Source organism: Ctenopharyngodon idella, chromosome 3, assembly GCF_019924925.1.
Source record: "Ctenopharyngodon idella isolate HZGC_01 chromosome 3, HZGC01, whole genome shotgun sequence".
NCBI lineage: Eukaryota > Metazoa > Chordata > Actinopteri > Cypriniformes > Xenocyprididae > Ctenopharyngodon > Ctenopharyngodon idella.
Genome location: NC_067222.1, coordinates 57,782,909 through 57,854,997, shown reverse-complemented (window position 1 = coordinate 57,854,997; position 72,089 = coordinate 57,782,909). Strand labels below are relative to the sequence as shown.

The 72,089-nt window shown below is 39.3% G+C and overlaps 2 long non-coding RNA genes and 1 pseudogene across 2 annotated transcripts in view; 2 read left to right on the top strand and 1 right to left on the bottom strand.

The window, feature by feature from the left end:
- Nucleotides 1–39,023: 39,023 nt before the first annotated feature.
- Nucleotides 39,024–58,211, bottom strand: LOC127508808 (uncharacterized; annotated as a pseudogene).
- Nucleotides 58,212–59,480: 1,269 nt separating this feature from the next.
- On the top strand, nucleotides 59,481–68,032 carry LOC127509005 (uncharacterized). The gene is made up of 5 exons (XR_007929088.1): nucleotides 59,481–59,851; nucleotides 66,031–66,091; nucleotides 66,230–66,278; nucleotides 66,385–66,442; nucleotides 67,892–68,032. It is a non-coding gene; the product is annotated as an uncharacterized LOC127509005 (long non-coding RNA).
- Nucleotides 68,033–69,381: 1,349 nt separating this feature from the next.
- LOC127508960 (uncharacterized) overlaps nucleotides 69,382–72,089 on the top strand; it is a 7,133-nt gene continuing 4,425 nt past the window's right edge. The window contains exon 1 of the long non-coding RNA XR_007929039.1: nucleotides 69,382–72,089. This exon is cut by the window's right edge and continues 717 nt beyond it. This is a non-coding gene — a long non-coding RNA (uncharacterized LOC127508960).

The following is a 72,089-nucleotide window of genomic DNA, read 5'->3' as shown; positions in this document are numbered from 1 at the left end:
TGTAGGACAATAAATATATAACAGAATATAACAGCTTGACAGTAAACTGTTTTTGCAGTGTCTTATATTAATGTCTGTTAAAGCAAGACTAAGTAAACCAGAAAAACACAGCCAATGTGTCCAAAAGTGGGAATTATGGGATAACAAACACAGCAACGTTCTATAAGATCATGTTTGTAGCTTAATCCAGGGGATTAAAACATATATTTCAGATTTAGTGGAGTAACTTACTCCACTTTAATCCCCTGGATCACGCAACAAACATGATGATCTTAACTTTATTAATTTACTATTAATAGTAAATATGTAAAGTTGCATAAAATGGAAATACTCAATAAAGTAGGCTAACTACGTTACCTCAGATGTGTAATGGTTGGATTCCACAACTGGTAATATAACACATATATAGGCTAAGACAATACAACATTTACTGTAGGTGTCATAAAATGTACTGAATTTGAGAAATTTTCTATTGCGTTCCTGATTTGGCTGTGAGATTCGCCGATTTTGGGTGCTTAAAATGTGATGGATTCTATTGTCCAGTTGGCATTTTCACCCCAAAATGGCGGCCACGCTAGTGACTGTTACCTAGAAAGCATCAGAGTTTCGCCTCTTGGGTTCTATACTCTTTGTGTGTTAAATATCGCAGTTTCCAGGTTCTTCATCAGAACGCCAGCTCAGTTTTGGTCTGCTCCTGCGTCAGAATCATACGCATCCGTCGTGCTGCTCACGTGCCCAGAATCGCCCAATACTGAGTTGGCGGTCAGACGTATAACCTCGCTGCACTGTCTAAACAACATAAACAGTGTTAAAGACTAACAGGGAGAGAAGATAGAAGGTTTAAGTCAAGGAGGCAGCGTTTGTGTCTACAGTAATAAAAGTGCTGCAGTTCAGTCATTGTAAGGGAAACCTTGTGTGGCCACGATATTGAACCGCTTTCTTTGCCTGGACAATTCCCTCAAATGTTGGTCACGGTGGTGTATCTTCACCAAAAATCAAAACAGCTGTGGTGAAGGAGGCTGTTGAATGGATTGTTTTTAAGCCCTGAAGGTTTTGAAGCGCTGCTCTTTCAAACACACTTCAACAGTATGTTGAACACATCAGATTTCATGTGATTTTTGCTGTTCAGACTTTAAAAAAATGCATCTGGATAAAATATGGATATGCAAAAAAACATTTTTTCCTGGCAGTCTCAACGTAGCCTCAGTTTTACCAACTTTAACCTGAAAACTGAAATTCAGGCCCCGTCCACACGAAGCCAGAGCTTTCCCTATCCGATCTTTTTTTCCCCCCTCGTCTCAAAAAATATCTGCATGCACACAAAACTACTGAAACGACTCAAAAAGATGTAGTATACATGCCAGACCAGTATGTGGTGCTGTAATTCTGCTACAGAGATACACTAAAAGCGGAGAATAAGACTTGGAACATGCGCATAAAGCTTGTGCTCTGTATACAAACTTTAGTAAAGCTTAGAAATAACACTTTATTTTGGCTCAGCAGCACGAACACAAGCATGTAGTCCGCTATTGTTGTTGTTGTTTTGTGCTGTTAGTGGCGTCTGACTAGGGTCGACATGTGGAGTGATGACATCATCGTTTCACAAAATATACGGATAGGCTGTACACACGAAAATGCAAAGACGGCGTTTTCAGATTTATCCACTCTGGGGGCCGGTTTCAAAAAATAGCAGTTTCACCTTCTGAAAATGCCGTATCCATCTGGACGAAAGGCCTATACGATACTTAATTTTTAGGTATACACCTAAACTCGTCTCCGTGTGGACGGGCCCTCAGAGAGAGAGATGCAGTGAAGGAGCTGATCACTCACTCATGGCCTGATTACTCTAGGCTCCTCACACTCGTCCTCCTCCACCAATCAGAACGCTAGAAGACTCATTGATCACAGCTGCACTGGAGTACAGGAGCTTTGAAAAGCTCTTGTGGTGAATCAGTGTCTGTCTGACGCTCAGATCTGTGGTATGGTAATATAATGTTTTCTCCTTTCAGCTTGTCTCTTCTGGGTTGTTTGTTGTTTTTATCAGTTTCGGTCTCTATGTTGGGCTCATTATGGGGAAACTTTTGACAAAACCATTTTCAGTCTCTTACCCATTTGCTCATGGGTTTTTGTCCAGCTAACAATCTACATGAAGAAAAATTTGGCCTTAGATTTATTTAAAACACAAAGAAAAGAAGAGGGTATTTTTCAGCATTTCTTATGTTGTAAAAGATAGTTGTGTTGGTCAGTGAATCCTGAAAACAGACGCTGTAGGTTTCATCTTAACAGGATTTCTGAAGGATCAGCGTTTGTTTGAAATGGACTCAATATTTAATATTGTATGAATAAAACAGACTAAGGTTCACATTGCATCTGTAATCCAGAATAACACATTAATTTGTGTCCTAAACACAGATGTAAGCAGAAATGAGGCTGAATGTAGATCTGGGAACACGAACTTTAAAGCTGCCGGTTTGCATTAAAGTAGATTGTGTTTTTAATTTTTGGATTTATATGTTGAATTTATATTTTAAAAAAGAGATGAAGATGAGAAAAAGCAGCTGCTGGACACACAAGATACTGACCACTGCTTTGAGATCCTCGTTCTAATCTGAGACTCATTTCTGTTCATCAAACTTCTTCTATTTAAGTTTTAATGGTTGAATATTCATGTTCATACAAATATTTACACAGAAATGTGCTGGATAAAGCAGCTGAAAGTGGAAGGAGGTTCTTTGTTCTTGCTGAGATAATGGATATGGGATTATGATGTATGAACAAAACATAAGGTTCACATTGCATCTGTAAATCTAGAATAAAACATCCATAAAAAGGAGGAAATATCAGTCTTGATTCCAGCAGGAGTGTCTGTAAAAACTGAGTCCAGCTCTGAACAACTCCATTTGAGCACTTTATTGAGCAAAGCAGATGTGGTAGAAATACATGCAGTTTCTGGACAGATTAAAGAATAGATAAAAAACACTTTAAAACTAGATGAATCTTGTTTAAATTGCACTGAAAAGGCAATAAAGGAATAAAAACATGACATGAGAAACAGTCAGGTAAAGATCAACAATATGACCATGAAATAAATACATGATAAATCTGAACTGAAAACATGGACAAATATAGACAGACATATTTATTTATGAACATTCACAAAAGAATTGTAAAAACAAAGTGGCAAAAGAGATAAATACACTCTTCTGAGGTTTGTAGCCTTGTGTAATTAAAATTGATTAAAGCTCAAATCCTACAAAAATAAAAATAGAACATTTAGGCTGACTTCTGGGCGCGTTTGCGTGTATGTAACTGCAATGGCAAGATTTTCGCTTAATAATGAATTAATGTAGCCTACATCTTCAGTTTGTTTCTAGTCAAACCCAGTATACCTTCAGAACATTTGGAATATATGGCACAATTTGCATGGGATTATTTTATGACATTTGAACATCCTCTTTTTAAAAATAAATAAATAAATAAATAAATAACTGCATGAAAGCGCAGCAGGGATTTTTTTTTTTATTTCTTTGTGTTCCGAAAAAAAGGTAATAAGGTTTTTAAAAAAAAACATCAAGGTGAGTAAATAATTAGGCTACTGAATTTCCATTTTTTAGTTCTAAACACAAACACTTTCGATGTGTCGGTAGTTGATGGCCAACCAACCGTGTATTTATCTCTGTTGTTCTCAGGTCGTCAGACAGTCAGAATGACAGTTCTTGGAGTGGGGGGTCAATCTTCAACTGGCTGGTGGGAGCAGCCACTGACAGGTCACATGACCTGGTGGCAGTTGAGATCACGGTCATTTGACTGCTTCAATTGAGATAAACTCACCTTAAACGTCAATCATACAAAAGAATAGAGGCTTAAGATTATATTCATAATAATAAAATTGTTTATTTCTGTGCAGCTCTAACGCCCGTGGCTTACAGTAAAGCACTGCCAGGTTCTGCAACAGAGAGGGCCTAGAAGCGAAGATTCAAATCAACAACGCTTTATTGAAAATCAACTATTAAACAGTCGGACCGCCAAATCACGAGCCACCAACAGGGCTGAGGCTAAAGGGGTATCCGTTAACCAGGCAGGGATCAATAACAGAAAGCAGTCTGAGGGCAAATGCAGAGAGCAAGGTCAAACAGGTGGGAGATCAGTAACCGGACAGGTAGACAGCGAAACCAGGGGACAGTTCAGGACCAAGGTCAGGGGCAGGCAAGAGTCCGAGCCAAAGTGCAGTTGGCAATGCCATGCAAGGGAAAATCCATTATCCATAACCTGAAGCCAAAGCAAAGACAGCGAATAAATAGAGAACTCTGACAAAGAGTGAAATCTGGTGACAGACGGAGTGCAATCAGCTGTGAGCGGCCGCCACAAGGAAAAATGCAAACAAAAACAAAGCAGAGAAGAGAGAAATGCTAACAAATATTAAATGCAAATATTGCATAATCATGTATTGGGGGGCCAGACTAAACATCCATCTTACCTTGCATGGCGGATGTCTTTTTTTTAAACAAGTTGAAGTCGCCTGGGTTTAGAATTAAAGATGTTGATAATTTTGTCATAATCCAATTTATCCGTTAATTCTCTTTCAAAGGACAAAAGAGTCAAAATATTAAGGCGTCCTGTCAACACTGATGATCTCAGGCGTGTCTTGATCCGGTTTGTTATGGAGAAAAGTCTCTCAACGCTGCAGGACGTCATAGGCAGTGTTATGATGGCCCTTAACAGACCATTGATGTTGGGGAAAATGTCAGCAGGGCAGCTGTCAAGAACTTCAATCAGTGAGGGGAATTTTCTGTTCTCTGTATCAACTCTGCGTCTAATGTGTTGGGTGAAAACTGTGTATTCAGCATTACAAACTACAATACCATACAAACTGCATGGTGCTTTAAGCAGTTCTTTCAGGCCAAAAGTGCTGGATCCAGGTAAGAGGGATGCCGACGCTTGCATGATTCCATAGGTATCTTCTTGACACCGATTGCTCAGCTCTGTTATCTGCCTGTCAAGAATACAGTTCCACAATACCCTTAAATCATCATTGCTTTTGACAGCGGATGTTTTCCCTAGTGTTGTGGTGACGACAGACTCATGGAATTTAGCAGGCAGCTTGCGCTCACGAGAAGTAATAACATCCCAGTTAGCTATCTCGTGCTTGGCCATTAACTCCTCCGTTAGTCTGAGCACTTCGTCAAAGTCACAATTTGAATCATCCCGGAAAGCTGCATATGTAGCTTTCAGTGTTTCAATCAACGAGATACATTCTGTCACACACAGTGTTGAACTCTGTAATCCTTTCGTTGCAAAATCACTGTTTTCAAACAGTTTGCAAAATGTAACAAGAAGAAACATGAATTTCTTTGTTTGTGTCTGTTGTAGCAGCTGTCTTGCATCAATTTTGTTTGACCACTTGATTCGGCATATTCAGCCAGAGCTCCAGTATTACATCCAGCAAATGTAATATTTTATGAACAGATCCTGATTTTGAGCTCCATCTAGTATCACAAGATCTTTCCAGTTCTATACATTGACGGTTTGGATGCGTCTCTTTTTGCAGCGCAATGAACCGAGCGTGCCTTTGAGCCCCAGTGAAAAAATTGTGTACATTATTCACAATATCAAAAAAAGTGGCCACATGCCCAGACACTTTGGCAGCAGTGCAAAGCACCAAATTGAGTCGATGGGAATTGCAGTGTACATAAACCGCTTTTGAAAATGTTTCTTTCAAGAGAACTTGAACCCCTCCTCTGTGTCCTGACATGACTGATGCGCCATCTAAGCAGATCCCGACGCAGAGAGAAGGATCCAACCCAAGTGGGTCAATGACCTCAAGGATCCTCTGTGAAATTCCAACAGCAGACATTTCTGCTGTTTCAACCAAGCCTATCGCCCGTTCTTTGATTACTCCACGATGAATGAAACGGATACAGACAGCAACAAGTTCACGTTTTGATTGATCTTTATATTCATCTGCAATTATGGCAAAATATGCAGGTTGTTCATACAGCTCAGCCTTTATTTTACAAAGTAGCAGCAAGGCTGCCGCCTCAAGCAGCTCGTCCTGAACCTGGTGGCTTATAAACGTGACATTTCGGGGAAGTTCCTTTAGTCTATTTTCAATTGTTGTCATACTTTGATATGAACTTAAATAGCTCCAAGAAATTCCCTTTATTAAGTGCGTCTTCTGATTCCCTGTGACCTCTGAGTGGAATGTCCAGCTTAGCACACAACATAACGATGTCCAAAACAACTTTAACGTGTTGCCTGTTTCGCTCTACAAATGAAACGGCATCACCGTGTAGTTGATCTAACACAGTCCCACGGCTTTGCGGTGCATGGCTTTCCCTGTACGCATCAATCTTAGAAAGCGCAAGTGCATGTGGTTTACTAGACTCATGTTTGTTACAGGCCTGTCGGAGGCGTTTCCAATTTTTATAACCGTCTCTTGTAAAAGTAAACTCGGTATGTAACTCGGGAAAATGTCTACATGCTTTACAAAAAATGGCATCTCTTGTTTTGCTGTATTCAATCCATTTATACTGTTCATACCAATTAGAATTGAAGGAGTGTGACTTTCCATTAATTATGGTCATAAGAAATTTTCCCAGCACTGGTTGAGTGGCTGGCTCCTCTATCGCAGACAGATCTGAAGGTCCACGATTCAGATTTACCGATTCCAAAGCCTTTGGAGGAAGAAGATTATTGGAGTCTGAAGCATGTATATTATCATTAGCATCCGACTCGCAGGATGTTGCTGTGTCTATTTCGCATTCATTCCTAGGTGACTCATGAAGGTTGTGTATTTCTTCAGCGTCAGCCAACAAAACTTTGTCTAGACGTGTTTTTTTTTAAAAACTCTGTCATCGATAGCTGTTTAGCCATTGCTGCTGCTAGACATAAAAATAGCGCTGCTAGCTGACAATCCAGACAGACAGAGTATTTGGTGCGAAGAAGAGCAAAACATTACTGTCGTAACGTAACTGTCTAGAGACGAATAAGCACATTCTTAATATTAGGATAATTCTATGTATGAGAAAACAATTCAAATTTAAATTAATTATTGAATAATTAATTAAATGTTAAAAATAAATATTATTTAAAAAACTATGTATTTCCATGGATCTGACTAGGTGGGCAAGCTGTGAGTGTGTGCATGTAAAAAAAAAAACAATTCTGATTTGAAGCATGTGACAAATGCGCACATCAACCCGATCACTTTATTTAGCGTTCATGTAAACATACGTTCAGATTCATCGAATGAATTCATTCCGATTGAAACAAAAGGTGTCTAAACATATCCAGTGTTGCCTACGTAACTGCAGCTTACTCGTAGTCGTCGTAGCAAAACAGCTAAAAGTATTCCTCATATGTTGGACATTATTTATTGTCTTGTCTTTTAATATAGTCTACTTCTATGTTGAGACATGGTTTCTCAAGCCCCTGTACGAGCTGTGTTTGTGATGTTTGAGTTGGGAGAGGCCAGACGCGCAGAGTCTGAGTATTAACAACTTGCCATACAAGTGTCTTATATGTGTAGATTGTGTACATTTCAGAAAACCCCTTACTCACAAATATTACACGCAAAAAATATTGCATTACCATGCTACGGGCCACGGCGGGCCAGACTAAACACCTATAGCTCACACTTGGGTAAAGTTGGTTTTATATTCGCACATACGGACTTCCGCATAGGCTACAATAACTTTGTACACTACATTGGACATTCAGTGGACGTTCGCAAGTAAGTATGCCATTAAAATAATACTTGCCCATTTTGATCGATTGTGAAAAATGTTGTAGGGTTACAATCGTTGGTTGTAAATATCATGTCGCTGTTTAGAATTTGCAAACATTAATTTTATTGCAGATTATTAGAACGTTCTTAAATGCAGAAATCCAAATGTGCGAATATAAAACCAAATTTACCCAAGTATAGCTTACCTTGTATGGCTGATGTCTGTTCTAAACAAGTCAGAGTCGGCTGGGTTTTGAATTGAAGATGTTGATATTGTCATAAACTAATTAGCCTACAGTTCTCTTTCAAACTATAAAAGTTGTTAAGGCGTCCTGTCAACTTTGTCAAGACGTTTTTCTTTATTAAATGCATCATAGATAGCGGGTTAGCCATTTTTTAACATAAAAAGGGCGCTGCTGGTTGAAATGCGCGAAGAACATAACAGGCTAGCTACTACTGGCGTGTGACGTAACTGAAGAAGAGACGAATTAGCATATTCTTATTAAGAATTTTAATGCATGAAAAAAACAAACCAGATTTTAAAAAGTTATTGAAGAATTGTTAAACGTTAGAAAACTGTATTATTAAAAAAAAAAAAAGAAAAAAAAAAGTATTTCCTTGGATCTGACTGGGTGGGCAAGCTAGGGCCACCCAGGCCCACCCGTAGCTCTGCCCCTGATTTCAACCACATTTCAACGTTGAAGGTCGGTCATGTGCCGGCTGGGAACGTTCTGTGTTTGTTGGGTATGTCTTGTGCACCCTGGCATGTTTGGTTTTAAACAAATTCTCTCAAGATGCTTTAATTAACTATGCATGTTCTGTTACGATACCATGCATTAGTCTATTTCTAAGGTCTTTTGGAGTAAAAGTTAACAATTCTGAAACCATCATAAATTATGCAAAGTGAGCCGCAAGACAAGACAAGACAAAGAGAACTTTTCCCTCCTAAAAATCCACGCTTGACATTGGCTGTTCACCCAAGGAGGCGTTTTGAGCTTGTTTGTCTTTAAAAGAGACAACCACACGCACGTTCCCTTTGTATCTCGATTGTCCCTCGCCATTTCACGCACGTCTCTCCCGGACGTCTCGGCGACCGCGCTTCCATCACGCGCGTGTCCTTCATGTCCTTGGACTGGGAATTATGCGTTTCCATAGCACCACTATCAACGCCTATGAATCTACAGCGGTCAGGTGGTACAGCAGCCACATGGTACATCTGGGAGCTTTCAGAAAACTCCCAGCTTACAAGCTGTAATTACAAGCTCTACGAGGACATGAACGCTTTTTACAAGCTAGAATCTCGTAACTACAGGAATTATGAGGCCACAGATCGCCATGCAGATAGACACTTTTAAAGACAATAAATACACGATTGTTATGTTATATGGTTAATCTTCATTGGTGTTCTTCATGTCATGTCGGTATTTCATAATAATAGATTATATTTATAATGCAATGCTAATCAGAATAGCTTTTCTCATAGCATAAAAGAAGATATTTTCGGTCTGATTTTTTTTATCTGATGCCACATCACATCACATCACATCACATCACAGAAGGTTATTTAAAACACTCGACTTGTGACATTAAGTAAGTTTGGAGCAAAAACTTGGTTTTAATCTCATAAATTGTCATGTATTGATGGTGTGCTACGCTACATGCTAGCCGTAGATGCACCTGCCAGGCTACCACCTAGCTGTTATTATGAATAATTTTTAAAAGCTCACTGAAATGTTTCTTTTTTAATGAAGGCGAAGTGAGAAGTTTGATGAAGGAAATGAGGGATTTAATCTGCTTGAATACAACATCGTCAGTAATTATAATAGAGACAAAAGAAAAGAATAATTAGAGCCATAATCAGACCGGAGAGGTGTGAATGTGTTCAGGCAGGGCCGTGTGGGGGGCGGCCCTCATCGGCCAAGGTGCCCCTCTCGCCACCTCCTCTCCCTTCGACAAAATTCCCATAAAAGCTCCTCTAAAGATCCACTAATTCCGCTAATCTGCTCCGTGTTTTCCCGCTCTCTCCCCAGTATCACTAGAGTCTGTGTCCGAGCTCAGGCGAGTATGTGGAGATGACAGTTCCAGAAGTTTGTCCCATTGACAGGTAGATGCTTTATAATCCACATACAGACAGTGATTGAGCCGTGGAATTAGTAATTTGGTAGTTTGTTTTTGTATTTCTGTAGGTAATGTTCAATCCCCTCCGAGAGCGGAGGGGATTGTTGTCCAGTGTGAACGATCCTCCACTGGCTTCAGCACGTGCAGCTGGCATTCCGAAGCCTCCGCCGGCTTCTCCCTCAAGCCCGCCAGCCGCTACGGACTCAAGCCCGCCGGTTGCTACGCACTCAAGCCCAAGTCCGCCGGTTGCTACGCAATCAAGCCCAAGTCCGCCGGTTGCTACGCACTCAAGCCCAAGTCCGCCGGTTGCTACGCACTCAAGCCCAAGTCCGCCGGTTGCTACCCACTCAAGCCCAAGTCCGCCGGTTGCTACGCACTCAAGCCCAAGTCCGCCGGTTGCTACGCACTCAAGTTCAAGTCCGCCGGTTGCTACGCACTCAAGTTCAAGTCCGCCAGCGTCTACGGACAAGATGGCCGCCCCGCCAGCGTCTACGGACAAGATGGCCGCCCCGCCAGCGTCTACGGACAAGATGGCCGCTCCAGTCTTTGCCGAGCCCGCTCCAGACTCTGCACCCGAGCCCGCTCCAGACTCTGCACCCGAGCCCGCTCCAGACTCTGCACCCGAGCCCGCTCCAGACTCTGCACCCGAGGCCGCTCCAGTTTTCGCCGAGCCCGCTCCAGACTCTGCACCAGAGCCCGCTCCAGACTCTGCACCCGAGGCCGCTCCAGTCTTCGCCGAGCCCGCTCCAGACTCTGCACCCGAGGCCGCTCCAGTCTTCGCCGAGCCCGCTCCAGACTCCGCACCAGAGCCTGAGTCAGCTCCAGACTCTGCACCCAAGCCCCTTGCTCTTGACCCGCCGTGGCCGCCCGAGACCCCTGACCCGCCGTGGCAGCCCGAGGCACCTGACCCGTCGTGGCTGCCTGAGGCACCTGACCCTCCGTGGCTACCCGAGGCACCTGACCCGCCGTGGTGCCTAGAGTCCCTGGACCTGCCCTGGAGACCTCCTTACCTGTCTGTACGTACACCCTCACCTGCTAGTAGGTCTCCAGGGCACCCCCCCACCCCCCCTCCCCGCTTGTGCCATTCACGGCGCGAGGACGCGCATTCTGTCATGTATCCCTGTCATTCCCGGACTACATTTCCCACAATCCTCTCTGGCAATCACCTGCACTCTTTCCACCAATCACCAATTGCCACATACTGCTGCAGCACATTATCTGGACTATTTAAGCCACACACACCCTCACACACTTTGCGAGGTCTTGTTTCAGCCTGTGTACAATTCTGAGCGTTATTTACCCTGTCTGTCTGCCTGTTTCTGATCCTGTCTGTTCCCCGTGTACGAATCTCGGCCGCCTGCCCTTTGGACCTTTTGGACTGTTTATTGTTTCCTGGTTTTGTGAATGCTTTCTGCCTGCCATGATTCATTGCCTGTTCCTCGACTACGATTCTGCCTGCTCTCTGCCATACCTGTTTGCCACTGTTTGACCATTGCCTGTCTTACTACGAACTCTGTTAAATAAAAGCCTGCAGATGGATCTTACCTTGAGTCCCACCTTATTACAAATACATTTGTCTGTTATTTAATCCATCTGATCTTAATGATTAATCAATGGATCATTTGGTACACCTATAGATTTCTATAGATATTTATTCTATAGGCATAGTTTCTATAAAACTTGTTTGCATTTTCCGATATGGATAACCAAATGTAATGAATTCTTTTTACATTATAAGCAATTTATCTTAGACGATGACCGCAATTGTCAAAGTGAGTGTGTGGGGTCATGGTAAACCCTGCGTTGTGAACCAAATGTCCCCACTAGGTCTAAAATTACTGGTATTACCATCCTTTTGGTTTGGACATTTGGTTCACAACACAGGGTTTACCATGACTTTTTTTTTTTTTTTTTGGTCCCCATGAGGAAAACGGCTTTTAAATCATACAAAATTATATTTTTATAAAATGTAAAAATGCAGAATGTTTTCTGTGATGGGTAGGTTTAGAGTTAGGGGATATAATATATAGTTATGTGAACAGAGCAGGATAGAGTGACTGTTTAACTGACTGTAAGGACTGACTGTATAACATCAGACTGATTAGCGGCATTACCATGGTATAGAGAGACTGCCTCATTATTATAACTCACCCTTCATCTGTAAAGATCAACTACAGTATAAATTCAGTCATATGGTACAGTGAGAACATTTACTGTATTGCCAGAACACTCGGTTCTACACAAAACATCATGACTGTGTCATACTTCACACCTTTTGATAACACACTGAATAGATATTATTACAAACATTATGGATTTTATGTCAGTTATGTAATTTAGGTAATGTAAGTGTATTTTCTAATGTGGCTTCTGTATCCTGTGTAACTAATTATTTCAGCAACAAGGGTGATTTGAAACATGTATCTTGCATTGTTTGCTATTGAATGAACTGAATGTTAAAAGTACTAAACTGAAAGAAGAACATACTGTTGTGTTTCTGTGATTAAACCAAATGTTGTCATTATATATCACAACGATCTTGTGTTTTGAAACAGTGATTATGTAGAATGAAAATATGTACAACTACAATGAAAGTATGAGATGAGGTTTTGAAAGAATGACAAGCTGTGTTACAAGTGTGATCAGTTTAGAGTTTTGAAAATGTACACCTTAGATGTGAAAATAGTACCAAAGCGAATAAAAAAAACCTGTAAATTTAATGTATTATACTTCCATTCAAGATGAAGCTGAGGCAGGCAAGTCAGCCAAATCAGACAGTCACAGGTGGCTGAGAGTAAAGGAATATGCTAGAAATATGCTAAAGACAGACAATAAATGATATGAAAGGAAGAATAATTACAACAACTTAAAATCAATTAGAATTAAATTAGCACTAATCTTAGTTATGTTTAAAATACGATTGTAAAAGTTTTGTTATTCATTCTATATATTAAGATAAGAGTCAAAGTGAAGGTGCTGTCTTCTCTTTTAATTGGATATTTGTAACAAATGAATAATTTGTATTAACAAGCACCCCACCCCCCAATATCATCCCGTCCCTTTAGTGCCCCCCTTTTTTTGGGTTTGGGCCACTGCCCCTTAAAATGTCTGTGCACGGCCCTGGACTGGAATAAAGCAAATAGACAACAAAACCTGCACCTATCCTTTTAATAGTTCTGCTGGCTATCGTGGTGTCTAACTGATAATAACTCCTCAGCAACAGATACAGCAAAATACACAAAAAGACTGTAATTCCCTGGAATTTGGGCTGCTGTCATTGACAAGATCATAAATAAAATAGTCCATCATGAGGTTTCTAATAAACATCGCATTGTGTTAAATTATTTAGTCTTCTCTTCACTGATTTAGCGTTTTTCTGCACTTTTGTCCGCTGTCACGGAAACGCAGAGGCCTGTCACCACGTCCGAAACATCCGCAATCTCCTTCCGTGTATTTCCCCACTCCAGCCCATTCAATCATTCCTGTCATAGAGAAATGGACAACAATGCAGTCGAGCACCAAGCTCGAGCATCAGACAGTGCCGCCTCTTTTCGCGAAGGAACGGGCCTTCCTCCAGTGTCAGGCCGCCGCAGCAGGCCTTCAGCAAGCTAGAGCTGCAGCGCAGATTCAGTTCCAGCCAGCTCACGCTCTCCGCCCCATCAGCTCAACCCCACAAGAGCACAGTTTAAATCCTTCTCGTTTTCTGTCCCTGATTGAATTTTCACAGTTATGCCATCTGGATCAATGTTGATCAGGGGATTCACATTTAAAACTGTTTCTGTACAAGTGATTTGCCATTCTAAATTAACGTGCCACTTACTTGTGGTTTAAACACGCGAACAGAAGCTCGTATATCACGTTCTGATCGTACACACAGACGCAGACAGACACTGCGTTCCATTCGGAAGGGTTCATCCCAATGCCCTAATCCCTTCAAAGGGTTTTCCCTCCGGAGTGAGTGCTTCGAAGGGATGAAGGGTGTAGGGGTCAAAAAAACTCTTGTTTTGGAACGTACTTCTGCGTCATCTTAACGAGACAATCAAGAAAGCGCCTTTGCATTTGAATGGACTGATGAAGGTAGCTGTTAAGTATTTTGTTGAAATACAATATCATTTTGACCATAATAATGTACCAAATCCAACTCGTATAAATATTACAGTAGTATAGAAAAATATACATAGATTTATAGGTAAAATCCGCTGTTCAATTATGAACTCCGAGCCTCCTGTACCCATTCTGTGACGTCAAACAACTTCCCTGTGCAAAGGATCATGGGGGCCTGAGGAGTCCATCAGTTGGGGGCATAAACGTGTTAATTTCCATCCACTTTATCCACTATGTTTTTCAAAGATTAGAATCTGACTTCCAAGATGCAATGCATTTTCTAGCAACTGTAAAATTTCAGTGAAATTTCATTAAACTTTGGTCAAGATTTTTATTTGAATTGTTTCCTAGTAGACGTAATTCTGGATCTTGTGGTAATGGTGTACCCAGAATTTTATCAACCAAGTCACACCAGAAGGGTCTAACCTTTACACACCGCCAAGTACAACGTAAGAATGTGCCCTTGAATATTGCACATCTGAAACATGATTCAGAAATGGTGGAATTACAACTAGTCAAATACCCAGACAGTGTTATTCATGGTGATGTTCAAGTCAGATTCCCACCTTTCTCTTTCAGGAAATGTCCTAAGCGTATAAATTTCTCAGAGACACAGTTATCATACAGGGCCTCTACTGTAAGGGCCAGATTTACTAAACGGGGCAAATTAGCATGAGAGCGCAATTCCACAAATGTGCCGATGGGAGTGTTAAAGAACACGAACGCAGTCAAATCATTTACATAATGACCAACGCAATCTAACAAGAGCAGTGCAAATTAGCGTTGGGTTGCAAACAGAGCTGATGCCTGATGCTGATGCTCTCATCAGGTGCAGGTCGACACAGGCGCAACTTGTTACATGTATAATCTATAATCTATATATTATATATAGGCCAACATGGCTTGGCAAACAATATGTTCAGATAACATCTTCTGGCATTCCAAAGAAATTAATATGAGTAGAAAATATTTTCCTCCTAGCAGCAAAATGGATTAAGACATGCTTTTTTGGGGCGTTAAATAATGGTGCAAATACCAGTAAACTGACGAGCGCAAAGATTAGTAAATCGTGTTGCGTGATTCATTTAAATACTCTCCACCCATAAATTTTGCGTCTGAAAGGGAAACTCTTACAAATGCATATGCAATAAGGTCAGCCGCAAAAAACAACTCAGTCCACGCGTTCTCAGCGCTAAAAAGAGGGTTTGCGCTGGCGCAAGCTGTTAGTAAATCTGGCCCTAAGTGTTAAAGGTCCCATGACATGCTACTTTTTGGATGCTTTTATATAGGCCTAAGTGGTCCCTAGTACTGTATCTGAAGTCTTTTTCCCGAAATTCAGCCTTGGTGCAGAATTTCAGCCACTACGAGACAGTCCCACAATGAGCTTTCCTCAGGATGTGCTGTTTCTGGGTCTGTAGCTTTAAATGCTAATGAGGAGGAGAGAGGCGGGGCAAGGTGGAGGGTGGGTGTGGCCTTAACCAGCTTGCGGCCACGGTACCATGCGCTAATGTTGACGGTGGATGTATCGCAATGGATCGTAGACACGCAGTCGTTCAAGCTTTTCAGTTCAACCCAGAATCCGATCCGGATGGAGAAGCACCGGATGAAGAATAAGAGGTTGTGCTGCAAGTATCTATCAGACTTTGTAATTTATGGAGGGACTGAATTGGATCCTTAAAAAAAAAGGATAATATCATTAGCAAACAGACTAATTTTGTGTATCGGCCAACCTGAAGCTGTCTTATTTCAGAATCTTGTCTCACAGCTTGTGCCAGAGGCACTATTGCCAAAACAAAAAAGCCAAGGGGATAGTGGATGCACCTGTCTGATGCTTCTACTTAAAGGGAAAGCATTAAAATTTTACATGGGTTTCATTCAGATTCAGTTAGATGGTCAGTTTACCCCCAGATGGTGCAATTTACCAGCTGACTCGGATCAACTTACCCCTAATCTGGGGCAAATTGAGCCACAGGAACACTTTTTTATAAGAAGCCAAATTTTTTTAGAAGCCTTCATCATAGATGCATTCTGATAATTTATAAATTAATAGAAAACATCCTGAAATTAGTTTAGATACATTCATTGTACATCTGCCTTATTTTCCTCATGTTTTTTTTTTAAAGTCAGAAATTGTAATTTGGTCTCGGTTAGCTTACAGTTGAATTGAACAGCAAGTTTCCATATCATATCTCTTTGAGAATACAGACCACATTCCCCTCGTCAAGATCAGGTGTACTTGATCTTTGGCCCTGAACGAGCCATTTTGGGATTTAGACACAGTGCACACTGACACATCTCATTAACTGAAAGTGGAGATACACCCACATTATTGTGCTTATCTTCAGCCTGGTATGGACATAAGTGTTTCTTGTCTAAAGGTTTTAGTAAATCAACATGGATAAGTTTAAAAATATGGTTGAGAGCTCTGTGAAGCGCTCTGCGAAGCGCATCCATCTACACCTGGGCCTGGTGGAGATCTGCCATCAGTACCGGGCAGTAAATATGGCAAAGAACCTAATTATGATTTATCAAAAGCACAGAGCCAAAGAAAAACAGGATGTTATATACTATGGTTATCTCTATTGGTTCTGGAAGCTTTGGCTTGGCAGTCAGTGCACTGGGAAAGAAAGCTAGAGAAAGCTTCTCTACCTCCAAATCCTAAGAATAAAAAAATAAATAAAAATCTCATAGAGAAATCTCATCACATGTGCTTTTAGTTTTGGAACATCTTAAGTTCACCTGGACTGAACCTACATGATCTCATCAGAACACAAACATTTGTAAACATGAATTGAAAAATAAACAAAAAACTGAGTTTGTTGTTTTCCTTTCAAACCTGATAAACAGCACAGGTCCTTTCAGTCAGCTGAATAACTCCCATTATTACTGAAATATGTTTCAAAGAAAGGGAGTTAAACAAGGAGAGGTTATTCAGATGTCACGAATGCAGTCGGTGCTGTACAATCACACTTCGCTTGTTTTTTGTGACGTTTAAGGGTGTATAATAGAACGATGTGCATCAAAAGTGGCAGTTTGGCAAATATGCAAAACATGCAATGTGCATCATAAACATGTTATGCAAGATGAACAGCATTGTTTCACTGAATTTCCGTAACCAACGCTTTGGAAGCGGACAGAAAATTCAGAGCTGGAACTCAGTTTGACTTAAAAACAAGACACCCGAAATTAAAATGTAATTCTAAAGTGCAATGATATTTTTGATTTTTGAAGCATAATATTATGCAAGTATTCTTGAATGTAAAAGCAGTTTTTCCAAAGAAATATATTTTGCACTGCTGTAAAGTGACTTTATTAAGTAAGGTTTTCTGTGCCACTAAGCAAATATCACAGCATAATCGATCATGAAATTTATATGAAGTATTTGTGATATATATGTTGCTCGCAAGAAACAAAATATCTCTTCAGAAAACACTGACCACTGAATGTGTTTAATTGAACACAGTGTGCATCACTCTGCTTTAGCTGACTTTAAAAAAAAATCAATACTTTAATCATTACCTTACTAGTGTATTAAATATAACTAATATAGCACATTATATAATCAGAGATGTATGTATAAGTGTAACCTCATACACTTTGGAAATTCCAGTGACTAGTTTACAATAATCCCTCATAAAAGCAGTACCTTGTAAACAGCTGTTCTAACAGCTGGTAAGAGGGTCCCTTCAAAGAGAGTGAGAGCACACTACAGGCTGCACTATTCCCTGTTAGTGTTGCAGTGGCCATTTCCCTGTGTGCTTCAGCACCCAAAAAAAGAGCAGTTCTGTAAAAGAGCTTATTTTGTGATTTTGCATCTTTATAAAGATCACCTTCCACCCATGTGTTTCTGGATGCGGTCGTTTCCTGTCCTCATTGACACCCATGATCACAGTCTCACATGCCTGGGCATAAGCATACTGAGACGGGGTTCATGTTTTCGTATGAGAACATAACCACGTCGGCGCACCGGTCGACTCTTCTTTCTCCGGGAAGTTTGAGTCCCCTCTGCTGTTGGCCAGCCGCCACTTGTGTGTAAAAGCACAGCTGCAGGTCTGCTTGACACTCTGGGAGACAAAGGCAGGGAGAGCATATCCACCGGGCAAACCCCAGACGGGCCTCTCGCTCCTCAGTGTGTCGTGTGCCATCGAGCTGCCAGGTTGCAGCGCAGGTTGTCGCAGAGCTCAAGACTCCAGTGCCTTAGATGAGGTGGAGTCCCCTCGCCTATTTCCCATTGTAGCGCCCTCCCCTAGTGGCCATCAGGAGAGATTTACTTGGGTGAAATAGCTTGGGTGACCTGAGGGTTATAGAGGGCTTTTCCTTCGGGGGAACCCTCCCCCTCTAGCGCATCACAAGCTATGCTGCTGCCAGATGGTATTGCTGGTCCTTCTCATGGGGAACCTAGCATTTCATTCAGGGATCCAGCTGAGGATCAGATGTCGATTGCTGCCTCAGAAAGAGGGCTGTTTTGCTCTGGAAATGAAGATGATACTGAGGGTCCCACTGTAATGGTGTATGCTCATGCTGAATCAGAGTTAGATTTGACAGCCATGCTTTCCTGGGTCAAACTGGATGTGCATGGAAAGCTTGGCAGTATGGAGCTATTTTGGTGTCATAAATATGGAACGCCAAAACTCCTCTCTCACTGCAGGATGCCTCTACTCTTAACGCACAAGGGTAGTTTTGAACCGGGGTTGAGCTAGGCTTGTTGACTACCTGTGATCAAAGTCACGGCGCAGGCCCTCGTCCAGACAATGTCCACCTTGGTGGTCCAGAAGCGTCCCTGGCTCGCCTTGTAGAGGTGCAAGAAGTTGTCAAAGTACGCTTTCCCGATACTCCCATCTCACAAGGTGGCCTATCTCTAGGTCTTAAGAGGGCACGGAGAACAGTAGACAGTGCAGAACCGGATGCACCCTCTGCCCAACCGTGGAACCAGGTAAGTGTTGTGATGCACACTCAGACCAGCACTGGCTTCACGGTCAAGTCTTGAGATGGGCAGGGCAATGTGGCACTCACCGGGTGGAAATCACACCGGCCTGTCGCCATTCCTTCAGCCCGTGGTTGGACCCTTTGCTTCTCTGGGCAGGAGTGCCCCTAGAACAAGTGTCCAGGCATGCTGTGGTATTCACGGATGCCTCTGTCACCGGCTGGGGTTCAATGTACGATGGGCATGCAGTCTCAGGGGTTTGGACGGGACCTCAACAGCATTAGCACATCAACTGCCTGGAGTTGCTTAAAAAGCACCTACAGGGCAAAGACTTGATGTGTAAAGTAAATACTGTAATGTTGAGCAGCCATTTTAATGCATGGCTGAGGACACGTAATTTTGTGATTTGAGAAACGTGAATATTATCGACTTGATGTAAGAGTTGTATGCATAGTTAATGTGTATAATTACTTGGAGTGTGGAAGTCACGTTGTTGACAAATTCACTGAGTGAGCTTTATCTATCTCAAATACGTGAATTGAGTACATGATTGTGAATGTTTGGGCAATTGAATTCATGATTTAAATTCATTAATGATGTTTAAACAGAGTTTAATGTACATTAAGGTCCGTATAAATTGATTGTGAGTTGATTATTGAGTAATATGATATGAATATGGCTGTTCTATTGCAGGTCAGGTTTTTTGTATGCACTTGAATTCTTCCGGAGGGAAGATGGCGAGCCAACCACCTGTCACGATCACCGTCTGTTCCTGTCAGTTCCTGGACTCAATTTCCCATAATCCTCCCTTCCAATCACATGCACACTCCACACCAATCACCAATTGCCACACACACCTGCAGATCATTACCTGGACTATTTAAGTCACACACAGACACACTCTCTCACCGCGAAGTCTTGATTTGCCCCGGTGATCATTACTAAGCGTTTTCTTGTGGACTGTTTTCCTGGTTTCTGTTGGATTGTTTATTCTTTGTGATTCTCTGCTGCCTGCCCTGAACCTTGCCTGTGTACTGGACTGTGTTTGTTTGCTGCCTGCCCTGATCTCTGCCTGTGACCCGATACTGTTTGTCTGCCGCCTGCCTCGACCCTTGCCTGTCCCTGTTTATGTTCTTGCCTTTGCTCCTGTCTACCTGTGTATCTACTATTCTTAATAAAGCTGCAAATGGATCCCCGCTCTGCCGACCCATCATTACAGAAGACTTCACCCTATCAAGATCCAGCAGCTTCTACGAGCGCTTCCAGCCTTAGCATGGACCCAGCAATACGTCTCGTCCGCCTTCGGCAAGGTAATTGTACACTCGAGGACCACATTCAGAAGTTTCTAGACATTGCCTATTTATCTGACCTGCCTGACTGTGCCCTCATTGACTTCTTTGGCTATGGATTAAACGAACCATTGAAGGACTACTTACTTACTAATGGTCCCCGAGGGTCGTTCGTGGAATTTCTGGACTTTGCCCTGCTCACTGTTGGTTCACTTTTTACTGTGGGTGTCGCGGAGGAACGCGACACCTCGTCCCCCCATGTAATGGCTGCCTCTAAAGAGAGCATTCACAAAATGGCGGCCACAACATCATCACATCATGTCTCCGCTGATCTTCCAGAGCCAAGTCAAGTCTCCGTTGATCTTCTAGAATTACATCACGTCTCTGGATCTGTTTGGGAGCGGAGTGGGTTGCGTTCCAGTGTGGCTGATCCACTGCTGACTTCAGTACGAGCGGCTGGCATTCCTAAGCCTCCGCCGGCCGCTTCGCACTCAAGCCCGCCGGCAGCTACGCTCTCAAGCTCGCCGGCTGCTACGCACTCAAGCTCGCCGGTTGCTACGCACTCAAGCTCGCCGGTTGCTACGCACTCAAACTCTCTGGATGCTATGGACAAGATGGCCACTTTGCCAGTGCCCACAGGCAAGATGGCCGCCCCGCCAGTGTCTGGGAACATAGGGGTCGTTCCAGCCAGTGAGTCCACTCCAGAACCAGCTCCAGCCCGTGAGTTCGCTTCAACCCGTGAGATTGCTGCAGCGCCCACAGAGGAGGTAGGCACAGAGCCACCGCCTCAACCACGTAAACGGAGGAGGAGGAAGAAGAAGGCTTCTTCCATCCCTCAAGGCCCGGAGGCCTTCCCAGAGCCTGCTGTAGGCCCGGGGGCCGTCCCAGAGCCTGCTCCAGTCCGTGAGTCAGTCCCAGAGCAGCCTGCTCTTCCTGATACGGCCACGGAGGCCGTCGCCGAGCTCCTCGCCCTGCCGGCGCCACCCGAGCTCCTTACCCACGAAACCGCCACGGCCTCCGTTGAATTCCCCAAGAACTTTTTTGGGGGGGGCCATATACCTGAGGGTGGGGAGCTTGTGGGTGGGGACCCTGCACAGCGGCCTCCGAACTGCTTGAGCTTGCGGGTGGGGACCTTACACGACCACGGCCTTCAACTGCCTGTGAACTGCTGTGGCCGGCTACGGATCCTGACCTGCCGTGGGCGCCCAAGCCACCTGACCTGCCGTGGGCGCCCAAGCCACCTGACCTACCGTGGCCGCCTAAGCCACCTGACCTGCAGTGGCCTCCCGACACTCCATGGCTGCCTGTGGCACCTGACCCGCCATGGCTGCCTGTGGCACCTGACCCGCCATGGCTGCCCGTGGCACCTGACCCGCCATGGCTGTCCGTGGAACCTGACCCACCATGGCTGCCCGTGGCACATGACCCACCGTGGCTGCCTGAGTTCCTGGATCTGCATTGGAGACCCTGTTCCTGTCTACATCTCCAATGCACCCACCCCCCCTCCCTATCTGTGCCATTTACGCCGCGAGGACGCGCCTTCCGGAAGGGGGGTGTTATGTCACGATCACCGTCTGTTCCTGTCAGTTCCTGGACTCAATTTCCCATAATCCTCCCTTCCAATCACATGCACACTCCACACCAATCACCAATTGCCACACACACCTGCAGATCATTACCTGGACTATTTAAGTCACACACACACTCTCTCACCGCGAAATCTTGATTTGCCCCGGTGATCATTACTAAGCGTTTTCTTGTGGACTGTTTTCCTGGTTTCTGTTGGATTGTTTATTCTTTGTGATTCTCTGCTGCCTGCCCTGAACCTTGCCTGTGTACTGGACTGTGTGTGTTTGCCGCCTGCCCTGATCTCTGCCTGTGACCCGATACTGTTTGTCTGCCGCCTGCCTCGACCCTTGCCTGTCCCTGTTTATGTTCTTGCCTTTGCCCCTGTCTACCTGTGTATCTACTATTCTTAATAAAGCTGCAAATGGATCCCCGCTCTGCCGACCCATCATTACACCACCCTTGATCGTTGGATCCATGGAATCATCAATTGCTGCAGGATGTCTCATGTGAAAACACTGTGTGGTATGATCTCAGTGAACCCCTGAATGCTTTTTTTTTCTTCTTCCCCTAAATTCCAGATTGGGATTGGATAGAACAATTTTTTTGTTTAATTTTTTTTTTTTTTCTTTTGATTTTGCTTCACTCGTTTTTTTTTTTGGAACCCAAAAGACAGAAGTGATTTCCACTAAAGGAAACATTATTTATTTTTATTTTTTTTGGTCATCTGAAAGAGTGGACTGAGGAACTTTAAAAAAAAAAAAAAAAAAAAGACACATACACTGATTGGGCACCACACTTTATTGATGTTCTGGTGATAAAAATTGTGTTATATTTGTTACTTCAATACAGTTCATGTGGAATGGTAATTTTTGTGGTTATCAATAACTTCTGGTTGTGCCATTCACTATACTAGAATTCAGTGAGTATCCGAACCTAGTGTGTACTTACCCTTAGAGAAGGGTTACAATGCCATAATCTGTTTCTAATTTATTTTCCAGATCACATTCAGGCTTTTTTATTTTTTTTAATTATTATTTTTTATCTCATATGATGTGTGTAACCCACACCTGAGGTCTAAATTTTATGTTGACTCTACAACTGGACCAATGTGCTCAGAAGACTAGGTTTGTCCACAGAGAGAGATGGTGCAACAAGAGTGAACAAATTCAGACGTTCAAGGTTTTCGGTAAGAGCAAGATTTGGCCGTATTGAACACAAGAAATAATTGATTTCATTTAAATGCAGTGACATAGGAATACTCACGTTACACTCATTTGTACCCTTTCCTTCTTTCCAGGAATTTGATGGTTGTTTCACTTATTACAATTAATTTTCAGTTCAGAATGCAATTAGGGCAAACGTAATTTGTTTGTGTATAAATTGAGACTAAATAAAATAAACTTTCACTGCCCTTTCTGTCTGGATTACTTGTTCTTGAATTTAACCCTATTTAGTTTTCACTCTTTACACATTAACATCCAAGCAGTTTAACATGAACAAATAAAATTTCAGTTATTGGACTGAATAACCAGTAACCACAGGGTTCATTCACCATAAAATGGAAGACCTCAAAATGAAGAAAAATAAAATATAAAAATCAAAATCAGTCCATGAATTCAGTTCAGTTCCTAGAATGTGGTGTAATTCACAGTCTGTGCAGTTGATCCAGGATTAGGACGAATACACAAAAAAAAAAAAAAAAAAAGTTTGTTGTGCAATTCCCGTCCTACCGTTCGACGACCACACGGTTAAGTTCACAAGAAGTTAAGGATTCACTCTACAGGTGGCCTGCCAGTCCAACTCCACCAAGATGCACATAGAAAGTGCAGGAAGGAGTTGAGACGATTCACAAGGATTCACACTTTGATTAATCCACATCCAGATCAGGCAACATTCAGCGGCTGGCTCCACAAAACTCAAACAGACATCACAGGAAGAAAAAAACCTGGCCTTGAACACACAAGGCCACAAGAACAATTAATAACTGATGCTATAAAAGCACATTACTCAGTTCGATCTCAATTCCTAATAAAACAACAAATAATATCCACTTGTATCTTGTTACATCAATTTGTATAACAAATTTCCTCTTTGTGGAACTATTTCCCTTACCATTAAAGGCATTTCATTTAACCCTTCTGCACTTGCTTTTCAGTTAACACACAAACTGCACTTTAACATTTCATACAACATATATACAGCGTCTTTTCTGCTTTAAGTTTACACTTAAGGCTATAATCACCATCAATATTACACCAATAAACAGTCATTTGATGAAACACTCAATGTGACTTTGTAAAGTACTGAATTGAAAATAAAGAAGGCCTAAACTCATTCATCACATGTACATCGGCCAAACAGGAAATTTCCAGAGCAATTTTCACTTTCCAAAGTGTCACTCTCCGCACAATCTGCTTCTCTCTGAACCTTTTTGTCAGGGATATACATGTATACCACCTCACATTAGCTTAAGCTAATGCTAAAACACCTCATTAACATTCATTTGTAATGACACGGACATACGAGTAAACATCGCACTTCTGCTCGTTTCACACTGATCTCTACATAATCAACATACAAATAATTTAGAGGCTTAGAAATCATCCTTACATTACTTTTCTCTGACTTCGAGGCACTGAATCTCCCGGGATAGCGAGAAGCATCAGAGGTTAGAGAGAAAAGAGAAAGATCGCGAACGAGCAGGATATAATAATAATCATATCAATAATAAATATAATCGCGCGACGGCGGATTAGTGACGTCAGGCGCGATCTCATTGGATACTTCATAATGTGAGAATATTATCGGAGAATTTTGAAACCTTCAATATTTTATACATATATATTTATATTATATACAATTTTATGTAATTAGTAAAATTAATTACATCATAATTTATGGTTTCAGCCTCTTATACTTAGTTTAATATATTGTTTTATATATAGTTTGTTTAATTCAAAGGTTTATTTATTTTTTTCTTTCTCAGTCACTAACCACTAGTAACCTGGGTTACATGTGCTTGAGCAGAGCCCAGTGTTCAAGCCCTTTTCATATCGGACAGCACGGCACATTTGTCTAAAATTATATGAACCAGTTCGCTCACCCTACAATTACCCATCCTTTACCTAACCATAATCATAACCAACATGCCAATCTGGTTTGTCAAATCAATGACATACAATGATGTGTGTCATAAACACGTTATGCGAGACGAGCAGCATTGTTTCACTAAATTTCCTGTCTGCACCCAATGCATTAGTTATGGAAATTCAGAGCAGGAACTTTCCAGAAAAGTCCCTCCCAGTTTTTGGAATGGCTGTTTGCAAAACAGAAACACTAGCATGACTTTGATTTTCTAACATTTAAAAATAAGAACATAATAAAAACTGTAATGTGTTGGGGAAATCACTTCTCATGCAGCACAGGCAATCTGTCAAAGCATCTAACACAGCAATCTCCCCACATGAAAATAAATGCTCATGATCTTTTTGAAATGTAATACTAAGTGTTCTTGTACTGCAGACAACAGCAGTTTTTCAATGTTGTATATTAACGGAAATTTTCTGTGCCACTGCACAAATATCATGGCACTATGGTGAATGGTTAAATTTATATTAAGTGTCATTTATGTTGCTTGCAAAAAAAAAAACTAACTACTGGGGGCTACAGGCACTTCTCCCTGACAAACGTGCACACACGCATCACCAAGAGCACGCCCTTCAACGCGCTTCGTTCAGGTTACAGAAGCCAAGATATTTTTCATCAATGGCTGTGTCCCAGTTCAGAGGCTGCACCCTTTGAAGGCCGCATACGTCATCGAGGCAGTCTCATTAATTGGATGTGTTCTTAGGGACAGTACGCAGCCTGATGGGCATATAAACACTGATAAGACTGAGAAACAGTTCACTCTAAAGAAATTTGGCAAAATAAAGGAAACAGAAAAAAAAACTGCACTGAAAAACGTTTTCCCACTGGAAAGAATACTATCACAGGAGCAGAGGCGAGACATTAGAAGAAAGAAGACAACAAAAACTGGGGAACGCTCAGAATACGAACTCTCATTCAAACCTTCAAACCCTCTGGTTGGTCAGTGGAGCTGCTGAGCCCTTTTATTCAAAGAAGTTTGAAGTATAACATCATGACAGCAGAAAACCTAAGGGCAAACCCTGAGACTCTCTTTAGAGGTGTCTGGGATGGTGAAATCTGTAACCTTCGCTTTTACACACATCGCAGAACTGCGTGGCAAAACGCTTTTACCAGATATTATGAGGGAAGGGTTACAGAACAGGGCATTCAAGATGCCTTGCAACTGAGCATTATGGAGTTAGGGAACCCAACAACAAAGCACCTAACAGTTAACCTTTACCACAGTGGAACTGTAATGATGCAGGGAGCACGTCCAGTGCTCATAACCATTGAAAATGAGATCTTTGCTATATTAAGAGGAATGGTTGAGCATCAGGGAGAAGCTCTGCCAATGTGAAATGATTAATAAAAAAAAAAAAAAAAAAAAAAAAAGAGAGAGATCATCATTTCTTCTTCCTGGTTAAGACTTCCACACAGAGACCATCCACAAAGTTAAAGCTCTTCTGCCCAGTGTGCTAACTCACCACTCTAACATCACAGTAAAAGACCATCATGACCATGTGCATCAAAGTGCTTGCAATCAAAAGACATTGAAAGGGGTAGACAGACTACACCCAACAGAAATCCTCTGGCTAATCAAAGGGAACCCCCAACCTCCACCAGGACAAGGGTGAGAACCTCCATCTCAACTTTACTTGTGAGAACCCTGTTTACCAGGGCAACCACATTTGGGCAGCAACAGAGGAGGTCAACCTGCAACTGACCAAAGATCCTCAGCATCAACAAGACATCAATCCAGATAGAGTCTATGGCCTCCAGGACCCAAGCGGACTTATCCAGCTGAAACTGAGATGGGTGAGATCAAACAATAACTAGATGACACCAAATAAAGAGTCAGTCTGGCCGTAAAAGATACAAATGCAACATTAAAAAGAAAAAAAAAAAGTCAACATTGAAAATGATATTTGTGTATTATCACTAATTACAATGTGTTTTATTTCTTGTACAAACAGTATGAGTGTATTTTCTGAGGTGACTGAGGGTCTGGCCCATGAGAGGAATGCAGTAACAGTATTTGCTCATTAGCCCAGCATCCAGAGAATATGCATATGTGTTGTACTTCATGTAATGATAATTTTATAATCAATCATTTAATCAAAGGTAATCAAGAATCACATTTTTGACAATTTTTCATTTAAGTTTTCCTCACACTGATTCTCATGTGTTCTTGTCTTATGATTGTACAAGCTGCATAAGATGTGTGTTTCTTAGGAAAGCCATGCTAAAGTCATAAGTTCAATGATTATAAAAAATGCATCCAAATGAATATATACAATATATACATATATTATTCGCATTTAAAATTTTAGCACCCATTAATCTCTTAATATGATATGTTTGGATTTAATTATTATAAGTAGAAGCTTTGTATAGACTAGTTTAACTCTGTTCTGTATGAGGGCATTGCTTTCTCTCCATGTTGTGCCAAAATTTCTTTGCAGATGTTTGAGGGCCTACATTTCAATGAGGTCCTGATGACACTCAACATTGTGATGAGAAGATGCTACCTTTCTTTGTTCTTATTCTTAAGTTTCCTTTGTACATTCAATTGTTTAAGGCTATTTAGATACGTGACTTTGTTTTTCATTATTGGGTAGTCTCATAGCCAGTCAACTTCCACCAGATCTGAACTTCATGGATGCATAAGGGAAGAGGTTCCAAAAACCATGAGACCTACTTACATGATTAAAAAAAAGTCTGGAATTTCCTCCTGTGCTTGTAACTTATAGATTAGAGATTAACTGATTTTGCATATGCCTTTAATCGTTAGTGTTTCTTTATTCTACTGAATATTAGTTCACTTCTCAATTTTGGAATTGTTAAGAACAACTGGTTTTCATTAAATTTGATTGATTGATTGCAATCTTGACCCTGACTCTTCATTGTCCATACTAGTCTTTCTACCTGCACAGTATGATAACGTGTCTGCGCCTAGTACATCAACTCCTGCTGGATCACAAACTGGTAATGTTGGACTGAATCACAACGTTCAGCCAAGTGTTTTGTCGAGTTTTTCACAGGCTTGTACCCTAAAGGGCTGAATTGTTGTGGATTCTGCATACGATAAGTCAACACCATTCATATATGTCAAACGACGACATATATGCAAAAATAAAAACAAAGAAAAACAGTCCAAGCAGTGGCAGAACTGGTGCTCACACAGTATGACACAAGAACACGCAGCCAATGAGAACTCTCATTGACTGCATGTCCATACATCACATAACATAAAAACACGCAGTCAATGAAAAACACCAGCCACATGCTACACAGAACTGAGGCAACAAAAAGCATGCTGTTGTCCCTTTTTCCATTTATTATCCTTGTTTAACTCCACAATACAACTTATTTGACTCCACAACACCGTAAGAGCTGCAACAAACAAAACAACATCAGTATTTGCAAGGAATTCACAGAAATGAAAAGAAACAATTGACTATAACAATTGAACAAAAACTAACATCAATGATAAACAACTTCAAGTTAATTATCCAAACACAAATAAGCATAAAAATAAGCATAAAAACAAATTATGCATATATAAATGTTTAAAATATACGTAACTGACCTTGTGCTCATTTTCAACTAGGTACTAAAACAGCCAAAGACAAAAAAAAAAAAAAAAAAATACAAAAATAAAACAACAAACAGCAACTAAATGTCCTAAATTTACTTTGAAATTGCCATTTAACACTCTATTTTAACTCTATGACAGCATGGTTCCATCTATGTGCGATCTCCATGCATTTCTAGTGAGCCTCATTTCATAAAGTTTCTTCTTCTTCTTGTTCTTTTGGATTTTATGGCAGTTGCAGACCAAACCAGCTTTGGTGCATTTCTGATGTAGAAAAAAACAAAACTAAAACTAAATTCTTCTAATTAATCTTGTTTTCTTAAGATATTCTAATAATGCTGTTGTTACTTTTGGATTATTATTCAGTAGGTTCTTTAATGTCATTCATTCTAAATTTGGTTAGTCATTCAAAACGATACTAGAATAATAGGTCATTCTGTGTCATAATATATTTAAATCCCTCTACCACACGAATTATGATAGACCTATATGTTGTTTGTATTGAATCAACTGGTGCTATTATAAGCTTTAACAGTAATTATAAATGACACCTTATACATACTTTTCAACATCTTGTGCTTTTATTTATTCCATTCCATTTCTTTCATTTTATTTATTAAATTTTTCATGAATATTATTTAAATTGCAAATTTATACAGTTAAAAACAAATAGAATACTATTCATCATGTATCATTAAACATTGACATAAAACCAAAAACATTGCAGTTCATGAAAATTCAACATTACACAATCTTATGAGAGGAACATCATGAACACGAACCCCCCATAATCCTTGAAACTTCACCTGTTTTCTGTACGAAACTTCACAAAGCTGTTTTTTTTCAGAGGTGAGGCACAGGTACACATCACATTTGGTGCACTTCACTCTAACAATACACTTACAGCCATTTGCACCTGCCTTTTTGAGACACCATGGTAGGCCGGGTGGTTGGTCTGGTCCAGCAGTACTGGCTGTGGTGGCAGTGGGCAGGCAGGTCTCTGATGTTGATTTAATCCATAATACAAATGCCATGGCAGTCCTTAACATACGACTAATCAACATTATATCACTAGCATTAATCTTGTTATATATATATATATATATATATATATATATATATATATATATATATTATTTATTTATTTTTTTATTATTATTATTATTTTTTTTCCCCCTCAAGGTAAATTTAGATGTCTTTCAAAAAAAAGGACACCAAATAACCAAATGATTGTTACGTTACATCGGTGTAGCAAGGAACAAGGACGAAGGAGAGTACGTTGAGAAGTCTTTAATGACAAAACAGGCAGGATCACACGAAACACAGCAATATTAACGAGAACGGACAAGAAAGGTTCTGGAGGAGGGCGAGGAGAAGAGGGGCTGCAAAACGAAACACAGTTCAAAGAAATAGTCCATGGGGGAGTGGAGGGTGGGAGGAGCCAAGGGGAAACCCAGAGCAGGAGGAGCCAGATGTTGGTCCAGAGACCAACTATGACAATGCCCCAGGGTGGAGTCGCAGGTGGGAGGAGCCGGTGGGACCGAGGATGTAGGCGGAGCTGGAGGGAAGGAGGAGCCAGACGGAGCCGTAGGTGCAGGCAGGTGGACGACTGACCAAGGCGGAGCCGGAAAGACGAGGGAGCCCGGAGAAGCCGTATGGCCGAAGGTGTCCGGTGGAACCGAGAGAGGGAGGAGCCACGGCAGAACCGGAGTGTCGACGGTCCGAGGTGGAGCAGGGGGCACAGAGGCAGGGGAGACAGGGGACCCTCTATGTGAGATGGAGCTGGTGGACTGAAGACAGTTGGCATCTGGCATAATGAAGATGAAGGGCTGAAGGACAGCAGCGATGGTGGGGCTGAGGAACTGGTTGGACGAGGAGGCGGGAGAGGGAGGCTGGGCGGGAACTCAGGAAACACAAGGGACACTGGAGAAACAGGCGCTAGAGAAACAGGAGACTCTGGAGATACAGGGGGCGCTGGAGATACTGGGGAGTTGGGGATCACCTCTCCAAAAAAAGTCTATTAGATCAGCCTCAAACAAGTCCTTCAGTTCTTCTAAATAATGGGCAGAGCTCAACAAACTCACATCTACTGCGGTGGTGGTGTGGGCAGGGCTTTCTTCCCAGCCCTCGAGCTCCACAATCACTTCCTTAGCGACGACTGGTGTTGCCGGCTCGCGCACCTGGTCAGACACTGTCAGTGTCCGGGCTCCAAGGCGATGAAAGGCTCCATCCTTATTCTCAGTATGGGCTCGTCTCTCGTGGGTGGCCGGTCTCCACAGTCTGCGGTGGGCTCTAACAATATCTCCGTTGCGTCGCTCGCTGGTGGTCTCCTGCAGTGGAGTGGGGCTGGTGGTGAAGTCCTCCTCCCGATGGTGAATGGCGAGTTGTTATTCACCAGCACCCACTCCACGAATGCGGCGAAATCCTTCCAAGAACCGCGTGCCCGAGACCGCTTGCTTAGGCTGGAATGGTAAAACATGCAGAGCGAGCGTTCAGGAAAAAAGTGTTTTTGGCACTCCAACTCCAAAAAATCCCTTGTGTGTGCTTCCAGGGAGCAGTCCATCTGCTCCAGGCATAGGAGGGTTACTGCTGGGTCCATAGTGACAGGAAGGGAAAAAAAACAAAAATAAAAGAAAAAGCTGCAAAACTGTATTGGTTGCAGTTACGTCGGTGTAGCAAGGAACAAGGACGAAGGAGAGTACGTTGAGAAGTCTTTAATGACAAAACGAGAACGGACAAGGAGTGGAGGAAAACACAGGGTACACGTGACAAACAAAGGGAACTAAACAAGATAATTAACTAGACACAGGTGAAAGAAATGACTAATTTAACAGAATGAGGAAAACTAGGTCAAACTAAAGGAAGATAACAGTGAACATGTAACAACCCAGATAGCAGACCCACCTTGAATCAACGTTGAATCAATGTTAATGCATTAACCAAATTATCATTGAATCACGTTGAATTTTAATTAGATTTTTCATCAGGTTTGCACCCTGAAATAATGTTATTTCAATGATGAAAAATTGATCAACATGGTTGTAAAATCAATGTTTTTTCAACCTTAATTAAATCACCTATTTAACATTGAATTAACGTGGAAACAATATCAAATCAATCTTGCTTTATGTACAGCAAGATTCTAAGCCAGTTAAATGTCTATTTCTACTCATTTCAATCAGAGACAATGTAAGGGCTGCAGTTAATATGGTTTTAATGAACAATTCACAACTTCCTTCAGTTTACATACAAATGTATTTATTTATAACCACACACTGTTTGAACAGGAGTTAACATCACATTCAGGAAAAACAAGTGGCTGTAAAAATGGCATTTCATGGTGACAAATAGACCTGGTTTCACAGACAGGGCTTAGGCTAAGCCAGGATCAGACCTTAGTTCAATTATTTCAGTAGATTTTATAGACATGCCTTAGAAAAGTGTTTATCTTGAGACAAAACAATGGCAGTGACATATTTTAAGATACGTTTTCAGTTAAAACAGCTCAGACATGCATTTTAATCTGGGACTAGATTTAAGCCTTGTCTGTGAAAGGGGTTAAGTAGTAAAGAAAAATAAAACATTATTGGCGTTCATTTTGAGACAAAACAATAGCACAGACAAATTGTAAGATGTCAGTGCAAGTTACTTTCAGTTAAAACAGCTCAAACATGCATTTTAGTCATTGGAAAAAGAGCCTGGAAAACTGTGTTAACATAAACACAACCTGCATCTGTAAAATGGAAGTAAATACACATGGAAATGAAGACAGAAACACAGTACTACAGACTGAAACACTACCACAGTTCACTGCTCAGGACTTAAAGCTTTTCAAGGATTGAAGCTACTCTTCTAATGCAAAAAGTATGTCCTTATTCATTAAATTGATACTCTGACGAACTCAGGGATTTCCACCACGAGCAATGCCCGCAAGCTGACCAGGAGCACAAACGGAGCCAGTTTTGCAGAAACAGCAAATACAAACTTTGAGGCCTCCTTTTTTCAGCCCTCACTTGTTGTAAGACATCTAAAGAAAACAAAAACAAACAGGAAGTTAAAACTGCACAATGTTCTTAAACATTTGATCGGTAGTAGTGCATGACTGACAGAAGGTGGGTCATAGATATTTGGAAATGTGACTGTTACAATGTACAACAAAATTAAGTGAAACTTAAAATATGATAAATAAATAAAAAAAGGTTTAAGTTAAAACACACTGAATTCAAATTTATGACTATTTAATATAAACCTTTATAGGTTGATGTATATCATACCCAGAAGCAGGGCACAAGCTGATGTGACTGAAGTGAGTTGATTCAAAACTTTAACTCCTTCGATCACAATGTCAATGTCAGCAGGTGGTTCATGAAGTTCTCCTTCAGATAATGAACACCACCACGAAGAGCTGCTCAAGGTCACCCTCACAATCATCTGTCTGGTTATCCTAAAGTTGTGCACATAAAACAAACCAGTTTCATTGCCTTTTGCTAGAATGACTACAAAATAAACAAATGTATACTTTTTCTGAAAAAAAAAAAATAACACATGGGAACACAGGCAAGACAAAATTATTACAAAACAGATATTTTCCAGAAAAAAACAACAACACAAAAGTCACATGCATTTGGGATGGCATAAAGGTGAGTTTGGACATTAGTAATTCATTATCTATTAACAACTATATCAGTTTTTATAGAAATGACTTACCATGTATTGTAAAGTGTCCTCAGTCATCAAACATCATTGAAAAGCTTTAGGTCCTAATGGGAGAAACATTTTTACAGCATTATTAGTGGTCGATATACTTGGGTAAAGTTGGTTTTATATTCGCACATTCGGACTTCCGCGTTTAAGAACGTTCTAATAATGTGCAATAAAGTTAATGTTTGCAAATTCTGAACAGCGATGATATTTACAACCGACAACTGTAACCCTACAACATTTTTCACAATCGATCAAAATGGTTAAGTATTATTTTAATCGCATACTTACTGAATGTCCAATGTAGTGTACAAAGTTATTGTAGCCTATGCGGAAGTCTGAATGTGCGAATATAAAACCAAATTTACCCAAGTGGTCGATAGTTGTTTGCCAGGTCAATTAATTAGTTGTGCAAATACTACTATTATAATCTACTATTTCTACTACTACTAAAAAAATCATGATCCTAAAAAAATCCTAACATTTTCCCTGGGCGAAGCAAAACACCAAGTTAGGCAAATATAACGTTTGCTCTCAATGTCTTACAGATTTGGATCATCATTTTTAGCAAACATATACATCAAATCAGAGCTAACATGTCAAAGACAAATAATAGAACAAATATTAATTTAAAAACTTAACTCAATATTATAATGCAGGAATCCCCACAGCCTCGGGCATTTTCTCCCGCACCACGCGCACTTCCCGCCCACAGCATTTCAAATATCTCGCGCTGCTACACGGTAAAGGAGGAATTCATTTTAAATTCGATTAATTATGATTCTGTTAGGATTCATGTTAACAAACAATGTTAATTAACTATAAAACACACATTCAAACGCTGCATTATCTAATATATAAAGTAAAACAAATTTCCAAGTTCAACCTACCTTTCAGTCCGAGAAAATCGATCGATTCGAGCAGAAAGTTCAAGAGCTCGTGCGTCGTGATCCTTAAAGTACAGGTGAGATGTTTTTAGTTGTGAATTTACTGTTTAAGTTGAAAGAGTGTAACGTTATTATAATAATGTCCAGCTGGTTCATCTCACTGACTTCCAATTTATCTACACACTTCAGTTGGCAGGATTATTTTTTTATTTTTTATTTATTTTTGTGGGACTAGAAGGAAGGGTCATGAGGAGCATGAATGCTAATGTGAATAAAGTATTGAATGAGGGGACAGATGGATTGACACAGGCTAGGTTCCACCAGTGATGAAGCTGACCAAAAATCAACATTGATTCAATGTTGTCTTTTTCAACACTGAAAAGCATTGAAATTTCAATGTTGATTCAATATTATTTAGCATTGAATTTTCAGTCTCAACCAAAATGATGATTCTGAAGGAATTTCAACATTGAATCAATGTCACCCTGCTATCTGGGTTGCTACAACGTTCTCCATGGGATCAACCAGCGACGTCTTTTGAGGACGTGTCCACGACGTTTCTGGAACGTTAGCCAAAATTCTAAAAAATGGAACATTACCACGACGTCCTCATAACGTTGTCATAAAGTAATGTCACGCTGACCAAATGACGACGTTGTCGCAACGTACTGCGTTTGCTGGGTTTATGCTTGGTATTAAGTTGTCTTTAAAGCAGCGGTCTCGAGCCTGCGTCCCAATGTGCATACTATCCATCCTAAAAGTATGTGACATTAGTCATTTTCAACACTATTTGGGGCAGATAGGTTGGACGTTGGATAGTATGCACATTGGGACTCAGGGCAAGTTTCTGGAGGGATATAACTTATAGGCTATTAAACCAGCAGTGCATATATTTGTTTAAGGTTCATCTAAATGCAGTCATTGTGAATTCACAATAGCACCATGCTATATTGTGATTTTTAAATGGTTTTAATACATTGTGCAGCCTTAGAAAACAGTCTAATAATGTGGTTCATGGATTCTTGTCTGTGGAATGCTCCACTTCTGGTATTTTGCCAGTTACTCCACACAGGGAAATTGCAATCTAGGATTTTTAAATATTGGGTACTCGAATTTAATCAAGGAATCGTGACAGTCCTATATTTCATTAATATTTATCAATTAACATCAACTAATTTAAATCCAGGAATGTTATTTGCATTCTGTACCCTGCTTACACTTGGTATTAACTGGAGTTCAAAGGGATAGTTCACTCAAAAATGAAAATCCTGTCATATCATTTCAAACCTGTAAGATATCAGTTTATCTATGAAACACAAATGAGGATGTTTTAATGAAATTTGATTTTGATGAGAAAATGAAATTTTTGTCCCTCGCTTGAAAATCCACACAACCAAAGCAGCACAAAATGTGTGTTGTGAAACATTCACATGAACTAACAGAAACACCTACCTGATAACTATGTTGTACAAAAAATAACTAAAAACAGTCAACTAAGGTAATTGTAATGATGGGTCGGCAGAGCGGGGATCCATTTGCAGCTTTATTAAGAATAGTAGATACACAGGTAGACAGGGGCAAAGGCAAAAACATAAACAGGGACAGGCAAGGGTCGAGGCAGGCAGCAGACAAACAGTATCAGGTCACAAGCAGAGATCAGGGCAGACGGCAAACAAACACAGTCCAGTACACAGGCAAGGTTCAGGGCAGGCAGCAGAGAATCACAAAGAATAAACAATCCGACAGAAACCAGGAAACAGTCCACAAGAAAACGCTCAGAGTTGATCACTGGGGTAAATCAAGACTTCGCAATCAGGTGGTGTGTGTGTGAGTCTTTTATAGTCCAGGTAGTGTGCTAAACTGTATGTGGCAACAGGTGATTGGTGTGGAGTGTGCATGTGATTGGCAGGGAGGATTATGGGAAATGGAGTCCAGGAACAGACGGTGATCGTGACAGTAATTCTGCCAACTGATTTGCACTCTCTTTCATACCCAAGGCATCTGAATACCTTAGTGATGTTTAATAATAGCTATTTGTTTTTGGCAGTATTTACCAGAAGAGCTATACCGAAAGGAGCCTTCATTTTGGATACATACATATAACACTTTATATTAACAGTGAGCATTTTCCAGAAAGATGGAGCCATGCCTGAGAAATAGCTTATTTTTGAAAATATTTTATTATTTACTCCTTTTCAGTATCGATGCTTCAGATGATGATGGGTCCCTTGGCAGGCTTGCCAATGATGATGCAAAACCTAATGCGAAAATGAAGAAAATCGAAGTCAGTGGCCTCCCTCATTTATGTTTGTTCACTATAATGGACATAAATAAAGGGGAGGAGGTTACATATGATTATGGTGGAATTGGACTGCTGTGGCATGTTCATTTAAAGAAAAAGCCCCCTTAAGCAGCTTATTAGATCTCCCGCTATGTCATCAGTAATAAACAAACAAACATAAAGCTGAGAAAGTGAAAAATCACTCACAGCTCTTGAATGGAAAATGTTCTGAAAGCACTCTTTGTTTATTGCTTGTAATGTTTCGTTGTTACTTTTTATTATTTACTAGGCTTTCTCCGTATATCCATCTTTTTTCTTGTTAGGAAACCTGTGGACTTGATGTCCTGATAGGCTGGAGTTTGTGCAACCTCCACAAACACAATAATTTATTATGATGATGTTAAATTGAATTGCAAAAACTACTGAAAATACTGACGACCACTCCTACTGAATACCAACCTGCAGTGAGTCAACGCAGAGCCCGGCGAATAACTCCCTCTCGTGACGTAAAATGATGGAAACCTACAAACAGACAAAGAAACAGTCATTTTATCTACTAAATTTGTGCCGTCATTCCCTGTAAAACATTTTTAAATCCTGCATTAACTTTTTCATATGGTATTTTCGTACAAGGTTATATGTTCATTTAGAAAAAAATTATAACCTGCAATATGCTCTTTAAGGACTCAAATATAGGACTGACAACCGTATTCATAGTTTTCAGTCACGTGACTGTCGCTGAGCCCTGGAGGGCAAAACATCTATAGAACTGCAGCACAACCTGTCAATTTTCCATCTTAAAAACAAAAATATGTGAACAAGATATAAGTTTGTGATCCATATACAGCACCTGCTGCAGCATTTCAATCACTAAAAACAGTGGGGCGTTTTTAAAACGCTTTACGTGAAAAACACAGGGTGGGTTTCACCAGTAAGGATAAATTAAGCAAAGTTTAACACTAATCAAGGATTTGTTGATCTGGGTTTTATTGTAAATCAAGTTGTGTAGTATCATTTCATTTTTAACACAGATTAACTACACAGAAAGACTGTTAGAATCAAAGGGCTGATCCAGCAGCATAGGTGGAGGGTGAACCGATGGCAGGAAAAGAATTAAAGTGCCTTATTGTATACAAACAGTGATATTAAAAGATCAAATTAATAGTTTACACCTTTTTGATGATCCATACTATATACAGGCGAGCAGATGAGCCCAGAACACAGGCGGAGCCAGACACTGTAAACATTCGGGGCTTAGCCCAAATCTAGTTTGTCCAGTGACATTTTAATTTGGCGTAAACAGCTTTACTGACTTTAAAGGAACTTTGTAGTATGCTGGAATAAAGTTCATAAAATGATCATTGTTTCCCACAGCATTTTGTAAAACAATTTTTAAATATTTGAACTTGAAATAAGAATAAAAAAATACTCAGTAAGAAAAGCATTTTTGCAGCGTGAATGAATGAATTAACTATTTAAACATCGCTTGCGCTTTAAAAAGGGGGAGGAGACCAAAAGAAACTCTGGGTTTACTGAAGAAAACCTGCTCCTGACCAGGTTAGGTTCACAGAGTAAGTTACCATGGTAACTGACTGAGTACCTCTCTTTCTGAAACAGGCTTGACTTACCCTGCTTTCTTGGGTTTTACATACCTCCATTTCTGAAACAGAGATTTTTTTCTCTGTAACCCAGAGTTTCCCTTATTTCAGGGTTAAAATACTCAGAGTTTCACTTAACCTCCTTTCTGAAACAGGCCCCTGGAGGGCCACAGCTCTGCACAGTTTAGCTCCAACCAGCTCCAGCTCACACTTGCTCAGAAGTTTCTAGTAATCCTGAAGACCTTGATTGGCTGGATCAGGTGTGTTTGATTAGGGTTGGAGCAAAACTGTGCAGAGCTGTGACCCTCCAGGAATTGAGTTTGAGACCAAAGGAGACATCCAAAATGTGCAGTGTTATGGGGCTACAGGAATGTGTTGGGAACACTGTTATTAAACTCATAAAATAAGGACATTAAAATCATTTGAATGTATTCTAGCCGCCAATTTGTAAATTAGCATAATATGGGCACTTCAATTTAAAAAATCACATGCAAATATTGTTCAGCCCAGAATACAATTCGTGGGTGTGTTTGTAACAAGCTTTATAATTTAGTAAATAAGCCACACAATCAGACCTATGTTTTTATAACCATTTAATTTTTTTTTTTTTATTGTATTTGTCCCCCTCATCTAGAATTTGCAGAAGTCGATGAGAGTGACAGTGAAGATTCATATGAAGATGAGCAACATCTGGATGACACTTCTGGTGTGTAATGAAAGTTAAAGTCTGAAATGATATTTAATTCAATGTGCTTGCAATGATTATTTAAAAACACATTTCAATAGAAAAATACAAAAGCTTGCTGCTCTTTTAAATGTTTATTTCAAAAGATCAAGACATCATGTTCTTAGTCATGTTAAATTTGCATGACAAGGTGGCTTGGTTTGTAAGAGACCAGTTATTTCCATCAGTTCTGGGCTTGATTACTAATGCCGTGAAAAAGGATCACATAAGTAGCTGGACAGTTGGAAAACAGTGGTCGCTACAAAATAATCTGACATATTTAAATAAATATAAAAATGCATTTAAAAGTAAATAAATGAAAGAAATATTTTTTAAAAATACCAAGTTGAAAAGAATAAAAATAAATGCAAAACGTAGATATTTATGTCAAGTCAAGTCACCTTTATTTATATAGCGCTTTTTACAATGCAGATTGTGTCAAAGCAGCTTTACAGTGATAACTGGTGAATAACTTTGTCCAGCTTAAGTAAATTCAGTATAGATTCATTCGGTTGTAAGAATCAACAATTAGTTCATTTATCAATATATCAGCACTGGAAAAAACAGGGATGTCATTGTCCAGCTCAGTTCTGTTCGCATACAATGGTGTCAATGCAGGCAGATCAAAAACATTGTTGAATATCAAGTCAAGTGTCCCCAACTAAGCAAGCCAAAGGCGACAGCGGCAAGGAACCCAAACTCCAACAGGTGACATCAGATGACAAACAGGTGATAAGAATGGAGAAAAAAACCTTGGGAGAAACCAGGCTCAGTCAGGGGACCAGTTCTCCGAACAGTGCATGATTATGATTCAGGCAGTGTTAGAGTTCATAAGTCCGATTGAGATTGCAACAGTCAAAATATTTAATCCAGATCCATCTAGTTGAAGATCGTATTCATCACGCCGGTATGGACGGTTTGTTGGGAATCTGTGCCACTGGCTGTCGTGTCGATGAGGCCCTCACAGTGGATGATCTAGTTGACTCAATCTCTGCTGATACTTCAGGGCTGCGTTGTCGTTGTGTCTAGGCACAGGTCGTTCATCTGATCTGGATACGGCCCGGATCCGGTTGACTACGGTGAACCTCGGGATAAACAGAAAGACTAATATTAGCATAGATGCCATTCTTCTTCTGATGTAGTGAGTACATCTGGTGTTATAGGAAGTGTTCCCGGTTCCGGCCGACCTAATTTATGCAGCCTAACAATCCTTTAACGGATTTGAAAATATAAATTGGTAATGTGTTATGTGTATGCCAGGTTAAAGAGATGCGTTTTTAGTCTAGATTTAAACTGACAGAGTGTGTCTGCTTCCCGAACAATGCTAGGAAGACTGTTCCAGAGCTTAGGTGCCAAATAGGAGAAGGATCTACCGCCTGCGGTTGATTTTGATATTCTAGGTATTATCAGCTGGCCTGAATTCTGAGATCGCAATAGACGTGAAGGACTATAATGAATTAGGAGCTCGCTCAGGTACTGGGGGGCTAAACCATTTAGTGCTTTGTAAGTAATTAGCAAGATTTTAAAATCTATACGATGTTTAACAGGAAGCCAATGCAGTGTTGACAGAACTGGGCTAATATGGTCATACTTCCTAGTTCTAGTAAGAACTCTAGCTGCTGCATTTTGTACGAGCTGTAGTTTATTTATCAGGCGAGCAGAACAACCACCCAGTAGAGCGTTACAGTAATCTAGCCTTGAGGTCATGAACGCATGAACTAACTGTTCTGCATTTTTCATTGAGAGCATATGTCGTAGTTTAGATATATTTTTAAGATGGAAGAATGCGGTTTTACAGATGCTAGAAACATGGCCTTCAAATGAAAGATTGGTATCAAAGAGCACACCCAGGTTCCTAACTGACGACGAAGACTTAACAGAGCAGCCATCAAGTGTTAGACAGTATTCTCATTTTACTTGCAGTGACTGGTGGGCATATCAATAGGACACAATTCACACAATGTATTCAGACACCCCTCGTCTCATTTAAAGAAATAACTTTTTTATGGTTAACTCGATCAAAAGCTTTTGATGATCAATAAAACACATAAGAACTGACTATTGTTTATCTCTATACTTATTTTGTTTTTCTTTTAGTTCATAAATGCACAGATCAGTGCCATGTTTGGCTTTAAAAACCAAACTGGTTATCTGCAGAGTTACACCCAGAACAGTCTCTGGAGTCTAATATGGCACATCTAGATGTCTGTTTTTTTGTGTTATAAAGCTGATTTATCTAATAACTTGTTCATATTATTGTCATATTATAGTCATTATTGCAGAAGACAAACAGGACAGAGCAGTGACAAGCAATGAACCATTAAAAAATATTGTGACGATTTTTACAAATCTGTTTTGGTTTGACACAGACTGTTTTTTGGAAGAAGAAGAAGAAATAAAGGTAACACTTAATAATAACTCATGTTATGAATCATTAGTTAAGCATTAGTAAATAGTTAATTAATCATTAATAAAACATTAATAGACATTAGTAAGCAGTTTATAAATACACCCATAAATGCTTTGTTCTTGATGTAAACGCATATCTATAATATGTTTAATAATTGTATTTTCATACTTTATTAATGATTAATTTATCATTTCTAAATTATGTATTACATTATTTACAAACCAGTTATTTACAAACCGTCAGTGGTTCATAAGATCATTTATAAAGTGTAAGTAAATGATTAATAAACTATTTAAATGTACATTTATGCATCTTATTATTTAGACATATAGTAATAATTAGTGTCTTAATAAATGCTTTATTAACACATATTCCTACTGTAATTCATGATTAATTCGGGTAGTTATAAAACATTTAGTAGTTGTCAGTTAACTATTTTTGTGAGCTCATCTAAAGTGAGCACTACCTCTGCCTTGTAAAGCTTTTATTAAAGGAGATTTAAAGGATACAGAACATAGAAATATTTATTTAAAGGAAAAAAAATGAAACTTTACAACGGGTAACTTCATAAAAAAAAAAAAAAAAAAAAAAATCTGCAACGTCACAGAAAATAACAATTCCTGTACTCCTCCAGAAAACATAACTGTGCAGTAAAATGAAACTAAGCTTTTGCAATCTGATATAAAATACATTTCTGTAAAGTGTAAACATTGCTGAATATAAATTTTCCAGTGCCAACACTGGATTACAGGAGTGTCAAAACACAACAAATAATGTTTTTATAAAACAATAATAATGTAATAAAATATTTCACAGTGTCAAAACTACCTCAGTACTAACTTTAAAACATCAGAGAACAGCAGTGCAGAAGATCACTGACCCTTTAAATCTCCTTTATAAAAGCTTTGCGAGGCATGAATAGTCCTCACTTTAGATGAGCTCACAAAAATAGTTAACTTGACAACTACTAAATGTTTTATAACTACCTGAATTAATCATGAATTACAGTAGAAATATGTTAATAAAGCATTTATTAATTAACACACTGAGTAACTATTACTATATGTCTAAATAATAACATGTGTAAATGTATGTTTAAATAGTTTATTAATCATTACACTTCTTAAATGATCTTATGAACCACTGACAGCTCCTAAATAACTGGTTGGTAAATAATGTAATACTTAATTTAGAAATGATAAATTGATCATTAATAAAGTATGTCAAGACAATTATTAAACACATTATAGATATGCTTATAAATCAAGAACGACACATCTATAGGTGTATTTATAAACTGCTTACTAATGTATATTAATGCTTTATAAATGATGAATTGACTGTTTACCAATGCTTAACTAATGCTTCATAGTGTGCAGTTATTATAAAGTGTTACCTAAATAAACATTCCCAAGTAGAGGACTTATAAAGAAAGAGTAGTTTCTGCTGCATTGGGTTGAAAATTTAGGAAACATTATGTTTGATTGTACATTCATCAAATATCTGAATTAACAGTTAATTCCTCCAAACACCAGAGAAATGAAAATGTCCCATCTGCCCCTGATATGATGAGCTCATGATCTGTGATATTAATGTTTATTTGTGAAGGTCTTGTTCTTGTTCACAGAGAATAAAGTTCATCCTGCGGTTCATCTTCTGTTCCTCTGATGGCAGCATAAGTCACTGTATCATTATGATCCTGAAAGAACAGATTCTGTCCATTAATATTGATTATTATTATTATTAGCGCATGAGCTTCATTCATTTGAGAGTCAAACTCATTTCAGCAGCGTATAGATGAGAGAAGATGAGTGATTTTCTCTGAATAGGACTGGTCAGTGGACAGTGATGAAGAACAAGGGAAAGTGCTGGTATCTACTCACACTGAACGATTTTACTGGCTTTTTATTGGAGGAAGTGACCTCAGAATAAGTCACATGATCATCTGTCTGCTCCTAAACATCAATGCAAATGTGCAAAGAATCAAGTTTAACACACACAACAGACACATATCTCTCACAATATGTAGAATAACACTAAAGCGTTCAGTAAATCACATTAGAGTACAGACAGTGAACGTAATGTTTGATGATTTAGTTGACTCACATTGGCTCTGGCAGCAGGAGGAATGGACGTGTTGATCGTCTCATACGTCCCTTTATGTTCATTCTCATCTTTGACCTTCAGACAACAAACAGTTCAACTGCATGAATGACACTTTATTGAGCTTTAAAGACAGTGATCAGATCTAAATCACTGCATTACTGAACTCACCGCAGAGTCGACTGTCCCTCTTTTATTATCTGAGAATTTATGATAAAACACACATGAAAAACACAGAATGTAACAATAAGATGTTGTTGAAGCATTAAAATGAATGATAAATTTGACTTGATAACTCTTTGAGACTGAAATGACAGGAATTCTCAGCAGGAATAAACTTCTGTTTGTGAATTTGATATAATCCACATGTTTCTATGAGTGAGATCTGAACTGTTTTTAATTGTTGTAAAGGAGTAAATCTGAAACTCACCAGCTGTTTTTCTGCAGATCAGCCAGAGAACAGCAAGAAGGAAAACAGCGACTGCAGCGACAGAAATCACTGTGACTGAAGAAGAGATCGAGCTCTGAGACGGACAGAGACGACTGGAGACAATTACAGACAAAGACAAAAGCAGCGAAGCACCGAATGTGATTTCAAACCGTTCTGACTCTACCTCTGACTGTAGATTCATGCACATCCTGAGCTGTAAAGAATAATTGTTAATTACTGTAGAATATAACAATCATATTTTAACACACACAATAATAAAAACACTTCCATAACTGATTCATGAGATTATTTCTCACCTGAATACTTGACAGTGAATCTAACTGAGGTCTTGAGTTGATCTCCATGAGTAAGCTGACATCTCCACTCTCTGTTGTCATCTTCATTCAGGAGTGTTGTATTCAGAGTGATGATACAGTGATATGATGAGATTAATATCTGATATCTGGAGTCTGTCTTCAGATCAACACCAGTCTGATTCACCCACGACAGCTGAAGACCCTCAGAACGGACCCAATCATCACAGGGGGATCCAGTATATGAATACAACTGACAGGAGAGAGTCACAGAGCGGCCTGGACTGATCTCAGTCTGTGAGGATGATGATGGAGAGACTGAAACTAAGACACAAGACACAATAATCAACTGAGTTTAAAGGGAGAATCTGCCCTTTTTAAATTGACCACATAATCTTATATAAACTAACCATGAAGAACATGCAGAAAAACACGTGCATCAGTTCCTTGTTTTTGTCCATTCACATATTGTTGGCAGCTGTAATATCCATAATCTTCTTCTGTGACGTTCTTGATGTTCAGAGAGCAGTCAGACCCCAGACTCAGTCTCTCTGTGTCTTTCTTCTTTATCCCTTCAGTAATCAGTTCAACTGCTGCTGAATGTCTGTATCTGTTATAGTAGGTCCATGTAGTTGATGTGCAGTCAGAAAGAGCATTATTACAGGGCAGACGGACATTTTCACCAGAACTGATGAACACATGAGGATCATCCACTCCACTGGTGCCTGAAACACAAGTACATCTAATCGACCATAATGCTATATATTAATAAATGAAGGTAAAACATACCAACATAAAGAGCAGAAGATTCAAAGTCTTTTTTCCTCATGAACGCAACCATCACAGTCTCCAGAATGAAGTATTTTTCAGAGAGCTTTTGAAATCTCTGAATATGAAGATAATTGTTGATCATCAGATGTTTGAGTGACTCTATGTCCAGTATCAGGAATAATACAGTATGATCTGTATGTATCAATACACAACTCTGAGATCACAACGTGAATGTGTGCAAGAATAAACTGAGCATGTTCAAATCAACTCTTTCCAGACTAATTCCACTAAATGTCTTTAGAGAAAATCCAGATGTCTTTACCTGTGAGAAGTGAAGAGAGAATGATCAGTCCCAGCAGACACAGATCACACTTATCAGCCATTTTCTGTTTCTGCCAGTCTTCCTCTTCATTATATATAGTTACAGCTCTTCCTTGAAACACTATCAGCTCCTCCTCTGGTTGTGAACTTCCTCTAGTCTGACCGACTAAAGTTTGAAATCCTGCTAGAGTTGATATATAGTGACACTGTACCAGTGCATGATAGAGAAGTAGATTTCAGTACAAATATGTCTTCTCTTATTAATGCTTAAATGTCATTTACAGCACATTTATACTGTAATAGGAACTGTCCCTCAACATCTGATGAAGAGAGATCAGGCTTTGACAGGACAGCGGTTGTGAAACTTGTTCTTCAGTGTGATGAAGTTCATATTCACACTGGCTCAACACACATCTGATCTGAACTGTCTATAGGCTGTACTTTTGCACACGAGAACATTACTGTTTCATTTCTTTATTACATTTCCTGCATGCAGTTTAATTCTAGAAATAAAATCATTAAATTATTAGTGTTCAAACAATCTCTTTATTAAAAGTCACTGGACTACATAAAAACAAGTTGACAAGACGTTTTGGTGTTCAACTAACACTGGCCTCAGTTGTAGAAACACGAAACTCTGTCAAATATACGCCTGCTACAGTCACATGATCAGCACACAAGTAGACCCATACATAAATGTAATATATGTACATATATCTGAGTAGTGATGTCATATATGTTTCATAAAGGCAATATATTATTAGCACATATATACATCCTCATAATATATGAAGATATACGTTTATACCATGTATGAAATACCCATACAGGAATTATTATATATACATATATTAAAATTATTTATACGATGGCTTTTTATATGGTACTGTTATGTTAAGACCATATATGTGAACAATATATGTCTAAATTATATATGCAAGTATATTTAAACGTATGCAAATATTCAGTATGCTTATATAGGATTTTATATAAGTTTATACCATGTATGAAATACCCATATGAGAATTAGTATATAGACATATATTACAATTATTTATATGATGACTTTTTATATGGTACTGTATGTTAATGTCATGCATGCATCAATATATGTGTAATCTATATATGAATCTTTATTTCAACAACATACAAACACTCAGTATGCTTATATATGACTTTATATGGCTTTATTTGCCCACTGTATGGGCTTTAAATGCCCACAGTAAAATAAGTATATACAGACGTGGACAAAACTGTTGGTAAATATGATCAAAGATGACTGTAAAAATAAATCTACATTGTTTATCCTTTTGATCTTTAATTCAATAACAAAAGTCTAACCTTTCATTGAAGGAAAAGAATTGATAGTGAGGGAAATTCACATTATGAAATAAATGTTTTTCTCTAAAACACGTTGGCCACAATTATTGGCACCCTTTTATTCAATACTTTCTGCAACCTCCTTTTGCCAAGATAACAGCTCTGAGTCTTCACCTATAATGCCTGATGAGTTTGGAGAACACCTGACAAGAGATCAGAGACCATTCCTTCATGCAGAATCTCTACAGATCCTTTAGATTCCCAGATCCATGTTGGTGCTTCTTCTCTTCAGTTCACTCCACTCATTTTCTTTAAGGTTCAGGGTCCTCATTTATTAAACTTTGCGTAGATTTCATCCTAAAAGTGTATGTACGCGCAAAAGCTAGATTCTGCGTACGCACAAAAAAAATCAGATTTATAAAACCATACGTACGGCAGAACCTGCGCACAAATCCCTTTATAAATCCCAGTCAGCCGAAGATTGTGCGTACGTGCATCTCCACCCCGTCTCCTCCCCAAAATCACCATATATGGAGCTTATGACGCCTAGTTTTACTATGCATAACCTCATCTGCATATCATTTCCATACATATTCCCATCCACGTGACACCATGGTTAACGATTGTGCCATACAGATTACATTGCTAAAAATCATCCAATATTCTTGTTATGTTTTAGAATAAATATATCAAAATATGCATAAAAACAAAATTGTATAAAATACTTCAGATAAAGGTTTTAGAATAGAGTTGCTTCATTCATTTCCACTGGCCAAATAGTATTTTAATTGTTTTAAACAATTCGAATCAAATTTATGCAGTTTCACTGATAAGGTGAACATCTTTTAGGAAGTTTATAGGCTATTTTTAGTGGAAACAGATCGGCATACTTATTTATTGCAGTGTAAATACAATTGTCTGTCTCGGCGCGTCACCGAAGAATTTTAAAAAGGAAACGTGCAAATCTTACTGTTTTCCTCAAAATATATCCTTCAAATACAGTGGTAATTGTTTGAAGATCAGACAACATCAACACCTCCGTGCAGCTGCAGTTGTACAGTAAGCTATTATCATTGGACCTCTTCAAACTGGACAACAGACCGTTCAACCACCGAATCCAGCAGTGTCCTCCATAATATCCAAGTTAAGTGTGCATCACTGATCGTCGTTCTCACTAAAATATTTTGTCATAACATCTGGTTTAATTTAAAGAGGAATTATTGTGCTCCTAGCGCTCCTGTCATTAAAACAGCGTGTCACAGGAAAAGTGATCGAAAATAGCACATCTACCATCTAAATTCATATCATTTTTAACTTCTCCATAATGACTGCGTAATGTAATTTCAGTGCTTATCGCCATTAGTGAAAGTGTAATATAAATGTAAATGTGTAGGCCCTATATCAAAATGAAAACGAGTTTCCATGTGAGTTTAAATCATTCTTTTATTTATTTAAACTGTTATTGTGAACATGCACTGTATTTATGATTATGACTCATAATGAGGATTTAAAGTGGTTTTCCTTCATCTGCCGTCAGTCCCTCAGCGCACCATAGGTGTCGCCAAACTGCTCTGTCTCCAAAATGTTCGTACGCATGGGTCAGAGTTTGCGTGGAAGTGCGAAAATTTTCCCATCAAGTTTGTTTTTATAAATCACAACTTATGCGTCAGAAGTGGCGTACGCACAAAATAGGCCCTGAAAGTGCGTACGTTTTATAAATGAGGCCCCTGGTCAGGGGACTGGAATGGTCATTGCAGAAGCTTCATTTTGTGCTCAGTGACACATTTTTGATTTTGATGTTTGTTTTGGATTATTGTCCTGATGGAAGATCCAACCACAACCCATTATTGGTCAGGTTTTGATTTTTATCTGTTAGTATTTGATAGAATCCATGATACCATGTATCTGAACAAGATGTGCAGGACCTCCAGCAGAAAAATAGGCCCACAGCATTAAAGATCCAGCAGTATATTTAACTGTGGGCATGGGGTACTTTTTATTAGGGATGCACCGATCCACCTTTTTTCGCTTCCGATACCGATTCCGATACCTGGGATTCAGTATTGGCCGATACCGATACCGATCCGATATTCAAGTAATAATAAAAAAAGTGCTAAATTACCTAATAAACTGTATGCCTCACTGTGTGGAAGAAACTGGGATCATTCTTTTGTGCAAGGTATCAGGCTTGACTTAAACATTACTTTCCTAAGTTTGTAAAACAAAATAAACAGACACAAATGTAGTGAATTATTTATTAAATAATTGTGCACCAGTGCAACAACTGTAAATAAACCAATAGCTTCACTAGCTTGGTAGACATTCAAAATAAACAGGAGTCCAGCTGATTCCTTCATCCATGACTCATAACTTGTTTTTCATGAATGGTTGAGTCATAAATGACATGAACTAAATATATTTATATATAAATATAGGCTATACTATAAAATTAAGACATTTCTTTTAAATTTATAGCGTTTTTTTTTTTTTTAATGAGGCAGTAACATATGATAGATAGGACAGAACAAAAAATGCTATTAATAATCTTTCTTTGCGCAAAAATATTATAATACGAACGGCTCCCATCCAGAGCGGCACAAAGCGCTTATGCGCATCCAGCGTGCAGAATGATGCGCTTGAAGCATGATGCGCTTGAAAAGCACAGCGCTCAGCGGCAGTGCTCCGCATTGAAAAGTTCAAAGCACAAAGTGAAGATATATTGATGCAAGAGTGTGCTTTCTCCAGCTCAGAGAACCTCTTTTCTAGGCGTAGTTTGGGATTCAGTGTCAATGCAAGCTCGTCTGTCGCCAGCTCGCATAGAGGCCATTCTCACAGCCGTAAACAAGCTGAAGCTAGGTCAGTCACTCACTGTGAAACAGTTTCAGAGACTGTTAGGTCTGATGGCAGCTGCGTCCAACGTGATACCTTTTGGCCTGCTGTACATGAGACCTTTGCAGTGGTGGCTCAAAACCAGTGGATTTTCCCCGAGGGGAAATTCGTTTCGCATGATCAAGGTCACGCGGCGATGCCTTCGTGCTTGTGTCATGTGGAAGAAACCCTGGTTTCTTTCCCAAGGCCCGGTTTTGGGGGCTCCTTGTCGTCGCTTAACGCTAACGACGGATGCGTCCCTCACCGGTTGGGGGGCGATCATGAGTGGTCGCTCGACTTAGGGTCTGTGGAGGGGTCATTATCTTTCCTGGCACATAAACCAGTTGGAGATGATGGCTGTGTTCCTGGCACTCAAACACTTCCTCCCAGATCTCAGGGGCCATCATGTGTTGGTCCGCACGGACAACACAGCGGTGGTCTCATATATAAACCATCAGGGGGGTCTGCGGTTGCGCCCCTTATGCAAGTTGGCACACCAGATCCTTCTGTGGGCCCAAGGGAAGTTGCTGTCAGTCAGGGCAGTTTACATCCCAGGGCGTCTGAATCAGGAAGCAGACATCCTGTCGAGGCAGGGGCCGAGGCCCGGGGAGTGGAGACTCCACCCCGAGGTGGTGGAGCTCCTTTGGGAGCGCTTCGGGAAAGCGGATGTGGACTTGTTTGCGTCTCTGGAAACGACCCAATGTCCTCTATATTTCTCCCTCTCACATCCAGCCCCCCTGGGGTTGGACGCTATGGTGCAGACGTGGCCGAGGCTGCGTCTGTACGCCTTTCCCCCGATTGCTCTGCTTCCGGGAGTTTTGGAGAGAGTGCGCCAGGACGGGGTCCAGTTGCTCCTAGTAGCCCCGTTTTGGCCGGGCCGAGTATGGTTCTCGGACCTTATGGCAATCTCGGACCTCAATCCTTCACCCCCGCCCGGAGTTGTGGAAGTTGTGGGCGTGGCCTCTGAGGGGGCACAGCTCTTAGATTCCGGTCTCTCTACTGAGGTAGTGGAGACTATGCTCCATTCCAGAGCTCCCTCCACGAGGAAGCTGTATTCCCTGAAATGGAATGTTTTCTCTTCTTGGTGTAGAGAACGTAACGTTGATCCTGTTAACTGCCCAGTCGGTACAGTTCTGGAGTTTCTTCAAGAAAAGTTTTCTTCTGGTTTATCTCCTTCGACGCTAAAGGTCTACGTGGCGGCCGTTGCGGCTTACCATGTTCCTTTGGAGTAACCCATGGGCAGACACCCATGGGTTACTCGCTTCCTCCGTGGTACTCTGAGGCTGAGGCCTGCGGCACGTCAGAGAGTTCCCACTTGGGACTTGGCCATAGTGTTGGAGGGCCTGTCTACTGCTCCTTTCGAGCCTATCGAAGAGGTTCATGTTAAATTCCTCACTCTAAAGACTCTTTTCCTCCTCGCTATCTCTTCGTTAAAGAGAATTGGTGACCTACAAGCCCTTTCGGTCTCTGCCTCTTGCTTGGACTTCGCGCCAGGCATGGTCAAAGCCTTCCTCTTTCCTCGGGAAGGTTATGTCCCTAAGGTCCCCACTAATGTGGCGGGCCCTATTATGTTGCAGGCCTTTTGCCCTCCTCCATTTCTGGATCCAGACCAGGAATAACTTAATTTGCTGTGCCCTGTTCGGGCTTTGGATGCTTACGTCCACAGAGCTGCCCTGTGGCGTAAGACGGATCAGTTGTTCGTCTGTTTCGGGGCCCCACGTAAGGGGCACCCCGCATCTAAGCAAACCTTGAGCAAGTGGGTAGTTGATCTCACTTGCGTAGGAGTCTGCCGGTCTTCCTTCTCCACTTAAAGTCCGTGCTCACTCTACACGGAGTATGGTGGCCTCTTTGGCCCTGTTGTCTGGAGAGTCCCTCCAAGAGGTTTGTGATGCGGCGGGGTGGTCCTCGCCGCACACTTTTGTTAGGTTTTATAACCTAGATGTGGCCTCTACCCCGGGGTCAAGGGTGCTGGTGTCTTAGTGTGCGCTGAACAGTTTCACACAGACAGGCACTCGGTCTTATGGCGGCGTGGGTATCCCGTTCCCAAAGCGCTTGACGCAGCGCGAGTTCCCTTGAAAGGGAACGTCTCAGGTTACGTATGTAACCATGGTTCCCTGAGAGGGAACGAGACGCTGCGTCCCGTTGCCATACTCCCTGCATGCCTGTATCGACTTACTTCGACTTTCAGAAGCTAACTCTGTTTGGTTCGGGTGTGCTTTATAGTTTCCTGGTCATGCCGTCACCCGCCTATGACGTCCCGTCACGCCATTGGACAGATTTTACACGTGCTTCACGACGCATTCACGCAGAGGCGTTCCCAAAGCGCTTGACGCAGCGTCTCGTTCCCTCTCAGGGAACCATGGTTACATACGTAACCTGAGACGATTTATTTGATTGGTTTGCGTGGAAGTGTGGAGATTACTGGCCTGACGGAAACATTCGAACCGTCGGATCCTTTTTTCCCCATTCGTGAGGTTTAGAGAAGTTATGGCTCAGGTGGGCGGCTCTCTCCCCCCGGCAGCTGCATCAACTGGAGCACGTTGTCCTCTTGCCACTTGTGCCATGACTTTGTGACTTCACCCCTCATAAAGCTTAACTTGCCCCGAAACAAAACTTCTTCCGCAAGCTTATTAGAGTATCCTACTGACACCATGTCGTATTCTCTAGTTTATAGCGTGAGTAAATAGCACACAAACACCTGTGGATTCTCAACTAGCTTTGCAGTTATTCTACTGCCCCCAGAATGCCCTCTCGTGGGAGGAATCAGTATTCAGGAGTCAAACCATGTAAAATATTGTTATGTAGTTTTACTAAGGGCGTAATTTCCACTGGGGACAGGGGGGACATGTCCCCCCCACTTTTCAAAATCCCGTTTGTGTCCCCCCCACTTTCAAATTTGTTTGTTATGATTTTTTAACCACATGCCGTCATCGTCACGGAGGAGCAGAACACAGAGAGCCTGTCTGTGTCGATGCGTGCGTCCGCGTCCAGGAACGTCGCGTGCACACTCTAAAAACAGCTCACTGAAATCTGATGAGCAGGTATCGCGGTTGCGGCACAGTCAGCGATGAAACGCCAGAAACAGCAACAGATGACTTTAATGTCATCATGGATGAAAAGAAAGAAAGGAGATGTGAGTTGGTTGATTCAGTAAATTAGCTCAGGTCAGGATAATCATATTTTCTGTCTACACCTGTTGATGTTAGCCTTGACTGAGCTAACGTTAACATACACTGTAGCTAGGTAAATTCTTATTTAGACTGTTAGCTAAATATTTAATGTAGAACATGTGTGTAGCATGAAAACGAGTCCACTTTAAACCGCAACATTTTCTGTCAGCAGGGTTTTTCCTGCATAGAGAATTACGAGGCGGCCGCCTCCATCAAATTTTGTGCCGCCTCCGGCTGTCGACAAAACTCAGACAGGCAGTCACATGCTCAGATACTCATTTTCCACCGACACGGTTCTGTCGCGGTTCCCGGCCTGTGTCCATTCTCGCACCGTTCGATACTGCGGATGATCAGCGGGTCGGGCGAGCCACGTAATAAAAAATAACATTCCAATTAATTGCGGGTGAATGAGAGATAAATCATTGTGTTGATTTTAATAAAGAGACAGAACTCTCATTTCACGGTAAGACGCAACAAACGCACGTCACTCATGCCCCCGAACCCCCCTGCAGGGTGTGTGTCCCCTCCACTTTTCAAACCAAAGTTACACTCTTGAGATTCACTACATAGATCATCCCACAGGTTTATGTGGAGATTGTTTTAAGTTCATTTAAATTAAAAGCTGTTTTATCTTTTGGAGCTTAATAAATGTTAAAACTGATACCATTCAATTACACTGTAATGTTGAATGGCAATTATTAATGTTTAAAATTGAAGACATCATTAGCAGTGTTAGTATCAGTGATACTGGCCTTCATTCATAAAAAGATGTTATTAAACAAGTATTTAATATATACTGTCTATATGTTGTTTCTACATTAATTTGGAGATTAACTGTGAAATTATTACATTATAAAATAGAATAAAAACTTGAAAATAACTGACATTAAAACAAGCTGTCTTGTGCTATTGCAACAAAATTATCCCAATATAAAAACACTAATACACGGAGTGAGCAAACATTTAGGTGAGATAGTCGTAATGGTAACTGAGCAATGTTTATATATGAATAAAAGCCTTAATTAAAATCTTTCTCTCTTCAGAAGAAATGACTGATTTCCTGGACTTTCCTTTTCCTACACAATGGATGGACAAAAAAATTAGATAATATTATAAATATCTATATGACAGTAGGCCTATATACAGCGGTTCTTCTTGTGGTATTAAAAATCGATAATTTTCAAGGTATCGTATCAAAAGTTTTGTGACAACACTAGTGTGGGGTGCCACAAATGTCTGAACATTTTCAAAGGGTGCTGTGACTGAAAAACGTTTGGGAAACACTGGTGTAGAGACTACAATATATAAACTAAGAATAAACTATTAATAGTTTGTTAATGATTGGTAAGTACTTCCTTAAGTAATGTATACTTCAACACTGCGCGTGAGCTGCGTAACATTATGTCCCTGTTCAAAAGTTCCACAACCTGATAAACACTTGATGAAAACAAACACCAGCCAATGTCAACAGAGGAAACACACTGATCCAACCAAACCAACGAACGTGTGTGTTGGTGTTGGTCAGCATCTGTCAGTACAGTGTGAGAGAATACGACTGTTGTACCTTGATCTACTGTGTGCTTCTCCGTCTGTCTCTCTGAGGCTTTTTGTGGTGCTGTGTGGAGAGAGAAAAGAAGAGAAGTAACATGGAACATGTAGCTAAAACATGTCTGCCCATGAGCAATATCTCCATAAAACAAACTACAGTGTGTCTTTCATTAGTGTCTCAGTGAGCACTGTTATATTGATACCGTTTCCTGCAGTGTTGTAGCTGAAGGTGATGGTGTTTCCAGTGAGTACAGGAACATTTGCAGTTGCTCCAGTTTCAGCATTCACACCAACACCGACTTCACTGCGAGCACTGCTGCTCATCTGGACTAGCATAGAGAGAGATTAAAGACATTTATTAAATGAAAACTTTAATATTAACTGATATTGTCTTTCCTTTATTACCTTCCTTGTGTTTCAGCTTGTCTTCTTTCTGCTCATCTCGTGTGTCATAATGCTGATCAGCAGATGCCATCGTCCTTCACTGACTCACTGCTGTTGGACATGAAGAAAAAGCTTTACAATAAATCCACTTTTACCAGGCACTTTCAAAATATAAAGGTACTATTTGAAAATAAATAAATAATATTTCTTTCAAATAGACAGTGAAAGCAGGTGTTGAACCTTCAGAAAATGTTGATTACTTGTAGAGGTCAAACTAAATATTTAGTTTGAGTGTTATTTAGCTACACAACTCTATTAGTTATTGGTTTGCTGGCAATGTTCAGGACTCAGACACACTCTCACAGTTTAAGTCTTGAACATAGACTCATGTCTTTATCTTGACATACACCTGACCTTTATGTCTTAACCTTGTAGTAACGCTGCTTCAGTCAGGTCAGCAGGAATCACACTGTAACTCTGCACTGTAAAACATGAATCTCACTCCACTAACATCAGTTGTTTGTCTTCAGCCTCCAGATTCAGCTCCTGCTCCAGCCCATCATCATGTGTCCATTAAAGACTATGGAGCCAGATCTGCCTCAAAAATAATACATTTTCAAAAACTAAATTCATAAATGCACAGCACAACTCACATTCACTAAATCCGATTCGTAAATTCAAAACTAAATTCATAAATACACAAGTAAAAGCATAAATATTTCCCCAAATGCTCACACCAAAATAAATGTAAAATGTTTACACAAATATGTATATATCAAGTTCTTGAATTAATTTCCATCACACGTTTATGAATGATGTTACATATATTTATGGATCGTTGAATCTGCATTTGTAAATCGTCACACGTGCGTGGACTGCTTTGAATTTGTTTGTGGTATTTTTGAGACTTTCCTGGCAGGTTAAGATTCATAAATATCTGGTAACGCTTTAGATTACGGAAAGTACTGCGTAATTACAACTAATTTACAGCGTAACTTTCGATAATTATAGTGTACCTATAAAGTAAGTACGAGTAAGTATAGAGGAACAATATGTAAAGTCTTGGGAATAAAGGGGTAACAACCAGGAAAATAACAAATTATTTATACTGTAAGTATTTTAGAACTAAGGGGTACCTACAATAGACAACAATCTTACGTTTGGGAGCAATTTAGTGAGAAAGAGCACTGATTAAGTTGTTTCAAGGCAAGTAGAAAGAACTATTGCAATCTTTTTTTAATACATGGGGAAATATACTTTTGTTTCATGTAGTTACAGGGTAAGTAATAAAAAAAAAGCAAACGATCTGATATTACTGACTCTCGAAACCTTTATTTGAAAAACAACTTATTTCAAAACAGATTTAAAGTTACAACACTTCTTATTCGTTTCTCTTGCTTGGCTTCCTCCTCCTCTTGTTTCTCTTCTTCTTTTTCTTTCTTTCCACTGGTGAATCTTAAGAGGGAATTCCATGTCATTTGCTATTATTAAAAGAAAATACAGTACACCCGGAAATGTGCTCACCGTTTACTCATCTTTACCCTCATGCCATCTGAGATGTATACGACTTTCCTTCTTAAGATGAACACAAACAAAGGTTTTTAGGAAAATAAATAATCTCTGGGAAAGCTTTATGCAAGCTTATGTGTTCCTAAAAGTGGAAGCATCAAACAGCACATACAGCAATAACTACAGTAATCCATATGACCACAATGGATGAACCAATGTCTTCTGAAGTGAAACGATACGTATTTGTAAGAAAAATACCAAATATTTTAAAATTTTAAACTTTCGACCAACTGTCACCTGCGCGTGCACGAGAGGGTTGAGAGTAGGGATGGGCAGATCGATATGAAGTATCGATATATCGATACTGACGTTGAGTATTGAAAGTATCGATACTCAAATTTAAATATCGATACTAAGGTGTTTTTTTTTTTTTTTACCAGTTATTTTGTTTATTTAACAATAAATTTAATGCATACAATATGCATTGAATTGGACAAATAACCTATGTTAGCGAATAATTTGTAGTAGAAGTACTTTCCTGCTCATCTGAACACACAAATGCTGCAAGTCAGAACCAATCAATCACAGAGTGTTCGCTCACTACTGACATTACATTCAAACAGGACTCCATTTAGTATCGTAAGAAACCATTGATGCTGTTGGGAAACACAGCCCAGAACAATGCTTAACAGAAGACAGAAAAATATAATAATATTATTATTAGTTATTTCACAATAAAGAAAAATGAAACAGTAGCCTACATAATTTGTGCAATTACATTTATTTAAATTGAACGTTAAAAGTTCATATTGATGTTCTGTCAGAATACAAATGTTTCATTTTATGAGTGCAACAGCCTGTCACTGGCAGTCCCTCATGAAAACTAACCATTACTACAGTGACCGTAGTTCAGCTAGTTCGGCTTGTTTGTAGATTTTCCATGGTTTACCAAGTAAACATTTTAACCATGTGTAAACAAAAATATAATGTAATAAACTGCAATTAAGGCATATTGAATGTTAAAATGCCTTTCAAATATAATGTTAAGTGGGTATCATAACCCATTTTACTCTTAGTAATTCAATAATTGAATAAATGTTAAAATCTATAAGTTCATATTAGAGGTATCGTATCGGTATCGATATCGGTGATATTGGCCTTGAAAGTATCAGTATCGTATCGAAAACAAAATAAGTGGTATCGCCCATCCCTAGTTGAGAGTTCAGGCTTGACGTAACTTGAAGCGTGACGTAAGCGTGCCGTGGATGTCAGATGCTGTCAGTTTTTTCTTTTTAGTTTTTTTTTTTTTTATTAATGCTCACAACAAAATACACATTATCATAACAGAATGATAATGAGAAACAAACGAGACAGTTCTCGCGCCAGTTTCACATGAATCTCCCGCGAGAACGTCATGAAAGCTTCACGTTGCTCATTACAATATGCTTCATCGAACGCAAAGTCGACTCTCATGCAGGCGCTGGTGACAGTTGGTCGGAAGCAAAAAGATGAATAGCCTAAACCATGGGAAAATTTCTGGGTGTACTGTATTTTCTTTTAATGGGATTCCTTCTAAAGATTCATCAGTTGAGAAACAAGCCAAGCAAGAGAAACAACAACAACAAATAAAGGGACAAAACGTGTTACTTTCTGTCAGGACTTTAGAATTTGAAATGAAAAGTTGATTTTAAAAAAATGAATAAATGAATAATAAGTGTTGTAGACCTGTTTTTAATTAAGTTGTTTTTCAAATAAAGGTTTCGAGAGTCAGTAATATCAGATTGTTTGCGTTTATTACTTACCCTGAAACTACATGAAACAAGAGTGTAACAAACACCACTTTAATTTACGGCCCGTAATGTCATACTTATGTATTAAACCACTTATGTATTTTAATACCCCATGTATTAAAAAAGATTGCAATAGTTCTTTCTACTTGCCTTGAAACAACTTAAATCAGTGCACTTTCTCACTAAATTGCTCCCAAGATTGTTGTCTATCATAATATTATAAGTACCCCTTAGTTCTAAAATACTTACAGTATAAATAATTTGTTATTTTCCTGGTTGTTACCCCTTTATTCCCAAGACTTTACATATTGTTCCCCTATACTTACACGTACTTACTTTATAGGTACACTATAATTATCGAAAGTTACGCTGTAAATTCGTTGTAATTACGCAGTACTTTCCAGGCTGTAATCTAAAGTGTTACCACTCTGTTTTTGAAAATAGATGAGAACAACTAAAGAAAGATGAAACACTCACCTCAAACAATATTTGTAGACTTTTCTTTCTTCTCTTCTGAACTGTCATGTTGAACAGCAGCTCTGAAATTTCTTTCACTTCCTTTCTCTGAAATAAAGGAAGTGAAACTGATTTTCACAATTAGCATCTCATCCGTCTGTTGTGATCATACCATTAACACAATTCATGTTGTTTTCACACAATAGGTTGTTTGCAATCATGTGGTTCTGGTGACAAAATTCAGGTGGAGGGCAAGCAGTGAAAATTAGAATGGAAGAGATGGAAAAGTCCGTACTGTGCTGGTTTAGAAAGGTATAAACAGAAAATCACAACATATGTTGGACATGATCCTCGTTGTTACAGTAGGACCAGCCAGGAGACCGGAGATAAGTTAACAGGTTGTTTATTGAACACAAGCAGAGTAGATGGTGACAACAGGTGAGTATGCAGATGCAAGTTCGTGACTGGTGAATGGTATAGAGTACCATGGTACTGTCCTTTGTGGTTGCAGAGTGCCGATGGAGAATGATACTTGCTGACTGGAGACGATGACTGCAGACAACATTTCACACACAGACTGGAGACGATGGAGGGAACTCGGAGACAAGGGAACAGGTATGTAGCGAGGAGAGTCCTTGAGGTAAGCATACAGGTAAGTCCTTAGATGTGAACGAGACCGGACAATGTGACTGTGTGTGTGAGTGTCTTAAATAGTGCTGGTGATGAGTGAGCTGATGAGGTGCAGGTGGCGGTGATCAGTACTCAGGGGAAGCTGTGCGCTGTGATTGGTGGATGTTGGAGCCTGGCGTGTCTGTGACACTTGTGTTATGAAAAGGAGCGATTTTTCTACTGAAATGAAAGTCTTGACTGCCATCGAGGAGGTAGATATTAAGAATGTGAAGCTGCCGTCACGCCGCCCCAGCTAGAAATTTTTTGTTCTAAAAATGTGCGCCTTGCAGGAGGGGGCGTAATGTCACGGTTCTGTTCAGTTAGTTTCTTTTTCATGGACTTTTAGTGTGTTACCTTCAGTCACAAGTGCTTCCTTTGTCTAGTTTCCCGCCACAATTTGTCACCATGGACACTAATCCCAATCATCACAGCTGTTTGTCATATTAGTTAATTATCTGTGTATTTAAGTTCCCTGGTTTCTGTTCATGGTTGTCGGGTCTCGTCTATGTATGGATGTGTGTAATGTTCCTCTGCCTGTGGATTTATTAAAGACTGCCTTATCTTCTTCATCTTTGTGTTTGCGTGAGTTATATCAGCACAGTCCCTGACAGTTTTCAGCGGGTAGTTTTATTTTTGTCACGAATGTGGCTCCCTCGGCCCTTCCTCCGGACTGCTGGAGGGAGCCATCACCGGAATACTGATCAGTTCTCATTCGGACTACGTTTCCCATGGGCCCTCATTCCTGGGACTGATTGCACGCACACCTGCACCGCATCACACTCACACTATTTAAGACACGCACGCACTCGCAAAGTCTTGATTTGCCTTGGTGATCATTTCTGAGCGTTTTTCTGTGGACTGTTTTCCTGTTATCATTTGGTTTGTTTATTCCCTGTGACCCTTTGCTGCCTGCCCTGATCTTTGCCTGTTTCCTGGACTGTGATTGTTTGCTGCCTGCCCCGATCCTTGCCTGTCCCTGTTTATGCCTCTGCCTTTGCCCTGTCTGCTCTGTAAGTCCATGTAATAAAATAGCTGCAAATGCATGCACGGATGTAGCCACTGAGTTTGGAATAAACCACATGCTGAGTTTGTTCAAAGACAGCTGGGAAAAGCCACAGTGTGTTCATCAACGTTGAGACGCTACTGGTAGGAAAAAGAGTAATTTCTTAAGACTACAGACTGTTTAAAAGAACAATTGTGAATGTCTTGCAAGTTGTTTGTTAATGCTAACAGTTTTAGCATTTAATATGCTAACTGGCCATGTGCAGTAAACGCATTTTAGTGTTGCTGTTGAACTGCTATGTACTGTACTTTGATTTGTGAGTATTCTAGTAACATTGTTCGTAGTTTAAATGAGTTAAATCCTTAACTGATCTCATTGCTGTGTGTACTGACTCATATATTTGTATATTTCTCTGTATAGGTTATTAAGCTAAACATCTGAATTAACCTGTGAAGAAAAGCAAATGAGGATCAAGTTGTTGCTGAAAGATTTTCAATAAATTGCTTCGATGAAGGATGTTTTGAGTTATTCCATGTGCCCTCAAGAGTTGATTAAAGCCTTTGTCAAGTTTGGGCAGACATTGAGGCAGAGAAGAATCCCTAAATAACTTGACAACAACTATGAGAAATTATGAACTACTATAAACAACATTCTGATCAACTTTTAACTTTTTTTTTTCTTTCTTAAAAAGAGGGTTTAATCGGAGCCAGCAGGTTCCAACATGGCGCTCTCCTCTGGTGCGTCTTCGTTATCTTGACACATGGACAGTCCTTCATTGTCCACCTGAATAGATAATAATATAATTTAAAATCAGAATAATTTCTGTTTGCTCAAAGGAAATACTTGTTTTTATTGTGTATTTTATATTCTACAATGGCATTTACTTCTGACCATAGTCCGTGTTCTTTCTTAATAACTGAACCACAGTTTCCTCAGGCCTGATAGCTCTGAGTGGGAATATATAACAATACTATAATAATAATGTAAAATAAAAGACCCAAATATATTGCTATTGTACTATGTATGCACTGTTAAATAATTTATAATACTAAATTTCCTAAGTATATTTTAAATAGCAAGGAACCTATCATACATCTGGTGCAATGCGGCGCCAGGTGCGACGCAAGTGTTTTTTGCTAGTTTCAGCCTGTACAGTTATCATTTTCACGTCCAGCACCACGTTGTTTAAATGTTCTTCCATGTTTCTCCCTATTTTTGGCAGTTTGTTATATAGGGGTAGATTTTTAAAATGCTTAAGGTGCCTTTTTTTTGTCTTTTTTTTTTTTTTTTTTCCTCTATCTCCATGGTCATATTTTAATATTCATGTGTCTGTAATGAGTGTGTTGCAGGTCTGTTTCATTTTGTGGGGCTTTGTAAACCTGTATTAACTCTAGTGTGGAATTTTTCTACAATATTCACTCATCATGACAGTAAAACAGGGCATTCTAGTCAATCTACTGCAGTTTTTCCTCTCTCAATCAGTAGAAAATGTGGTTAACGCCCGGTCATGCATAGGGGAAAAAAATACCGCCATATACTGTGAAACCGATATAATTTTGAAAAATACCGTGATATAAATTTTTGGTCATACCGCCCAGCACCAGTTAAGAGTTTATGTAATGTAATGTTAAAGGGTTAGTTCACCCATTCTGTCATTTATTACTCACCCTCACGCCGTTCCACACCCGTAAGACCTTCGAAAAAACGTCTTTGGTCTAACCGACAAAGTTCGAGAGACGGAGGCTGCGTTTACACTTGGCATTAACATGCGACCTGTGTCTGGATGTTGTCCACATACGCATTGAAAAGACAACTGTAAACGCGTTTGTGATCGGAATGTTATCCGATCAACGTGTCCTGGTTTGGAGGTAGTCGAGGACGCATTGTGGTCGGATCTCAGTGTAAAGTAAAAGTGATCCAGCCATCGTATCTACATTCAGAGGGCGACGTCATTTAAATCCCCGCCCAGTCTCTCTGTGTGGCTGTCAGAAAATAATGGCCATTGGACAGACGCAGTTTTGACAAGAAATTAAACTTCTTTGAACTTAAACGTCTATCTTTAAAACAGTTTATTTAGACATGATACCTTCCCTAGTGGTAAATCCAGCTGAAATCAGCTCAAGCTGGTAGCTGGTACAAGCTGGTCATTAGCTGGTGGGGACCTGGTTGAGCTGGTGGACCAGCTGCACCTAGTGTTGCATACCAGTCACTGTACTTAGATGATATTTGTATGGCCCTTTTAGAATGGATATAGTATGCATATGCTATATTGACTATTAAAAACATCCCATGATATTTTCATGAATTTTTTCCAAACTTGGAAATCACAATTTTGAAATTACCTCATATTCCCAAGTTTTTCATGAAGCTGTTAGACTAGCTTATTTATATAAAAATCCAAGCGCCCCATTCAAGCCATTTCTAAGATACATTTGATTTGAAATTAAAGATCCCATTGTCGAAAGAATTCCTGGTGCAGTTTACTCTCAGCCAATAAGATCCATGATGCATTTTCAAATATAGGTATATAGCCTACTGCATGTAGGTATTCAGATAAAAAGTCAGTCGGACAGAAGGCTAAAACATCAACAGCTAACTGGCAAATAAGTAACTGGATTCATCCTTGTTGCTGATTTAAAGTTCGTTAATTGTAGTCTGACGCATGCGGAGTTGTGCGTATTTGCAGCACAGTAAAATGAAGGTGTTTTCTTAATTTGCTGGTGTTTTTTCTTTCTATGTGCATGTGTTTTCTTCAGTTGCAGTGCGTTGAGGTTTGTGCTAATTACAGCACATTTGCACTAATTAAATACAAAATAAAATACAGATCAAATAAATAACATATATGAAACTTTCAATAACAAGTTAGGCAAACAGATATTAAATAATGAAACCGAAATTTAAAAATGATTATAATTCATGCACAAGATAAAAATACAGAGCACAGAATACAGCACAATATGCCATTTCAATTAAACACTAATTTAAATAGCTAAACAGATATTTAAAAAATATAATTTTTTAAAAGATATTTATAAAATATACACACATATATACACATAAAATTTACAATATAATATAATTTTTTAAAAGATATTTATAAAAAATATAATTCATACTTTGGAAAAAAAAAATACAGTGTACAAATACAAATTAGTACATATTCACCTTTTAAATGCTTTAAATATCAGGTAAAATACTATATATGCTAACATACTATAATTATTCAAAATAATTGTTTTTGCACCTAGCTATATGTAATAAAGTGGAATATCATAACACATGTGACACAATATCACACATGTAACCTAACTTTTTACAATAATTTTGTGGTGCTGTTATAAAGTTCATATTTTCAATTCAATTAAATGTCCCTTTCAATTGTGTTTGGAAAGATGCAGATGTATTTTTCATTCGTGAAGGTAATGTGCAAGCATTTTTTTTAAAATTTCGGTTGGTGGAACTGCCCGTAACTGACCAAAATTAGAAGCGCACAGTAAAATATGAGGAAGAAAAACCCTTGATCTTCTATTATCCAAAAGTGGTGCATCAACTGGACAGATTTCTTTTATCAGCACAAGGCATCTCTCTGACTCTTCAATTCTCAAAGTTACGATCTTACCGACAATGCCAATTGTTCCATCCTTCAAAACAACTACAGTGTCATTTGACCTGATTTTAACCTGGTTTTTGGTAATCCATGGAGTGAATGACCTCAGAGTTTAACATCTACTGCCGACTGATGGTGAACTCTGAGGTCATTCACTCCACGGATTACCAAAAACCGGTCAGGTCAATTGACACTGTAGTTGTTTTGAAGGCCTATAGGCATGTTTTGAACAATTTGCCTCACAGCAACTTCCTCCTCAAAACTGAGTGACAAAATTTCAGCAGAGCCAAGAAAACAGACTTCACCAAGTGAGTCAGTATGCCTCAGTCTGTTTGTTTCAGTAACTTCTCGACAAAACTGGAGTGTGCTCTCACTGATTGTGTCTGTGCTTGCTAACAATGGAAGAGTTCTACTCATAATGAACTTGTTAACAATTTGAAGTGCTGCTCCCCTGGCATTTTTAACAAGTCTTACAAGCTTTCCATTGCCATTTTCAAAATTAAATGCTGAATGCGCCCAAAGAGGTCCCCAATTTTTCACACTCGCTGACAAATGCTGTAGTAAGTGGACATACACTTTCCTCCATACAGCATCTGAAAGCGAAAAACAAACTCAAGGAGTAGTTGGTCTGCTGTGTTTACATCATCTTTTGAAGTGCTGTCACTCAAAAGTAGGTAAACAGCTCGCACTAATAGCGCAAAATGGCAAAGATGCAGTGCATAAAAAAGAAGCCGCGCTCTCCACTCAGCAGCCTTCCAGTGCTTTCTTTCACTGAGATCCCTGGGAAGTCTGCGAATATACTGAGGGGGTTTTATTTTAGACAACACGTTGATTGTCTGGAGAGCCAATGTAGAACTCACTACCAGATTCCTCCAGCCACAACTTTGACAATTGTTTAGTCACACCAAGTAAAACACAATGCATATAATCTGGCACAAATATATAAACCACATCAAAATATGGTAAATTGACCAATGGTGACAGAAATGATCATTTCTGATCATTTCTGTCAGCGTGTTGCTCTTCACTAACAGGGTACCTGACTGCTCCACAGATATATTCTCCTGGATGGTAACAAAACCCACAACCATAGTAGCCATTAAACTGGGTGAGGTTTTGCATCATGGGTCTAGCAACAGAGTCCACTCAACAGCAAAGCCCTACCAGTTTACTTTTTATCCATGAATTTGTGATTTTGTTCCACCACATTACTCCATCTACAACCAGTTTTTTTTATATAAGAAATATATCCATCCGTGGTTCCCCTTTCCCATGCCACAAACCAGCAAGTATCATGTTTTTTCTACGTTCGGCAGGTGGAATTTCATTTATAGCCAGCTGTATTGGCCAGATTGATGTACCTGAGGCTTTGTACAAGGGACTTCCGTCTGAATTGAACACGTATGAAAGGTTATCCTTATTGTGCAGAATTCCACCTGGGTGCGAGAGCTCTTTGTACATATCACCATCATAAATGTCCCTGAGTACATTCTCTGGTGTTGCTCTTGTAAATCTAAAATTGAGTGAATTTCTTAAGTTGTCATTTTCAAGGAGTGACTTAACCTGTAAATCCACTGGTAAAGTCTTGTTACAGTGTGAACACACACAGTGTTTCCTCTGATTATCTTTTTTTTATGACTTGCAAGATATGACTGACAGAATGTACAAAGGAAATGTAGTTCTGTTCTCTGGCTGAAGTGTGTGAACACCTCACTAAGCTTGTGCTTACTGGCCGGCAGCACCGTTTTAGAGAAAACTAAATGAATCAATTTCAAAAGGTCGAGCAGTGCAAATGCTAAATTGTGCTTTAGTGTGAATGTTATGAGCAGCAGGAGGAGTTCAGCCTTTGTAATTGAGAGAAATCTGCATATTGGGACATTTAGGTTTTCATCAAATTTTGGACCCGTATCATGTGCAAATGACTGGCTTTCTTCTCCTCCATCATCATGTTCCTCAACATCACTGCCTTCGTCACTTTCATCGGCTTCAGTGACTTCCCCATCACTTGCCGTTTCACTGTCACCATCTACGCAGTTTCCTTCCATTGCTTCTCCATCGCTTGCTTCTTTTGTCTCACTTTCTTCCGCATTATCTACTTCAGTGCCATTTACGCTGTTTTGTTCCTCTGGCTCAACTCCATCACATACTTAGTTTGTCTCACTTTCTTCCTCACCATGTCCTTCAATGCCATGTACACGGTTTCTGTGATCTAGTTCAGGATGCCCATAAAAACTGTCATTGTTAGATGGTCCAGGTGCAACATTGTTGAAACTGTAAGTGTTTGATCTAAATCTTGTTGTCTTTGGCAACAGATAAGTAGTGTCTGGCTCCAGGTACTTCTTATACCTCTTCATTTTAGAACACAGTCCCTCTGTTGTTGTCTGGTTCTTAAACTCTGTTAAACAATGTATAATCTAAGCTGAGACATAAGCCTACCATATATATATTGCTTCTGCTTTGAAAGTATTCTTTTTGATTCACACTTTCCAGATTCTCACACACCTATCTAATATATAATATAGTTGTTGGTGATTATTTTTCTTCCTTTTTGTTTTTCTCCTAATAACACAACACATGGTTTACACAGCGAACCCTTAACATTATATTATATATAAATATATATATATATATAAACATATAAGCAAACCCAAAAGCTCTTTTAAGATGATTGTTGGTGATTGATTATTTTTCTTCTTTTTGTTTTTCTCTCAACAGCAGCCAACATCCAGCGAACCCAAAGGCTTTTTAAAGAGCCATCCACCCTACATCACAGTGTGTACGTATTTGTTGCTGTCATTTTACCTTTTATTTGGAGTCATTCAAATGTTTTGTTAGTATTTTATTTGGAACCATGTATTACTACTAGCTTTTTCTGATTCTGATCTGATTCTGATGAGTGAACTATCCCTTTAAGATCAGAAGATGGCATTAAGGGTTTGTCCCTGTGGAGGTCTGGTAGAGAGGTGAGCAAATACAACAGCCTTAGTGACAACATTTACTGAACTTATTACAAATTTTGATATTTCAATGCATTTCATGAACTTCTGTTATTATTTATTTTTTTAACAGACTCCCCGACAGAGGATTTTTCAGCTTTTTTCTTTATTTTTTAAAGTCATGGAAAAAGGTGATAATACACTAATAACATTAACATCAGAACAAATAAGAACAAAAGTAACTGCATATATACAGTTGCAAGAAAAAGTATGTGAACCACTTGCAGAATCTGTAAAAATGTGAATAATTTTAATAAAATAAGGGAGATCATACAAAATGTTATTTTTTATTTAGTACTGTCCTGAGTAAGATATTTTACATAAAAGATGTTTACATTTAGTTCACAAGACAAAAAAAAAAAGCTGAATTTATTAAAATAACTCTATTCATAAGTATGTGAACCATTGATTCTTAATACTGTGTGTGGTTACCTGGATGATACACGACTGTTTGTTTGTTTTGTGATGGTTGTTCATGAGTCTTTTGTTTGTCCTGAACAGTTAAACTGAGCTCTGTTCTTCAGAAAAATCCTCCAGGTCCTGCAGATTCTTCAGTTTTCCAGCATTTTTTGCATATTTGAACCCTTTACAACAGTGACTGTATGATTTTGAGATCTGTCTTTTCACACTGAGGACAACTGAGGGACTCAAACACAACTATTAAAAAAGGTTCAAACATTCACTGATGCTTCAGAACGAAACACAATGCATTAAGTGTTGGGGGTGAAAACTTTTGAATTCAAATATCAAGGTAAATTGTACTTAATTTTTCTTTCGGGAAACATGCAAGTGTCTTCTGTTGCTTCCGAAGGGCAGTACTAAATGAAAAACAATGATATTTAAACAAAATAAGAAAAATTGTGACATCTTCATCCTGTTCAAAAGTTTTCACCCCCGACTCTTAATGCATCGTGTTTCCTTCTGGAGCATCAGTGAATGTTTGAACCTTTTTTAATAGCTGTGTTTGAGTCCCTCAGTTGTCCTCGGTGTGAAAAGATGGATCTCAAAATCATTCAGTCACTGCTGTAAAGGGTTCAAATATGCAAAAAATGCTGGAAAACTGAAGAATCTGCAGGACCTGGAGGATTTTTCTGAAGAACAGAGCTCAGTTTAACTGTTCAGGACAAACAGACTCTTGAACAACCATCACAAAACAAAAAAACAGTCATAGATCATCCAGGTAACCACACACAGTATTAAGAATCAATGGTTCACAAACATATGAATGGGGTTATTTTAATAAATTCAGCTATTTTTTGTCTTATGGATTATATGTAAACATCTTTTATGTAAAATATCTTACTCAGGAGAGTACTAAATAAAATAACATGCATTTTGTATTATCTCTTATTTTATTAAAATTATTCACATTTTCAGATTCTGGTTCACATACTTTTTCTTGCCACTGTGTGTGTGTGTATGTGTGTATATATATATATATATATATATATATGTGTGTGATTTTATATATATATATATATATATATTATATAACATTTAATGAACATTAAGCAGTTATGGCAGTAACTAGTAAACAGTTACAACTCTTCCATTTCGTATTCTTCCTTCCTATTCCACAGGCTGGATGCTGTGCACCCTGTGGTCTGTATGTCCCACACTTACTCTACGTGGCAGACTGCTGAAAAAATCTTCTGCAATGGCCGTTGCCACAGCAGCAGGGACGATGCACTCCTCGAAGGTCTCGGATAAAAGCACCATTCCATCACCATCTTCATCTTTTAAAATCCCCTCGATGACCATCTCCTCAATGGTGATTGTTGTTCCAGAACCTTAATTTTAAAGAATGAAAACTGGGTGAAAATTTAATCTGGAATTACATCTGGGTTGAGAATCACTGGTCTAATGTGTTGCACTTAGACCCAATCTCATTTATACCACTTACCCCTACTTGTTTGAAGTGGGGTCCCAAAAAAATCCTTGTTTAAAGGGCTAAAACTCCAACTAAAGGAGAATTGAGACGCCCCTACCCCTTCACGTGAATGTGCACAATGGAGGGGTAGGGGCGTCTCAATTCTCCTTTAGTTGGAGTTTTAGCCCTTTAAACAAGGATTTTTTTGGGACCCCACTTCAAATGAAGAGGAATGACACTTGCCTGCATATGTTTGTAGGTGGCAGCAGCAACACGGCTGCCCAAGCGACCCATAAATAAAGATTTTAAAGAATAAAGAAGACCCATAAATATAAGTGTTTTTTGGCAATAAGGATTTTAACCACAAATAATCATTTGTTGTATGTTATGTTAAATCTTGTTCATAATTATAAGTGGGATTGGGCCTTTGTTATGTACCTTGATGGATGAAAAGGTTGACAAATGGAACTTGCTGTATCCATTTTGCCTGATTGTGACCTTCAGATGTGAGACCTCAACTTGGTCTCCCAAATGAAGCTCGGATAATGCTTCGTCCCGCCAGAGAGATGTCAGTGATCCTCTGTCCACATTTTAAGGACACATCAAGAATTGGGACATTCCCATCTTTAACAGGAGTCATTTGGACCATCTGTAACTACAGTTAAATAAAACATTGTTTTATATATATTGCATTACCAAAAATTACATACAATTGCAAAGACTAGATGAACACTTTCCCCTCCAGTGGTTTTTTTTTTTTTTTTTACACAATATATCAAAATAAAGAACAGAACGTCTGATTGGGAAGCATCTTAAAAAATGGAAAATCTTATGGCAGTTAAAGTGTTAAATTCAGCAACGGGTGTGTATATTAAAGGGGGACCTATTATTCATTAAACAAAATATTCTAGGGGCCATGAAAGTTGTGAAAATCTTAAAAAAAAAAAGAGAGAGAAAAGAGTTCATCAAAGTGATAGAATTTCAATTAACAAAATAAGTAAATGCATTAAAATTTCATTAAAGGGTTAGTTCACCGCCAAAAATGAAAATAATGTCATTAATTACTCACCCTCATGTTGTTCTACACCTGTAAGGCCTTCGTTCATCTTCAGAACACAAATTAAGATATTTTAATGAAATCCGATGGCTCAGTGAGGCCTCTATAGACAGCAATGCCATTGAAAATCTCAAGATCCATAAAGGTATTAAAACATTTTCAAATCAGTTCATGCGAGTTCAGTGGTTCAATATTAATATTATAAAGCGACGAGATAGCGACTTTTAGAAACTCAAAATAGTGACTTTTCAACAATATAGTGATTTCAAAACACTGCTTCTGAGATTCACTGAGCCACTGGATTTAATCAAAACATCTTAATTTGTGTTCTGAAGATGAACGAAGGTCTTATGGGAGTAGAATGACATGAGGGTGAGTAATAAATTACATTATTTTCATTTTTTGGCTGAACTAACCCTTTAATCTCAATAAATCACTTACTTTTCAATTCTGCCTTTAAGGGACAACGTTACTTTAGGATTTTATACCCGTTTACCTTGAGGAGTTTAGTGCGTGAGTACTGTACTGTCCTCCCTTGAGAAGTCAGACGGCGGGAGTGGAAGGGAGATCGAGTGGGCGGGATTGTGTGTTGCTGTCGCTCTATAGTCTCTTAATAATAGGCCTCAAGAATTTGTCAATAGTCCCCTCTTGGTATTTCAGAAAATTAACTCAGCACTATGATTGGTTTAACTCTTGCTTTTACTTGGAGTACTACGCGTGCACAGAGCCAGGTTTCTGTGTAGTTTAGAATAACAACGTACTTCGAGATCAAAATGCTTACCCTCTACGCAAAATGCGTACAGGCTGACAGATCTGCAGCAGAAACTGTAAAGTGACTATTGTAGAGTAATCAAAATAGACATTAAAATTAGTCTGCGCTTTTATTCCCATTTTTGTTAAGATAATTTAACTTCTGCTTTAAAAACATTTTTATATTGTAAAGTTACAATGTTAGAATGGCTTTAAATATTAAAATTTTATAAGCAGTAATACATCACACCACTTTTTAAATTTAACCTCCCCCCAGCCGTCAGTGCTTTGTATAAACTTCTATCACAGCACTTAGATTAGGGTAAAAAAAAAAAACACTTGAAATGAGCGTTCTTTGAACAAGATATATTAGCCTTTAAATCCAATAAGTGAATATTAACTTCACAAACGAAATGCTCTTAATTATGAAAATGTTAAACCAAATGTAAATCAAGCATTTACAGAATATAAAGGTAACATTACAATATGCACGTGTTTTTCGCCAAAAAAAAAAAAAAGGCTTAATTTACAAGCCAATTTACCTGCTAAACTAAAATATCCATATTAAAATTAAATGTTTAAAAAAAACAAACAAAAAAACACTTGAAATGAACAAGATTAGCTTTTAAATCCAATAAAAGGGAAAAACAAAATGCCCCTAATTATGAAAATGTTAAAACACTAGATGTAAATCAGGCATTGCAAAAAAAGGCTCCATTTACAAGCCATTTTACCTGCTAAACTCAAAAAGCTACCTAAAATATCCATATTAACATTATATAAATGTTAAAGCAATAGAATTAAAAGTATACATTTAAAAAAAAAAAAAAAAACCCTTACATGAGCAGATTGGGTTAATTCACAAAAAAAAAAAAAAAAAAAGAAAAGTCATAAACTACTAACCTGCATTTCGTTATAAATAGTAAAGCCATAAATGATTAACATGAAATATGAATATTGACCATTTTGGATCCACCAGTCATCAAGTACTCACCCTCATGTCAGCCGAAACCCATAAGACGTTCGTTCATCTTCAGAACACAAATTAAGATATTGTTGATGAAATCCAATGGTTTCTGAACCACACATAGGCAGCAACATCATTGCACCTTTTGATGTCTGTGCAGAAAGGTAGTCAAGACATTGTTAAAATAGTCAACCTGACTACAGTGGTTCAACCTTAATGTTATGAAGCGATGAGAATACTTTTAGTGCGCAAAACAAAAATAAAAACAGTAGTATTGGCTGAAGCTGTACACGTGAGCACAACGATGGATGCGTGTGATGCTGACACAGGATTCGGCCAATACTGAGCTGGTGTTCGGACGTAAACATGGAAGACTGCACTACATCAACTCTGTATGACAACAGTTCAAATTGTTAAATAAAGTCACTATTTTTGTTTTGGTTTTGCACACAAAAAGTATTCTTGTCCCTTCATAACATTGAGGTTGAACCACTGTAGTCATACTGACTACAGAATAGGGATGTCACGATTTTCGAATATTCAATTCGTTGATTTAATTATAGAATATCGAATAGGTTGTGCGATTTTCGTCTTTAAAAAATCCTCACGTTTTCAATGGTGACACGTTCATGTAAACAGAGGGTGGCGCGCGCTGCCAATAACGCACCTACAAGCCGTCAATCACGCTGTCTCACACACAAACTGTAGACTAGCGTGGCATGTAACAGAGACGTTAAAATCAATGTTCACACAAGTGCCGTCATTCAGGCCGTTCACAATGTTATAACGCGCTTAGGCAGCCTAAAATCATTATGGCTTGAGGTAGGCTTGCTGCGACAGTCGGTGTTGTCCCGCGGCACCGCCTCCACTGTCATTTTGATTTTTTTATAGTAATAAAAGAGACACTTCAATTACAAACTGAACACGTCTGCTCAATTCAGCGTGAGCCAAACGAGAGTCGCAGCACAGATCAGCAGAAGGAGTCAGATTTCGCCTCACTCTTGAATAACAAGACTACGGCGGTAGATTTGGTTTCAAAGCGAAATGTAAAAGTGCCCATTTAAGTGAGTTTGTCATTGTACTGTTTTGTTGTTGTGTTTTTCATTAAGAATAATAATGACGCTAATTTGAAAG